Source organism: Arvicola amphibius, chromosome 12 (assembly GCF_903992535.2).
Source record: "Arvicola amphibius chromosome 12, mArvAmp1.2, whole genome shotgun sequence".
In the NCBI taxonomy this organism is placed as follows: Eukaryota; Metazoa; Chordata; class Mammalia; order Rodentia; family Cricetidae; genus Arvicola; species Arvicola amphibius.
Window position 1 is genome coordinate 95,561,256 of NC_052058.2, and position 72,089 is coordinate 95,633,344.

General features: G+C 39.6%; 1 long non-coding RNA gene across 1 annotated transcript; it reads left to right on the top strand.

Moving 5' to 3' along the window:
• Positions 1–5,512: 5,512 nt before the first annotated feature.
• LOC119827927 lies at positions 5,513–35,091 on the top strand. The gene is made up of 5 exons (XR_005287727.1): positions 5,513–5,634; positions 15,222–15,853; positions 16,308–16,425; positions 31,812–32,018; positions 35,036–35,091. It is a non-coding gene; the product is annotated as an uncharacterized LOC119827927 (long non-coding RNA).
• Positions 35,092–72,089: the final 36,998 nt, after the last annotated feature.

Sequence of the window (72,089 nt, forward strand, 5' to 3'; positions counted from 1 at the left end):
GTCCTTAATATAATTCCTTCCTTTTAACTTTTTAAAATATTTGAGATGATTTGTTAAACTTTTAATAATTTCTATGTAAAATATTCCCATGAAAATAGGAGTTAATCTGTCAATCTTAATAATTTGGCATTGCAGTGACAAGCAAAGAGGACATTCCTCAGAGTGGTGGCACAATTATAATTGGTCATCCTGGAAGAGAATGATATTTTTTGTTATTTTATTTTAATAAATGTATGTATTTATTAATTTTATATTCCAGATGCAGTTTCCCCTCCCTCCTCTCCTCCCAGTCACTCCCTCCACCTCCCATTTGCACCCCCCCATCCACTCCTCCTCCATTTCTATTTAGGAAAGGGCAGGTCTACTGTTGAGTATCAGCAAAACAAGGTACATCAAGTTGCAATAAGACTAAGCACCTACTCATGGGTACCCAGTATGAGGAGAAGGGTCCCCAAAGTCAGTTAAAGAGTCAGAAACATCTGCTTTTCTCATGATTAAAAGTCCCACTAAAGGACCAAATATCACAGCTGTAACATATATGCAGAGTGCCTAGGCCAGTCCTGTGCAGGCTCCTCAGTTGTTGGTGCAGTCTCTGTGAGTCCCTAGGAGCCCATGTTAGTTGGTTCTGAGTGTTCTTATGGTGTTCCTGGCCCATCAGGCCCCATCAATCCTTTCTCTCCCTCTTCTGCTGCTTTCCCAGAACTCCGTCTCATATTTATTTGGCTGGGGTCTACCTCTGTTTCCATCAGTTGCTCGACGAAGCCTCTCTGGTGTCAGTTGGGCAAGGCAGGTTTCTTATTTCCCTAAAATTAATGAAAAAGAAGTTCGTGATGAGGTGAGCACTTATATTTTCTGAAATCTTCAGAACTGACTGTTTTTCTCCAATTTCTAATATTTAGAACTCCCATCAGTGCCCCAAAGCTTCAAGTTAGTGGACAGAATTTTCTGGCTAAATATTGGTATTTTTTTGTTTTGATTTTCAAAAACAAATATTTGTCTAAAAGGCAATATACAGTCCATCTTTTCAGAAAACTCAAGACAGAAACACAAGAAGCTGATCATAGCACAATCACACTCAAGAAAAAAAAAAACACATCCTTTGCTTACTTGTTCTCAGCTAGCTTCCTCTTCCCTTTTACTGTTCAGGATCCCCTGCCTAAGGGATGCTACAACCCACAGTGGGCTGGATCCTCTGATCTTAACTAGCAATCAAGGCAATTCCTCAAAGAGGTGCCTACAGACCAACCTGATCTAGCTAATTCCTCAGGAAGACGTGCCGCGCACCGCGCACCCGTATCTGCACTTGGTGCGCTTGAACCCAGTTCACGAGATTCAGGGAAGGGGCAGGAGGTTAAAATACACAAACACACACAGACAGAAAGACAGCGACACGGGTCATCCTTGAATGCCCCAAGAATGCCCCCTTTATTGTGTTCAGAAGCAGATTATATAGAGATAGCTATGCCCCAGCCAAACGCACCAGAAACCACTCTCCTGCCATCAGGAATTCCTGAAGGTCTCGTGCTCAGAGCAGCTGTAGGCACTCAGATCAGGGGATTACAAGAAATTCAGGATCTGGGGTCTCACTGCTCCCAACAAAGACGCTCTTCTCAAGTGAGTTTAAATTCTGTCAAATGGACAGTTAAAGCTGAAGAGCAAAGTGAGGAAGAGTTGGTCCAGGCAAGCAGTGTGATGAGGTATAGGCCAGTACAGCAGGCAAGGTACAATTGTAGTTGGCTTCGTGGGGGCAGAAGTACACTGTGGGGACTCTTTATTCACTGCTGTCTTTGGGGAAAGAGAGAACAGACTGGAAGTAGGGCTGACTACAAGCTCTCAAGGTTTGATACCTCTTCCACCTCCTGTGATCCTGCTTCTCTAGTGAGGCTCCTGTCTTGGTGATGCTGGAACTGTCATAAACAGTGCCACCATCTGCAGAGGGAGGCCTCAGATGCATAAGCCTGTGGAGGACAACTCACATTCGAAATGACACCAAGCAGGAAGACTGGGATGTAAGCCATTTGTGTGGAAGTTGACTGCTGGTCCCTCTTGTCTGCCTTCCTCTGTTTTATGAATGTGTCAAATACTAACTGACTAAGATCTTTGCTCAGAATATACCACCATTTCTATATGGCCTAAGAATAATTAATAGATGTTATTTTTAAGCTGAGGCCATGATGAACCCTGCTATTCTGTCAACAAACTTCTATACAATCACATTGATCTGGAAAGCACATTTGAGGAATTAAAGTCACAGGATGGAAATTACAAAGTCTATGAAGTCCTGTCTGAGAAGACTTGTACCCTGGCAACTTCTTAGACCACAACAGAAACACTAAATGCCTCAGCCAAACAATGTTGAAGCTTATGTGTTATGGAGCGTCACCTGCCCCATCCTGACTGCATTGTTTGGTAAAGCTTTTCCATGCACAGCCACTTTCTTGCACATATAAACAAAGAAGTTTTACTCCAGTACTTCCAATGACTCTGGCAGGGTGTGTATTCATTCTACAGTCTCTTTAGTGCCTGTCCTACTTATCTGGCTGATCTGAGGATAGGATACTTTGCAAAGCAACAGGGGCCCTCCCAGTGCGTTCTCATAAACAAAAGATGTCGCTGTCAATGCTGACAACTTCTGAAAGAGATCTTGCTATTTCTGAATTAAGCATTTGGAATGAGGTCAATTTTAATTTCTAATTTGGCTTTGTGCAAGCTTTTATCCTTTTCATTGGGAATGTTTGAATAGACTTTTTCCCTTGTTCTGCCAGCATTTGAAAGCATAATTTTGAGAGTGCACAGAACCATAGCTGCCTGAGAAAAATCTGTGAGCTATGCAATTGCTCTTCTTGACCTGTTATTCTGTGTCATTCAGTCGCGAATCTCACTTCTAATGTTTTTGGCTAAGGGTCTGGTTCTATAGACTAGCTTTCACCAAAGGGCCTAATAGTCAGTGTTGTCACCTGCAAAGCAGGCTTCAGTGATCATACACATACGGAGTCTGCTTTTAAAAATAATGGTTTAATTTCTTTTGAGATCATAATACAATTACATCATTTCTGTTTTCCCCTTCCTTCCTCAATGTGCTTCCTCCTTGCTCTTATTTAAATACGTGGCATCTTTTATAAACACACACACACACACACACACACAAACACACACGTAAATATATAAAGGTGACCTGCTTAGTCAATATAATGTTACATGTATGTTTTCAGGATTCTCCATTTGGTATTTTGTGAACAATTGCTACGTTCTTCCCTAGGGAAGACTATTTCTCCTGCTTTCAGCATTCTTTATTTGCCCATAGTTCTTTGTCTAGATTTGTGGCTTCATGAGTTTTCTTTCCCCCTTCTACATTAACATGTATGCTCTTGTCCCCGCTCAGCTCATGTTTATGCAGACACATCAGTGAGACTTCATTGGTGTAGTTTCTCTGACATTTATAGGAGCAAAGCTCTCACAGAAAATTTCCTGTTTCTTTGACTCATTCAATCTTTCTACCCTGCTCTTCGACAATAATCACTGAGCCTTATGTGCAGGAATTAGGTTGTAGGTATATCAGTCGGGACTGGATTCCACAACTCTGCATTTCGATGGGTGATGGCTTTCTGTAATGATCTCTGTTTTGAAGAGAAGTTTAGTTATGGATCCCAGATCCCCTACCCAACATTGTTCAGGTAGCCAAGGACCTGAGACTGGAGAGGCTGGGGACCAAGAGGAAACCAAATACTACTGTTCTGCTGAGGAAACAGCAATAAAAGGACACTTGACGACATTTTGCTCTATTAATATGTCAGTGCCTTGCTCAGCCATTATCAGGGAAGCTTCCTCCTGTAATATAAGGGAACAAATAGATAGACCCACAACCAGACATTATGCAGAGAACAAGAGACCATAGAACACTCAGTCTTAAATGAGATGTTGCTATCAAATCATTCTCCTTGAAGCTCAGGAACCTCTGTGGAAGAGGAACCACAGAAAGTTTAAGACGCAAAGGGTATATAAGGCACCAAGGAACCAAGGCCTTGTAAACACAGCACAGCCAACACACAGATGAACTCACAGAGGCCATGGAAGCATGCACAGTACATGTACAGGTGGGTACCAGATGGGGCCCCAGTGCTGAGAGAGGTGGACCCAAGGTCCCATCCCTAATCCAGAAACTATAACCAACTGATAAGCACTTGCAAATGTAAAATTAGTTTTCTCCAATGGAATCTCACTGGCGATACAAACCACCTGTAAGGGTGGGCGCCATGCCCAGCAGTAGATGACCAACAACAACAGCTAAATGAATGCAATGGCATCTTTAGAGGTTCTTTGTCTCATAATGTTGTGTCATGGCATTTTTTATGACTTTATAGATCCTTTGTGTATATATTATGATTCTGACTTGTGTTTGCATGAGATTCAAAGGATCCGCAAAACATCAGAGAACGTATGTGAGTGTGTGTCTCGGTATCTATATGTGTCGTGGGATTTTCCTTTAGCTCTTTTTACTCTGCTTGCTATATCTCATTCTGTTTTGTTTGGTTTTATTTGGTCTTATGCTATTGTATTTATTATTTCCTAGATGCCTGTTTGTTTTCTAAGGAGAGACAGAAAGGGTGTGGATCCAGATGAGAGGAGAGCTGGGGAGGAACTGGAAGAAGGCGGAGAAGGGGAAGTTATAATTAGAACACATTTTAAGAAAAAAAAATTATTTTAAATAGAAGAATAAGGGAAAAAGAGAGAAGTTTCCATGATGAGGGGTCGGAACTCCACATGTCTGTATGTATAAGGACAAATATTTTGATTGCTGTTAGTGATCTTGCTGGTAAGAACCCTGACTTTACTAGTACTGAGGAGTTGGCTAGGTTTCCACTATCAGGCACGACTTCCCTCTTACTGAAAGGATGTAAGTTTAACTAGAGAGCTGTCCCTGAAGTCTTCTCCTCATTAGGTAGCAGTGCTGTGGAAGCAACGAAAAACAATTACCAAACAGTTCTTCCCCTTTAACTGACTGAAAATATGATAAGAAAGATCAAAGGGACAACTAACTTCTGTACATCAGAAATACCACAATGGTGACAAGCAAAATTATCGGCTAAGCTACTGAGACATAGATTCTAGGTTCATATGCTAATAAGGGTTGAAGTGCACTAGGTCTTGGATAGGGCAAGCCTCAGTGGAGATGCCCTTAGCTCTGGCAGAGTGATTTTGTATTAAATGATATCCTATAGGACTTGTAAAAATTTATTCACTATCGGTACCCCCTAACTTCCCTTAGGAAAAGTATGACATATTGTATAGATATCCTAATACTACTAAGTTTCCAAACCAGATCCTTTTGAACCCTGAGAGGTTTTATTTTCAAGAGCATCTTATTAAGTAAAATGGACAGCACCTAAGCCAACTGGCACTGACCTGTCCTTTGGACTGTGGATGGGCAAGGCTTGTGTCAACCAGTTCAGTGAGCTCATGGAAAGTTCAACTCGTCCTTTCCGAGAAGGATATTGAGAAGAGAGTTTGTTCACCCAGAACAATTGCGGAATGGAGTAAATCACTCGAGTCTACTTTCTCTTGACTGGATTTGGATCATAATGAAGATGGCTAGTGTTCATGGAGCATGCTCACTTATCACATGGACTGCAGCAAGTATGTTTCTTATAACAATCCCTTTCAACAGCCTTCTAGAATAGACACTATTATTGTTCCTTTACATGAGAAAATACCTTCATCGTTGCTTGTTTGGCTATTATGTGCTAGAGAAAAGGTATGATTCAATCATTTTCCTGAGTTTGTGCTTTAACCTACAATATACTTTTCACCCTTTGTGGGTATGTGTGTTTGTGTGTGGGGGCCAAAGATTGACATCAGTAACCTTCTTCAATTACTTTTCCATCTTAATTTTGGGGGGCAGGATCTCTCACCAAACCTGGAACTCACTGTTTGCCTAGGTTGGTTGGACATTGCCGAGGGCTCCTTCTCTCTCTGCCATGCAATGATCAGGTTCCAGGAGCTAATCACCATCCTGGGTTTTAACTGGGTGCTCATGCTTGCAAACCAATCACTTTACCCACTGACTCATCTTCCCAGCACTTCCACACCTTCCCTAAACCAACATGGCAAGTATTTAAAAAAAAAATTGAGCTGCTCTTTTTTTAAAAAAATCATTTGAATTTATAACACCTTTTTTCATTAGTATAAGGGTGTCGAAAGGCAGAAAATGGGAAGAGGAAAATTATGTAATTATAACATATTTTCAAAATATAAAATGATAAGTAAAATTCTGATTTATTGGATATTTATTAATTTAATGTGTTTCAATGCCTTGTCTCCATGTATGTTTGTGCACCAAGTGCATCCCTAGTGCTTACAGATATCAGAAGATGGTTTCAGATCTGCCCAGAGTTATGCATGATTGTGAGCCACCATGCCAGTGCGGGAATTGAACATCGGTTCTATGCAAGGCTTCTTAGCCACCAAGATGACCAGCATTTTCCTTTTTGTTGTTGTTGACAACCTGTTTAGAGAGTGAGTGTACAAGAATAACTGAAAAAAAAAACTGGTTTGATCACAGTACTTCTGCAGAGCAGTTAGGCAAAGCTGAGCCAGCAAGCCAAATGTCTGAGACGACCCAGAAATCTCATGCTGGTGTTCAGCTCCTTAAGGCAAGCAACACTGGGGAAGAATTTGTGCTTTACAACACCATCTCCCTCAACTTTCCATATGCTGCACATTCTCATATGAATAGTAGGATGCTTTTAACCCTCTATCATAGAGATAATTCAGTTTCCCAGAGAGCCACTGTGGAACTGACATTTTCAGCGTAAATAACCCAGTAGCATGACGTTCCAGTAAGTAGTTCAATAGCCTCGGCATTTCTTCTTTATGTAGACATATTCGTTTCTATAACAATTAAAGATTCTTACTTTGTTTAAATGGTATTTTATTTCAATTATGGAAAAACAGAATGCAAAATCAACTATTAATGTCATTGGGCATGCTGTTAGCACTGTCTGGATGTATGTGTGTTTGTGTATGTGTGTGTGTACTTGTTCATGTGTGTTAGTGTGGCCTCTTTTGCAGTGGTACGAAGATCAGAAGGCATCTCAGATGTAGGTCCTTACCTTCTGTCTTGTTTCAGAAGCAATCTCTTTGCTGTTTGGTATCACAAGGTCCAGGCTAGCTGGCCCATGTTTTTCCAGGAATGTTTTTGTCTCTACCTGCATTTAACCACAAAGTGTCGATGTTAAATGTACATGCACTAATGGGACTGGTTTTGTGGGAATTTTGGTGGTTTTGAACTCAGGTCCTCATGCTTGCATAGCAAGTTCTCTATTCACTCAGCCATCTCTCCAGTTCCTGTACATCATCATGATTTAGCACATTCACCAATCTTTTTAATTGTAATGGAGGAAGAAAAGTCATGGGTGTGTTTGGTTTTGTAAATATTTTATGAAGAGTTATGCTCAAAATCAAAATACGAGTGCATATTCTGCAATACAAGGCTCTGGTAAAAAAAACTTTCCTTTCATATATTCAAATATAGTTTGAATAATTGAGTCTATCTTTGTCTTTGCACATGTTTTTAGTTGTTTTTGTATCTCTCTCTGTGTGTGTGTGTGTAGTTTATGTCCATACCCATGTGCGTGTATACACATGTGTGTGTGTGTGTGTGTGTGTGTATGTGGAGGCCAGAGGTCAAAGTCAGGCATCTTCTTCAGTTGGTCCACACTTTATTTTTTGAGATAGCATCTATCACTGAATCTGATCCTTGTTAACTTGATGAGGTTAGCTAGCCAATGAGATCCAGGGACCTCTGTCTAGCACTAGGGTTATAGACACAGTCATTATTTGGTTAGCTTTTTCCTTTTACATGAGTGCTGGGTATCCAAATTGAGTTTCTCATATATATACATACATACATATATGTATGTATGTATGTATGTATGTATGTATGTATGTATATATATATATATGGTAGGTACTTCACTGACTGAGCTGACTCTTGATCCTTTTATACACCTTGTGTTTTATTGGTATTATTTATTCTTCTCTCATATTTTATATCCTGACTGCAGTTGCCCCTCCCTCCACTCCTCCCAGTCCTTTCTTCATATTTCACCTGTCCCCAGATCCATTTTTGTTTTATCTTCCTCCAGAAAAGAGCAGGCTTCCCAGGGATATCAAGTGAGCACAGCATAACAAAATACAATATGACTAGGCACATACCCTCATATCAAGTCTGGACAAGGGAACACAGTAGAAGGAAAAGGGTCCCAAGAGTAGCCAAAAGAGTCAGAGACAACCCCCACTCCCACTGTCAGGAGTCCAGCAAGAACACCAAACTACAATGCTATCATATGTATGTAGAGAACCTGGCTCAGAAACATGCAGGCTCCATGATTTTCTTTTCAGTCTTTATGAGCACCTTTTAGCTCTGCCTAGTTGATATCTGTGAGCCATATTCCTGTAGAGTCAAGCATGGGCTCTCTCTTGTGGTGTGGGTCTCAAGTTGGACCAGTCACTGATTGGCCATATTCACAATTTCCGTGCCACCATTACCCAGCAAATTTTGAAGGCAGAACAAATTAGAGGTTGAAGGTTGTGGCTGGGTTGATGACCAGTCCCACTACTGAAGCCTAGTCTGGTTACACAAATGGCCAGTTTAGGCTCTGTATCCCCTATTACTTGGAGACTCCTTAGGGTCATCCTCAAAGATTCCAGAGGGTTTCCATTGCACTAGGTTTACACATAACCCTGGAATGATCCACAAATCCAATCATCTCTTCCAGTTCTCTCTCTTATTTGCTGTTATAGACATTTATTTATAGACATGTTATTTCTCAAAGTAAAAGATTTACATGTCTTTCTGTGTTTTCTATATGCAAAAATATAATATATCTGAGTCCCATTTTATAAGCATTATCCTTTTAATTTTTTGAAACCTCATTCAGAGGAATTTAGGTTTTCATTTGAGTAACAACAGTATGCTATTGGTATGGTATTTGATTTGCTGTGGAGCCAGGGGGTAAAGGCCTCTAGAAGGAAGATTGATTTAGCAAATTTGGGGAACAGGTGGGTTTCTGGGAGATCTTCTAGAAGCAAGCCTGCAAGGATAGTATCAGCGATAAACAGAAGCTTAGCTGGCTCTGGTGACAAGACCTTCAGAGACTCTTCCTCAAGCCTGGATTTGCAGCTGGGAGCATCAATCTCCCTCCTGACCAAGGGCTTATTAACATTCAGAGGATCACTTTCAATTAAATTTCTGGAATGCTCATTTAGTTTCTAGTTAATAAGGCTGGATTGGATGTCATATATGATCCAGAAGGCTTTTTTTTTTTTTTACAAGGGTAAAAATAAAAAGAGCTTTGGGATAAACTGAATGGCAGGTCTTCCTCCAATGCCAACATAGTGTCCAAACTACTGGCCACCGCTGGCTTTGCAGCTGGATCTGGAAGACGTCTAAGACACTATTTATTAAGGGGTGATTTAAAACTGATAGTCACTCTTAGGAAAATCAGCATATAGTTCCCTTGTGACCTTACAAATTCAACCAGCTTCTGTAGTCTGAGGACTTCAGGGTTTGAGTACTTTTAAAAAAGTCATACAACTGCAGAATGGAGGTTGGGCTAAGAAGGTCATATTGACAGGTACTTCAGCCTCTCAACCAGCTCCAGGATAATGATGTCAATAATATATTGATCACCACGAGAGTCACTATTGATTGAATGCTATTATCTGTTTGCCACTGTGATCAGAGGGTCACTTGAAACCTGTCATTGAACTATCACCATTAGTCATAAGAAGGAGGACAGAGCCTCAGATGCCCATGAACAAGATCTAGCTGACGCTCCCAGAGGAGTAGTGGATATGATCATAGAAATCAATCTTTCTTGCTCAGTCTCTGCCTTTTCCACATTCCTCTTGAAAGTCTGAGACTACAGCATGGGAAAAGTCATTCAAAAAGTTCTTCAAAGCCATCCTGGCTACCAGTTTGTAAGCTGGAGAAGACAGTGGTTTGTTATGAGTATAACTGATAGGACTTAGGCTCACCAAGATAACATGTGAGAGTGCTTCTAAGTCGGCTAATTGAGGTAGAAAACCTCACCCTAAGTAGGAGCAGAATCATTCATGGGCTGAGGTTCAGAGCTCAATAAAAAGGAGCAAAGTGCCAGCAGTCAGCTATCTGTCTCCCGACTGTACCTTCACAGTGACCACCTACTTCACACTCCCGTGACCATGCCTTCCTCATCATGATGGACTGCATTCCCCTGAAAAATAAACATTTCCCCTTTAAGTTGCTTCTTGTTGGGTATTTGGTCACATGGAGGAGAAAAGCAGCTGAAATATTTAACTTCTATTAACTCTAAAGACATGACTTTCCCCTACCTGGGCAGATAGCTTGACTCTAATCACAGAGACTTGGCATTTAAACCAGACTTGGTTAATCACAGAGTTCCATTCCATCGGTCATAGAAATGATCCAGAGGTGGACTTATTTAGTCCGCTGCAGGCCACATCTGTCCAGAGAGGTGGCCTGGGTTTGAAGAGGGCTCCAGCTGTTACACTTGAATAGGTAAGGTATTGAACCAGCTTTCAGCTTTTCTCTATGGGGTAAAACCATAGGAATGGATTTGATTACCTTTTGGCTACATGCAGCAGGCTCGAACAGTGCATTGTTCCATCCAAAGCAAAATGAACATGCATTATTTCATTCGCTGTTATTGGGCTCTGTAAACTAACAGAAACAGAAGAGGTTTCCAAGGCACAAGAGACAGCTAAAACAAAGAAACTTTCTAAATGAGTTTTACACAAAGACTCTGAGCGCTAGGGTTTAGAGGCCTTCTTTGAAACAGTCTTTGAGAACCAACCCACTCACTAGAAAACTTTGCAATCTTAAGCAATTTTCTTTGCCTCATGGTGCTAGAGCCGTGAAGAGAGGGCGTTTAACTGGGGCAGAGCTTCCAAAATGCTGAGGTCTATGATTAGCGTGCAGGAGATCTTTACAGAAATGTCCTAACAGGAAGCAGGAAGTGGTATTTGAAAGAATAGGCCCTAGGGAGAAAGATAAATCATGGGGAAAAGAATGCTAAAATAAATACTTAGGGAGTACGTAAGCATTCTACCCAAAACAAGGGTTTAAACACACGTTTTCAGTCGCGAGGCAGAAGGTGGCAGCACCAGTTACTGAATTGAGTCAGATGAAGACTCTGAAGAAAGCTGCTGAGACTAAGCCATTTTGAAGGTAAGAAGAACCAGTTTGGAGATTATAGTTAAAAATGAAAACACCATAGATAAAATGCACCCCCCAGAGCCTCAGAGCATCTTTGGAAGCTTAGTGTTCACTCACTGTTCAAGGTTTTTTGCTGAAAGCATACCACAATTGTAAACAAAAACTTGGGGAAAAAAAGCTGGGTCAAAGATTGCTTTCCCTTTCACTATTCCATGAACAATAAACTATAGCAACCATAGGCAGAGTATTAGATACCAGGCATCATCTACAAATTTCTTAATGTATATAATAAGCAGAGGTTATGTGCCAGTTTTAAAAGGTTTTCACAGAAGGCACAAGCATCTGGGAATTCTTTTCCATGGCCTATGTCCCCATGGTATGGTATGGTATAGAATAGATGGGAAGGGTGGGATTGTATGAGTGGAAGGGATGAGTAGGATTGTTTAGGATCATATGGTATGCTGTAGCCTTATCAACTTGACACAGCCTAGAGTCATCTGATAGTACAGCCTTTTCTAGATCAGACTGACTTGAGTGCTTGTCTGTGGACTTTTTCATTACTATTATTATTAACTGGTGAAGGAGGACTGAGCCCACTGTGGGTTACATCATACTTTGGGCAGGTAGTCCTGAACTACAGGATAAAACTCGCCAAAGATGAGCCTGTAAGAAAGTAAGCCATAGCTGGAGGCAACAGGTCGTTCTTCCATAGCTCCTCCTTTCAGGTTGCTGGCTTGAGTTCCTGACCTGACGTTTATTAATGATGGATTGTGACCAGGAAGTAAAGGCCAGAAAGAAATTATTTACTCTCCCAAATTGTGTTTGGTAAGAGTGTTTTACCACAGCAATGGAAAAAAAAAATAACCGAGAAGAGATGAGATGAGTTTGAAAGTGTGGGATGAGATGGTGTGCTATGGGAGAGAAAGGAGGGGATCAAATGATGTGCATTTGGATGAGAGGAGATGAATAACTTGTATTGACCAAGACATGGGTCATTTTTCCTGCCAGCAGTCCAGTGAATCTGGAAGCTTACTAGAAGGGAACAAGACTCCGGGCAGTTTCTAGCTTTTTTTTTTTTTTTGCCAAATTCCTATCCATCTGAAATAAAAAGTATAAGTGCACAGCTTTATTGCCAAACCTGAAGCATCAAGAATCATATGGCATTTACCAGAACGTTAATCCCAAAGTATCATGATTATTACATTCATTTTTATAACTTTTGTAATAGGCACCAGATAAAAATAAATCATTAAATTTCCTTAGCAATAGGAAAAGAGGAGAGAAGAAACATGAGTTTTCCAGCCTTACTTCAAACCTACGGTATCAGGAAATCTGGAGGGTGAGGCCAGGATTATGTTTTCTGGTCTTTTTTTTAACTCTGGCTCAGGTGTGAGACCTGCAGTTCCTAAGCAGTTATTGAAACTACTGCAGTGATTCCCATTTCAAAATATGGGTGGTGCCCCCAAACGGCAACTTGCTTCAGGCAATACCCACTGTGCTGTTTTATCTGTAGCCTCAAGCATCTTGAAAAGCAAGTGTGGGGACAAAAGAGTGATCTTCCAGAAAGAATATCTTAAAAATGGATCAGAGACATAAAAAATAACGTCCTAACTTTCCCCAAATTGTTTGAATTTGTGTTTATTGTCAATTGCACATAGATCGCCAGGAAACAATAGATTCATTTTGAAGCATTTTTGGTCAGAAATGTTTATAACTTACTCCTTGAAAAAGAAAATGTTTTGCAGAGTTTTCTAATTGTTATCAGAATAATCACATAATAAGAATAAAATTCAAGCTAATTGTCCAAACAGAATCAAAAGAAGTGATGAAGGTGGAAAAGCCAATTGCAGTCAAAAAGCATAAAGAGTTTTGAAAGAAGTAATTTCACCGCTGTGGATAGCTTTGATTAAAGCTTAGTCCAGAAAATCATTTTTATATTATTATTTATGTGCTTATACCATACACTATTAATAATGGGACCATTATGACCATTAACCAAAAGAATAAGGACAACAAAGACAATATTATAAACACGACACACAAAAAGGAAATTAAGGTCAAGTCACAAGATGACTTCAGTGAGGGTCATTCTCTTGGTGTGCTTCCAGACTCCTTAGATAGTGTATTAGTTTGGCACGTATGTGGTATTAATTGTGCCTTGGCATCTTAAACTCATCATCCCTCAGTTATTACCATCATCACCCCCTCTTCCTCCTCATTATCCTCATTACTAAACAAAGACACAAAAGGTTAATCTCTCTACTATCTACCCTTTTAGACTATTCTGTTAAATTTGTTCCAAAGATTGACTTCTTAGCAAATCTAAACAAAGGTGTCAAATCAAATTAGATGTATAACATTTGATGAAGATATAACATCATAGAAAATTTACCCAGGTCAAGTCTTAACATTCTAATGCACCCATCCTCACTGTAGGCAAAACTTGACAAACTAACCTTTTGAGTTCATAAGTTTGGGCACAATTACTCTTGCATAGACTATTCTCTGCTTTTCTGAATATTTTGTAATTGCTATTTGTTAAACTTCCTCTCTCGGTAACTTTTAAGATTTACTACTTCACACAAAAAATTGGGGGTGGGTGCTGCATGTTTGTGCTCACAGGTACCAGTGAAGACCAGAGGAAGGTGTCAAATTTCCTGAATCTTGAGTTACACACAGTTGTGTGCTGCCCCACGTGAGTGTTGGGAAGTGAACATTGGTGATCTGAAAGGCCAGCAACTGTTTTAACCATGGAGACATCTCTCTAGCCCCTGTTTCTTATTATTCTATTTTCCTTAAAAAAGTATGCTACTACCATTTATTAGGGTTGAACTGTATATATTCAAATTTCCAATAATGGCTTTGTTCTTTGAAAACATTTTATCTTCATTGTCATTGAATAACAGCACGGCTCTGCCATTCATTCTAACTGTGGTGTTCTTTTGGTTTGTTCGAATCTTGAAACCCATTTTGGACAAAGGCTATGAACTATAGTTTTCCTATGCTGGGGTTTGTGTTGATATGAATGTAGGTCTTTCCTTACTAAACACATATTTATGCATTTCCAAGATACTTCTTTTCCTTGGCTGGTAGCAAGATGCCCATGTGTCCAACCCCTGGCCAAGTGTCTATCTTATAATGAACTTGCTCATTCTGATCATTGTCTTTATGGGCATAGTCTCACCTGCATTCAGTTCCTACATCCCAACATGATTAATCACTAAAAAAGCCTTTACCTAATAACTAAACTCAAAATACATCTCTCAGGTGAGACATAGAAGAGGCAATTCACTGAAACACATTACCTGAAACATTGCTCTATTATTTAGGAGCAGTACATGGGTGATGCACAAGAGAAAAAAGGGTACCAAAGGTGGCAGCAAGAAGATGGCAAGGCCACAGTGTTTCTCCACAGTAGAGAAGTTGGAGAGAAAGGAAGAAGAAGAGAAAGAGAGAGGGAAGATAGATCAGTGAGGCAGAGAGTGCAAAGTGAAAAAAACGAAGTCTTAATAAGATAGTATAGTCTGTCTGTTTCTATTCACATAGAATACTTTATGACACCCTTGGAGCTTTCAGAGAGATTTCCTAGATTCCTTAGTTTCTTAGGTACCACCCTGTCTGTCCAGAAGGAGATATTTTGCTTTGGTAGAAATAGCTATAGAACACTATGTTTTCTATAACTGTTGCATGTACACAGCTCTGTCAGGAAAAATATAATGTCAAGTAAATGGGAAATAAAAAGGCAATGGTAAGAAGTCTCTCTCTCTCTCTCTCTCTCTCTCTCTCTCTCTCTTTCTCTCTGAGTGTTTGTGTGTTTGTGTGTGTATGTATCTCTGTGGGTGTTCATTTGGGAATTGTGGTCATTGGACAAATTTTGATATCTGTACTAGCCTTCACCTTGTTTGTCACAAGGTCTCATGCCCCTGCATGTAGCATATAGGCCAGTCTAACTACCTTACAAGCTCCAAGGACTAACCAGTTTCTATTTCTCATCTTCCCGTAGGGGCAATGTGGTGAACAGCATGCTACCCTTCTTACATTCATGTGGATTCTGGGGATTTGAACTCACAACCTCATGTCTCTGTGAAAGCACTTTACCCACAGAGCTATCATGCTAGCCATGGTTAAGACATGCAAGAAATGTCACCAACAAGAATAGAGCATAAGTATTTTTTCATCTCTTCATGATAACTAGGATTTATGCTTAAACTATTTTAAATACTAGTTATTGCCTGTATGTACTGCTTCAAATTTGTGAAATTTAATCTGACAGAAAAATATCTAGCATGACTCATTTTCCCTTGCACTGGACAAAGGGTCTGGAACTGAGGCCTGAATTGTATCAGATTGAACAAGAAATTTGCAAGCATTGAAGATGGGTACCTCTTCTATTGCCATGGTCCAGACAGTTTCAGATTTACTACACATTTTGAAGAGGAGGCAGTGGCCTGTAAAAAGGCTAACTTTCCTCTAGAAAACAGAAATCTGCCTGACAGAAACATTTCTCCAGCCTTTCCCAAGCCCTGCTTATACAGAAAACTTGATGAAGGAGGAATCTATAAGACTTCAAGGAGACACAGTGGAAAGATAGAATCAATAGGAGGCATCTGTATTCCTGTCTTGGGAAATCCAGAGGTCAGTATTTGCTTATTTCAGAAGACTGGAACCCAAGTAGATACCATGCGGTCAGGCAGATACCAAACCCCAGGGGCGCAGTGCAAAATATAGAAGGCTGGATTTAAATCACATGGGCTCTATTCTCCTTCCCATTTAGTACTGTGTGTGACCTTCACCAAGACACATTAGCCTGTTTCTTGGGCTATACAATACAGGTTATTTTACTCCTCTGACAGTTTTTCCTTCCTTTAGAATTATAATGAAATCATGTAAGGAGAAAAAAATAGAACCAGCACAGAATACAACCTACAGCACAGCTGTTGCCAGATGTCCTTCTCCTCAGAAGCAAGCTGCTTTACAGAGAGGCTGGCAGCTCTTATCCTTCTCTCTTCACTGTTATGGGACCCTGCTAAAATCTCTAACTTTTTAAGAGAAATATTAATAACGCATTTTCTTACCTCTACTGGAAAAGCAATCAAGACTAAAAACATGGGATAGCAGAAGAGGATTAACTGGAAACTGAGGCCGAGGCCTGATGCCTGTACTTGAATCACTGTGCAGTTATTACAAAAGTCCTGTGGATTTTTGGAGTAAGTCAATATTCTGGATCTTGATTTAATCAAACATAAAATAAGAAAGGTAGCCATTTGAAACAGAACATTTGAGTTGGGTTGAGGTGTAAAAGAATAATAGGTAATTGACATGCTCGTCAGAGGCCCTTTTCAATGGCCAAGTAACCTGGAACCCTGTACCAATGACCTCTGAATGGGAGAGGTATGGATTCTGTAGTGTTTATGGTAATTATCTAGAATTGGTCCACTCTTCCTTTCTCTCTCCACTTCTCAGTCTCCTCGTCTTTCCATATATGTGAGGTGATCTGAGAATCTTGTAGGAACCCATAGTCTCACCCCTAGTGCTCTCTCTCATCTGAAGCAAAACAGTAGTTTGTTTCAGCAAATGCCCTAAGAAAAATTGTGTTCCCTCTAGCTTGTTCACAGTTCTTTCTGTTCTTAGGGTTTAGATTTGATCAATCAATGAGAATATCAAAGGAGTTTAGTCAGATATTTGATAAGTGGTTAATAGGATAGAAAAGATTCTGGGCATTGGACACTTATCACCAGTGCTACGCATCAACATAAAGGAATCCCAGAAGATGCCCTTTGAAATGTTTGTCTACAGGGTAGCCTAACACCTATCTCCATCTTTCTTGAACAAGACAAGTCATCCTTCACCCAGCTGGTATGGTTGATTAATTGTATAAACAGCTGAAAGCCCAGAGAAATTGCTAATACAGAATATATGCTCTTAAAATGACAACACAGTAAACATATGTCAGTTTTACCTACTGCCATTTATTTGTATTCTGCTGGGGGCAGCCTTTGATTGTCCTTTTGTGGAACTTGTCTGAGCAAGACTGTCAAATTCAGGATCTCTCATTTCAAGACAACGGATAAGAGGTCAACCAACCTAACTCAATCACACTGTCTCTTCTTAAATACATTTATTTTTGGCAAAATGGCATCAGGTCATCCATTTGTCATAAAGCTCTGAAATACACCTGCCCTTGCTCTATAAGTATTTAGGAAAGCCTTATTTCTAAATACCTGTCATCTAGCAGTTCCTCTCATTCTTAGATGCCCATTTCTCTCTGGCACACTTCTCTGTCTAAGCCAGAATTCACTTCCTGAAATCAAATAGCATTCATAATAACACTAAGAAAGGAAACATATTTTTTGAAGATATAATATTTGGGGCAGGAAGGAAATGTGGCAGTATTTCTGCAAATGAATCAGGATCTTTGCCAAAGAAATCGTTGGGTTGCTTTCTAAAAGTCTATTTTCAAAACAGTTGTCTAAGTTAGGGTCTGACAAACTCAGAAGAAAACAAGCAAAACATATGCTGCCTCATATGCAGATCATATTCTACAATGTTGACATGTGCATGTGTAAATAGGGGGACATGTTGTGAGTGTGGTTATAGTATAACATTTAGTAAGGAGACCAAGAGAGGTTATGTTAGGTGATGAAGAGGGACAGAATGCAAGTAAAAGACTTGAGATACAAAGCAAAAATAAAAGCTTTTCTGTTCTAGTTTCAATTCCATCATTTTTTTTATTTTCCCTGTGTATAAATGAATAAAATATAATAAAAGTATAAAGACCCAATCAAAGCTCTGTGGCTTCAGATTGGCCATTCTAACTATTGAAGTTCATTGAGAGGGATGAGTTTTGGAAAGTGTTTGAGTCACATCTTAAACTAGTCTTGTGCTAATTTTGTGTGTTAAGTAAATAATGTGATTTTACTTAAATAAAATGTTTTCATTGTTTTAAAAATAATGAATAAATCATAAATAAAGTAGGTTTATTTTTATAGGGTTGCTCTAAGCAGAACACTATAACTGAATTATAGATTTGATAATGTCAGAATCTGTTGCGGGATAATTCTCTTGTACACTGTAAGGATTTATCAACTCATATTGGTTTAATAAAACACCTGATTGGCCAGTAGTTAGGCAGGAAGCATAGGCAGGGCAACCAGACTAGGAGAATTCTTGGAAGAGGAAAATCAGAGATGCAGTCATCAGCTAGACACAGAGGATGCAAGATGAGAATACCTTACTGAGAAAGGTACAAAGCCTCATGCTAAACTAGATAAGAATTATGGATTAATTTAAGTTGTAAAAGGTAGTAGTAAAAAGCCTGAGCAATAGGCCACACAGTTTATAGTTATATAAGCCTCTTTGTGATTCTTTCAGACTGAATAGCTGCAGGACCAGACAGGACAGAAACTTCCATTTATAAGAATCACGTCCTCTTGCACAATATTTATTTTGAAAATTGTTCAGAGAACCAAATCTTAGAGAAATTCAAAGCATAAGTTTTCAAGGATATGATTTGATGCTAGAGATATATACATCTATCTATGTATCTATCTATCTATCTATCTATATCTATATATATATATATATATATGTATGTATTTCTGCTGACTACAGGAAGACAAAAACAATGTTTGAAAAAAGAGTAATTGAATTATAGTTTCAACTTTTAAAAAGCTCAGTACATCCTAGTAGACTGTTGGAGGCTTGAAAAAATGGACCATTTTCAACAATCAGGGATGAGAGGTAGAATCACTGATGACTGACTAGTAATTGATTTTGATCCTAGAAGGAATAATGATCATAGAAGTAGGAATGACCTGTATTAACATGGAGACATCAAGGTGGGGATTGGGCAATTTTGAGTGGGATGGAGGGTCAAATGCTAAGTGAAGTGAGTCTCTCACAATGGAAAACAACCTTAAACAGGGACAGCTCTACAGGTTGGGAATAGTGTTTGAGATGCAGACAGTGAACAGTTATAACCCTTTGGTCTATTTGTATCCACTGTCTGCTTCTGGAATGCTGTTTTGCGGTACAGTGACTCATTTTTTCTGTGGCTGTGTATATACAGCAAGAACAGAGCTATGATGGCTTCAGAGTCATCTGCAGGCAGGAGAAACTGTAGGGCAAAGGTTTCATGGCTGGTTGGTGTCCCAATCCCTCCACTTGAGGACTTACCTAGTTTACTCTTTAGTTTTTCAATTTTGATTTCTTCAATTATTACAAAAAACTTGGAAAATAGAGGTTATATAAACAATACAGTTTCTTTATTACCAATCCTACCCTATTTGTGTGTTGATTTTAGAAACTGTGGACTGATTATTCTACTGTCAGGTGATTTGTTAGGCTTTTTAGTATACTTGCTTAGTTTTTGCAACATTATCAAAGGACAAAGTCTTCCTTTGAACTAAATTCTTTTTGTTTCTGACCTGCCTATAGATGTTTTGTACTTTATTTATAAATATAAATTCTTTGAAATATTTTTGGTATGTGCTCTTGACAATTGATCATATAACCTTAATACTTAAAACATACCTGGCCTTTTGCAATAATGACTTGTGGATTCCTAACTAAAAATATCTTTATGTGCTGAAGAAACCGTTCAGTCAATAAAACACTTGACCGAGAAGAATGAAACCTGAATTTAACCCTTAAAGCCTATTTAAAAAATATGCTGGTCCCAGTGGTATGTACATGGAATCCCAGTGCGGGGATGGTAGATATAGGCAGATCTCTGGGGCTTTGGAGACAGTCAGCCTAGACCAATCAGAGACACTGACTTATAAAGAAGATTGGCAATGCACAATAAACTACACTAAAAATTGTTTTCTGCCCTCCACAAGCAGGCATGCACACATGCACACATACACACACACGTGTACACACATACACAAACAGTAATCATAATAATAGTAATGATAAATTCACTAATAATTCCAGTCGGTTCAGAAATGAAATTAGCTACTGTAACCAATTTGCTATTTCCTTTCAAAGTGGGTTGCACACAATATCTGAATTTTCAAAGAATTTAGCTGGCAGCTGGAGATAGAAAGTGTCTAAAACCGGATAGATGGAAGATTCATTTCTTTTCACCATTATGATAACAAGCTGCGCAAACACATGTGATGTGAGGTTTTGTTCTATTCCATTTGGACGTGGGCAGTGAAGAGAAAACATCACCAAATAATTTTGATTTAAGCACACAAGTTTTTCATCAAACCAATGCCAATAAGTCTAAGCACCATATGAAGAAATAAATAGCCAGCTATTTGTTCCTCAAGACTTTTAATTTCCCATAAACAATGGTCCAGAAATTGAAAATAAGAAAATACCATAAGGCAAAAAGAAATGTGCTGAAAAAGATTTAATGGGGGAATTAATTTTCATTTCTTCTTTCACTTTTTCTTTAGAGTTAAGGACAAATACAATTCCACAGTAGCACATTTTGACACTTGGGATATTTAAATAAAAATTCAGCAATGAAGTGTTTTCAAATATCAGAAGATCTGGCAAGGCTGGGCCTGTTTGAATTGGAAGGTGGAAGGCCCCAGGGGCTGGGAGTGGAGGCCACTGGCAGGGGAACGTGAGTGCCTGTATAAAAGCGATTACTTCTTCCTTCTTGCTGAGCCAGCTTCTTCACTGCTGGTCATTTTTAGAGGTTTATCCTAGTATTATTTTATTAATGTGTATATGTGTACACATGTATATATGCATATGTGAGTGTGAGTGCCCACAGAAGGCAGAAAAGGGTATCAGATCCCCGGGAGCTGGAGTTACAGTCAGTTGAGAGCCCTTTGTATGGGTGCTGAGAACCAAACTCGATGCTCTGTAGAAGGCAATAAAAACAGCACACACTCTTAACTGCTGAGCCATTACGCCAGTCACCTCTGTTCCTCAGCCTTTCCAATAAATTGACTTGTAGTCCTTGATTTAAAATGGCATCTGCAGTTTGTTGAATTTTATTTAGAGATGTGGGGATCTGTATGTTTGTGTGTACAGAGTTACACATGAATGCATGTGCTCACGTGTGTGGAGACTGGAGATTAAGCTCAAATGTTCTTCTTCAGGATACCATTCACTTTGGTCCATGTGAGGCTAGGTCTCTCACTGGCCAGAAGCTAGCCAATTTGGCTAAGTTGGCTTGCCAGCAATTCCCAGGAATCCACCTGTCTCCAGCTCCCTAGAGCTGGGAACACAGATTCATGCCAATATCCAGGTTTGCTCATAGGTATTGGCTATCAAAATTAGGCTCTCATGCTTCTATAGCAAGTATTCTTCTACCTGACCCATCTCCCCCATCCCTAACTGTTGTGATTTTCTTACCAGTTTCCTTATAGAGCAACCCTGGGGTTGTACTTTCCTGTGCTTCTTTTGGCTACTTTTGGGTCATTTCTGTATCCATCTTCATTTTCTCCTTCCCTTTCCTTTTTACACCCCTAGTTTTCTCCTAACGGCAAATGACCAAACAGTCTTGGACAAATCAATCTAATTCACCAACTCCTACTTTCTTTTTCTCTCATCCTAATTCTCTTGATTTAATTATTTCCCCCAATACGTAATGTCAATAAAAACATAAGAATGGTGACACTGAGCTCACTAGATGTCCCAGTGGTTCAAAGAGCGGAGCTATCTCTGCCCCCTCCCCACATCAAGGTCCATTTCTGCTAAGCCAAGTACATTTAATTAACTCATTCATTTGCTCTGACCCCATTATCACTCTTAATTTTTCTTGCCTTCCTCTGATCTCAGGCAGAAAATCAATTGTTTCAAATCAATTAAAAGAAAAAAAGAATTAAAAATGAACTAAAGAAATGAAGGGTGAAACACCTCTGCCCAGTTACTAGCTAAGTGAGCTGCCCATGCTGCAGAATCCTGCCAGGCATGATGGCTGTTTGGGAGTGAGAGGCTGCAAGTATATCTCTGCAGCCTTTGATTTCAAGAGGGGAGAAGGCTTCTAGAAGACATTGGAGCGAGACTGGAGAATCACCCTAATGAAAACTCCCGAGCATTTTTCTTCCTTGCATTTGATGAGCCAACTACAAAGGAACCCACAGAGAAACTGTTTAGAACTCTAATTAAAGAAATGAAGCCAACTCCTTTAGGTACCTTCTAGGGATGAACGGAAATAGAAATCTAACAGAGCAATCCCCCAAACAAGGAGCCTTTGCCTTCCTCTAGCGGCCTCACACTACCTCATTGAAGCATGGATAGAAAACATCAGGAGCCCTGGAGAGATGGGTCAGCAGTTAAGAACACACGCTGCACTTGTAAAAAACCTGAGTTTAGTTTCCAGTACCAGATTACAAAAAGAGGGGCAGGTCACAGACAGTTGTATCCCCACCTGCAGAGGATCCGATGCACTGTTCTGGTCTCCATAGGCATGAACATGTATATGAATACAAGCATGTATGAATGTGACTAGATACACACACATATGACAGAGAGAGAGAGACAGAGAGAGACACACAGAGAGAGACAGAGAGACAGAGAGAGGATGAAAATAAATATTTAAAATATTTTCTAAAAAGAAAACTCACAGAGAAACATTGTCTTTGATATTCAGACTGCACTGTAAGTTTCCTGGGTACACACATAGTTGTGCATACATTTTACCAAGAACGGAGTATATCATCTAGTCATTCATGAGTGGCTTGCACTGCCGACCTAAAAAAATGAAGTGAAGGAGTGTTCTCTCTTCCTTCCCTTAAGGACCTATCAATAAGTAGGCGAGAAGCAGAGGGGGTGGGAAGGTTTCTTTCTCACCCCTGCTTCTTGGCATGTGAATGTTAATCACACAGCCTCAGTCCTTTAGGGTGCCTGCAATCTCCTTTAAGAATGACAAATCGTGGCCTTCAGTAGTGAGATTAAGACTTTGGTGTGTCGTCATTTTTATCAGTCTTTTACCCCCTGTAAATGTGATAAGTGTGAACATCTTTATTTAAGAGCCGCAGAAAGGATTTTAGACAGAAGTACTGTACTTTTCTATAAGTCACCTCCAGTGCCCACCACCCATGACTCACCTGAATCCAGTCGCCGTCACAGAGACACGCCTGTCACAGCCTTCACACGTGTTTGTACCCAGGGGTGTGGTGTCTTAAAGTTCTGAAGTTTGTGGAAATGCATAAAACTTATGAGAATATTTTATTTATTTGTTTTATGCTCTTTAAATAAACTGGCATATTCTTTGAAAGTTCTAAACATTTATACAATATGTGTTAATCAAATCCATCCAGCATTAGCTTACTGGAGTCCCCTTTAGTACTCCTACCCTCTCTGTGTCCCAGCTTCATGTCTTCCTTTTATTAGGTTAGTTTTGTTGGTAATATCCCTGATGCCCATATGCATATGACTGTGTAGTTGGACATCCACTGGTCCCTAAGCAACCTACTATCAGCCTAAGGAGAGCGGCTCTCCATCCCATTGGAACTGGAGGGTATGGAACCTTGGAGGTGCTCCCCATCCTTGCTGAAATTTAACTGGCTCTTTTGTTTGCAGATAGCCACAGCTGCTGTGAGTCTATGCCTGCAACAGTCTTACGAGTCCAGAAGCCCATATTTCACAGCTCTCCTCTCCACATGTCGGTTCTGTGTCTGTGAGGTTTCCTCAGCCCAGGATGGTAGAAGGTTAATACAGATGGGCCATCCTTAGCTAAGCTCTCAGTGTTCTTTATAATCTGAACCCCAACCAGTTTTGCTTCTTCAGTAGCCATTATGCACTGCAAAAGCTAAAAAGGAAACAAACCCTTGTTTTCAGACAAAAGCTGACAAAAATATAATTCTCTTCGGGTCCTTCACTTCCACTGATGTCAGTTTTGGCGTTTTTATCCTGTGTCCCCTGCTAAGCTCTGTCAATCTTCTGGGCCCACCATCTCTACTTGGATGAACATATTTTAATAAATGGGTGTAAGGAGAAAAGCATTTTTAAACTGGGAATAATAACTTCAGAAAATGCAATGGCTTCGTGAGCTTCCACTTTCTTCCTTACCATACCTCCTTGTTTCAGATATGTACAAGGCTGGCCTTGAATTTGCCATTATTATTTCCTAATCCTCTCCTCACTTCCCCAGTGCTGGGATTACAAATGTGTAACACCACACTCAGTTTTCTGTGGTGCTGAGGCTGCAATGCAGGGCTTTGTGCATGATAGACCAGCACTCAGCCAATTGAGCTGCATCTCCAGATATTTATGTTGCTCTTATGCAGTCTGTCCTCCTTTCCCTGCAACCTCCAGTCCTATGCTGTGTCCACTCAAGCTTTCCCTGTCTATACTATTCTTTAGTATAGACCCACTTGGTTATTTCTGTCAATTGCTAAAAATGTTCATTGTGGCTTTTTGCATGAATGTGGCATTCGTGTACATGTTTGTAAGTGTACATGCACATGTGCATGCATGCCAGAGGTTGGCATGAGGTTTTATTACTGATGGGAGCTTCCCACCTTGTGTATCTGCTTCTCAGCAATACCCAAGTTGCTGATTTAGTTAGGGTAGATGGCCAGTTTGTTTGAGATCTGGTGTAGGAGGTTATTCTGTCTATGTGTTGCTTTCATTGGTTAATAAAGAAACTGCCTTGGCCTGTTGATAGGGCAAAACTTAGGTAGGTGAGGAGAAATGAAATAAATGCTGGGAAAAAGAAGGGTGGAGTTGGAGAGATGCCATGGATTCACCATCAGAGTCAGACTTGCCAAATCTTTGCCCATAAGCCACTGCCATGTGGCCATATACAGATTAATAGAAATGGGTTAAACTAATATGTAAGAGTTAGCCAATTAGAAATGATTTAATTAATACAGTTTCTGTGTGGTATTTCAGTTCTGGGTGGCTGGGGCGAACAAGCATCTCCTGCCTGCTACAGAAATCTAACACTGCACCCTGAACACTGTGATTGCAGGTGGGCTCCCATGAGTACCCAGGTCTTACCTGAGTGCTGGGGACCAGGGAGCTTGTTCTTACTTTTCCAGCAAGTTCTTTTGCTGCACCATCTCGCCGGTGCCCTGACTTTTCACTTCTATGATAGCTTTGCCAGGAACATTGTTTCTTCCCAAACACTGGATTATCTTCTGTAGCTGTCACATTTATTTGAGAATATGCCCTGAAGCTGAGCTGCTCAGATTATGGTCCACCAGCGCTGAGCTGTAAAGTGTTAGTTACTGGCCCATCATGAAAAATTGAGTGGAGAGATTGAGAGCACACTCTTAAAATATTTATAGCAATTTGTCAAAGAAATTTTATGACTCTTGAATCTAGTAATAAAAAGCACAGGCTTGTATAGTGTATATCATTTTATTTTTATTTTTTCTATGCATTCATTTATACTATTTTACAAAAGTATATATCCATGAAAAATTGGAAGGACATCAAAATGAAACAAGCAAAAATCTGGTCGCTGGCCAAGATAGTGTGAGAAATATTGCTACATAAGAAGAGAAACTGCTTGTGGACTGTATTATATTTAGTGGGTCTGGAGAGAAATAGACACATTGGGCTTCCAGAATTTTCCCTTTTGAACATTATATTCTTTGGAGTGTTAAGATGGCTTAGTGGGTAAAGGTGACCTAAGTCTGATGCCCAAGAATCGCATATAGGTGTAAGGAGAGAACTGGCTCATAGAGGTGTCCTTTGACTTCCAGCTGTGCACTGGCATGTATGCCTCCCCTACATATCATCTGCAAATACATTACATTCACACATACATAAAGACCACGCAAGAAAACATATGTACACACTATACACACACCACATACACTGAGATTACATATACATATACATCACATACACACCTGCATGCCACACACATCACATTCATACCACACACCCATAGAAACATTATAAACATAAATACCACACAACACCTCATACCTTCACATACACATACCATAATACCTTATAAAGCTCACATCTATTTATCATACACAATGTATACCATGCACAACACAGCAACATACAAATTACACACATGTCATATACATACCATACACCGCACATGATACATCCAATACAACATATAACCATCACACACATAATATTATATATATACACATATATATGTATATAATCATACAAACATTTACACACCACAGGCATATCACAGATTATACACAGACACACAAATTTAAGATAAACAATATTAGCCGACCAAAATCATAGTTTTTTTAAGACTTGATTGGCTGTTTTAGTTCTATTATTTCCACATCTTCAACACTTTATTAACTACCAGCCCAGTGAAGTTAGAACTTTTGTTTTGCCTTCAATGTATTGATGAAAGTGTACTATATTTACAAAGACCTATCAACAGGATATTGGTCCACGCTTATTTAAAAAAAACAATAAATCTACCCCCCAATAGGTAATAGTCAATTAAAGCTACAGTATAGGCCATGAGGTATCCTCACATTCTTTCCAAATGAGGTTGTGGGGAATCAGTATCTGAGCTGAGATATGGCTTTGTCAAGTACACTGACTGCTCTATAATCATGGGGACCTAAGTTGAGCCTTAAACACTGGGTTCTAAAACAAGGGCTGGGCATGGCAGTGCAGGCTGTAATCCAAGGGTGGGAGAGGGGAACACTGGAAGATTCTGTGACACCCACAGGTGGGGCAGGGCCACTAGCCAGCCAGTGTATCTAAATTGGAGAGCTCCAGATTCAATGAGAGACATTGCCTCTAAAACTAAGGTGGAAGGACTAATTAAATGGTTCAGAGGTTAAGAGCATTTATGCTCTTGCAGGTCAGTTTCTAGTTCCCACAACTTCTTGTAACTCTAGTTCTAGCAGGATCTGACCTCTTTTGGCCTCCATGGACACTGCATGCATATGCTGCAAATAAACTCACATAGGTGCACACATCCAGATTAAAAAATATATAAATGTTTAAAGCATAATAACAGGATGAAGAATGATAGAGGAAAACTGTCACTTCTGCCCTTCGTATTTATGCATATATACATGCACATGCACAGGTAGACATGTATACAAATATATGAATATGTGCACATAGAAATTCACAAAATAATCATTATTTGCTATAGATGCTTTACAGGACAATGTCCTAAGGTAAACATTTTGGGAGCAAAACAGTATCCTCTGAACAATGCATTTGGGTAAAAATATTATGTGTATTCAGATGTATATAGAGAGATATTAACTATTCTCTGGAATTATCCTTGTGTGTTAAGATTATTTGTAGTTTTTCAGTTTTTCACTTCCTGCTTTTTTTTGCACTTTGCATTCATTTCCCGATGTTATTCTAATTTTAGTCTAAAGGGTTTGAAATAAATTTGAAAGGTAAAAAAGCTTATTAAGAAAGTCAACTTCCAGATTCTAGCTTTAAATCATTCCAGGATTAGCTTCTTTGAGGACAGAGAAATAACTCAGTGGATAAAAATGCCACAGACCACTACTGAAAGAGAAACTTGAAGACCAAGACCTGTCACAACCTCTTTAATCTGCAATAGTGTCCTGTCTGCAAGATATGCTAGAACGACGGTGGCACAAAGCTGCGGGGGTAACCCAGCAATATGTGATCTGACTTAAGCACACTAGGAGATGGAACCCACACTTGACACTTTCTGGAGAACCAAGAACCAGAGATTACATAACCCAGGGTCCTAGGGTAAAACTAAATATGACTGCTCTAAAATAAAATTAAAAACAAAACAAGCAACACCAACAAAAACAGTGGTAAAATGACTCCTAATAACATTCTGCTATACTCGTAGATCATTGACTTATTCAGCCATCATCAGAGAAGCTTCCTCCTGAAGCAGATGGGAGCAAATACAGAGACCCACAGCCAGATAATATGCAGAGAATGAGAGACCATGGCACACTCACCCTAAATGAGATGTCTCGATCAAATCGCTTTCCTTAGAACTCTGAGGCAGAAACAGTGTAAGAGCCAGAAGAGAAGGGAGAAACAGTGTTAAAGCCAGAGAGGAGAGTGGATACAAAAAAAATAAGGCCCTCTAAATCAACATGACCCAGGCTCACATGAACTCACAGAGGCCTGTACAGAGCTTGCACAAGGTCCTCTGTGTACATATTATGACTTCCAATTTAGCGTTTTTGTGGGATCCCTGAACATGTGAAGCAGTGGGTCTCTGATTCTTGGGCTTTCTCTTAAGCTCTTTCTTTTATATTTGGTTTGTATTGTCCAACTTCACTTTTATAGTTTTTGTTTTATCTCATATTTTATTTTGTTATATTTTATGATTATCTCTCAGAAGTCTGTTTTTTTCTAATGAAAGACAGAAGGGGAATGGATCCAGATGAAAGGAGAGGTGGGAAGGAACTGGGAGGAGGAAAGGGGGAAACAAAACAGAATCAGGATATATTACTTAAGAGAAAAATCTATTTTCAATAAAGAGGAAACTCTCCAAGTTTCAAAACAATGCCTGTAAGCATTAGGACACTTGAGTACTGACTCCCAGCACTTATATCAGAAGATGAGCCGGGCGGTGGTGGCACATGCCTTTAATCCCAGCACTCGGGAGGCAGAGGCAGGCAGATCTCTGTGAGTTCGAGGCCAGCCTGGTCTACAAGAGCTAGTTCCAGGACAGGCTCTTAAAAAAAAAGCATACAGAAAAATGATTGCCATTCAGAGAATGGCAATAGGAATTTAGAAGTCGTTAACCTCAGAGCAGATTAACCAGACTGTCAGGGAGGAGAGAGCATCATCACTGCCAGCAAAGCAGCAGGTGACATCAGTGTCCTCCAATCCTCAGAGGCACTAGAGTGGGAGCAACCCATTTAAATTGTCAAAGTGGTCCCTATTTGTTGGGGACCAGCCTTGACAAAAATACCTCTTGCCAGGGTAGGGGCTTTGGTATTTAGAAAATAGTAAAGAATAAAAATAATAAAGCAGAGACTTACTGAATAGTACCGTGAGGGAGTTCAGGGAGTACTGAAATCACCCGCATTGCTTAAAATACCGCAAAAGGTAGGAGTCAGACAAAACTGCATTAACATGATACAGAGAAGGTATACACACAATGGTCATGGGCTACATCCATAGTTAAACATTCTGTTGCTAGAACAAAACAAGTCATGCTCATACAATAGACCAAAACTTTCTGTTGGCAAACCACTCCCTGGGTGGAATCCAATGTTATCTCCATAACCCTTAGTCAGATCCTTAGACTTTTGGTTTTAGGAACTTTGTTTAAGGTGGAAACATGAAAACCTCAAAGAACTAGAGTTAAATTCCAACTCTTTGACCTTTGGTCAATGTGAAAACAGGTATTCTAGTCAAGACTTGTCCTGGACACCTGTTTCGCTGGCTTTTTGTTGTTGTTTCTGTTGTTGTTGATAATCTCTTTATTTTGCATCTCAACTACAGCCTCCTGTTCCCCTCCTCTCCTCCCAAGCCCCCAATCCTCTCTCTCCTGCTTCAATTCCCCAATTCCCTCCTTTTCAGTCTCCATCTAGGATAAAGCAGGTCTCCCGTGAGTATGAATAAAACATGGCATATCAAGTTGCAGTAAGACTAAGCACCTCCTCATGTATTAAGGATAGGCAAGGTGACCCATATAAGAGTAGGGTCCTAAAAGTCAGCAAAGAGTTTGAGACATACCCTGTTCCTGTTGTTAGGAGTCCCATAAGAGTCATAAGAGTACAACTGTAACATGTATGCAAAGGGAGCAGGTCAGTCCCATGCAGGCTTCCTGATTTTCAGTTCAGTCTCTCTGAGCTCCCCTGAGCCCAAGTTAGTTTATTGTATGAGCCTTCCTATGCCTTCCTTTTCTCCTGTGGCTCCTACACTCCTTTCTCCTCTTCCTCCACAGGATTCCTGCCCCTCCCTCATGTTTGACTGTGGGTCTCTGCTTTTGCCTCCATCAGTTGCCCAATGGCCCTTTTCTGATCACATCTGGGCCAGGCACCAATCTGGTCATAAAAGATTGCCAGTTCAGGCTGCTTCTCTGCTATTGTAGGAGTCCAAGATGGGGTCCTCCCCATAGTTCTCCCTGAATGTGACTGATGCTTTTGAATCCATGCTTTCATTTTCTGTGGTTTTATTCACCCATAGTTCAAGGGAGACTCCAAGGAATATTTGAAGAAATCCTAGCACAAGTATTGTGTAAGTTTTCACTTGTACATGGCTCTGAGCAGCCTGCTACAAACCTTGTGTCTGCTCTGCCTGCCCTATTACGAATGCAAAGGTGTTCCCTGGCCAGCATTTACATGCTGTGGTCAAGGCTTGCCTGTGACACTTAGCAACTGTATCAGCTGTATCAGTTTCGTGTTTAAGGAATCTTTGTTTCACTCGATCATGGCCCCAAGGCACATGAATAAGTTGGGTGCAGTGCATCGACTCAAATGAAAAACTGTACAGGAATTTCAGTATTGATTAACATATATTAATTATCCTTATTAACAGAATTTCGTGTGACATTGTTATATATGCATCCAGGCTTCCAATAAAAAGATTAAAGATTAAAGGGTGAGGGCATTTTTATAACTTTTCTTACAATCCGTTGTTATAAATATTCTAGTTTAACACACCTTGTAGATCTCCTTCCGCATCTGAGTTGTATGTTCATCCTCATTACAGATGTGCTTGCACAAGGAAGACATTGTATACCTAGAGTTTGGTCTTATTTCAGGCATTTGTTGGGGACCATGGGGCATTCTTTGGTTAAGGGCCATTGCTTTATTCTCAGCTGAAGGCAAAGGATCAATTATTGGCTATCGCTGCTCACAAAATATTTTCTCCCTTCAGTGTTTCAGGATTCCCAGTTTGGGATACACCAGTTGAAACAACTATGCTAAACATCTTGAATTTTTTGAATGTGTGTGTGTAGTTTATGAATGCAAACATGTGGGTAACCATGCTCATTTGTGTGTATGGGAAGACCTGAAAAGAAAAGATTATCCGGGTCTCTTTTGTTCCTCTCCATTTGATTATCCTGAGATGGACTTGCCTTAAACTGGAAGTTTGCCATTTCTGCTAGGCTGTCTGGTCAGCAAGCCCACAGTGTCTGCTTCCCAGTGTTAGAGTTACAGGTACAGGCAACCATGCCTGACTTCTTTTTATAGGGTGCTAGGGGTTTGAATTCAGGTCTTCATGCTTGCATAGTAAGCTCTCGTATGTACTGAGCCATCTCTTTAAGCCAAGATGTGAACTCTTGAATGAGCTAAAACTAGAATCTGAAGGGACTGCATTGGGGGGTATACAGAACCATATGTAAGTCACCCCCTTTGAAAATGTTAATTAGCTCTAAATGCAGAACAATGAGAGATGTCTGCTTTCTTCCTTAGAGACCAAGAATGGGACATGCCACTCTGCATGTGAGCAGAATGCAGAATGACAAAGATATTTAAATAAGGAATTTTAATAGATTTCATCCCACCGGGAGAGACATTTCTGATTATCTATGACCTAAACCAATTACCATGACTCTCCCCACTGGCCCACCACAATTTTCACAACTAATCAAACTAAGCCTGAAGGTTCTGTGAAATGCCAAATATATACAAAGATACCTTGCTGGTTACAGATCAAGTTGTTGCCACCTGGCCTTTTAACAAATTCTCCAGCTACTTATTCACACTCTGCCACATGTTTAAACGCTCAGTGTTGCATTGGCCCTTATTGATCCCAGGCTCTGGACATGTTTGGACTGAAAAATGACCTTCTACGGACATCCAGGGAGGCCTGCCCTGCTGTGAGAAGAATTTCAAAAGGAGCTCGGTTACGAATTTCATGTAGATCACAGTTGCCAATGAAAACTGCATAATGGAGTGGGCTACAATCCGCCCCAGGTGACAGTCTGGGTCCAGCAAGTGCCTGAACACAGCAGAGTTAGCTGGTAAGCAGGAGTGAGGTTAATGAGAGCAGAATGGGCAGAAGCAGGTGCTTCTGGCTCCTAGAGATTTCCACAGCACAGCCCCTCTCCACGCTTCAATATCTGTTCTCTCTGCAGCCACACTCCCCAGGCATGTGTTCCCTGGACTCCACGGCTTATTAAAGCCTTGCCAGTTTCCCCATCCTAGGATTTGACTATCACATTGCAGTTTCTGAACCAGCACTTTAAAAACTCTGATGAATTAATTTTTTTTATGTTTAGGTCCTGGGCAGGTAGCTATGAAAGACAACGTTTCATAGGTCTCCTCTCCATCCACCAACTCTTACAATCTTTTCACACTCTTTCCATAATGTTCCTTTACCTTTGGTTTGGGTGGGCACAGTGATGTAGATTTCCCACTGAGGGCTGAGCAGTAACAGTCCTTTTTTCTTGGTGTTTGGAGCAGTTATGAGTCTCTGTATTGCCATTGCTCACTGCAAAGGATATAAGCAAACAAACTGATAAACCAACAAATAAGTAAAACTTCTCTAACCAAGGTTGGTAGCAGGGCAAGGCTAAGGGTGTAATAACATGTGTAGGAGGCAAATTGACTACATATTTACTTAGCTTAATATCACGAAACTAAGAAGCCAACTATCTGGGAATAAAAGATCTGTAAGCATGAAGTGTGTAAAAGAATAACAGATGACATATTCTCAATACAATGTATGCATTCTGGGATTCTCAAAATTTAAATTGAAAAATCTTAAATGTATATACCAATGCCCTATAGATTTTGCTAAAAAAAAAAAATGTAGGAATGGGCAGTTAGGTTTGTTGTGGGGCAGAAGGTTGGGATTTTAAACAGGATCCCGGTGGTTTGTTTGAGATGGGAAGAAGACTGGTCAATTCTAAAATGACATCCAAATTTAGAACTACCTGGGACACTTACACACTGGCATTTCTGAGTTTTATGGTCAGAATCTGTTATCTGTGGCCTGGGTTGAGGCTAGAAATTAGCCCCCAATATTGCTGGATGAGGCCATTGGCTGACATTACAATTGAATTCAGCAGTAGCCACACAGTATATAAGACAGTACAGAAATATAGTTAATTTGAAATGGTGCTGGCATAACTGGATATCAACATGCAGAGGAATAAAAATAGATCCATATCTGTCACCATGCACAAAACTCAAGTCCACATGGATGAAAGACCTCAATATAAAGCCAGTCACACTGAACCTCATGGAAGAAAAAGTGGGAAGTACACTCGAACACATTTATATTCCTAAATATAATCCCAGTATTACAGACACTGAGAGAAACAATTAATAAATGGGACCTCCTGAAACTGAAAAGCTTCTGTAAAACAAAGGGCAGTCAACAAGATAAAATGGCAGCCTACAGAATGGGAAAAGATCTTCACCAACCGCACATCAGACAGAGGTCTGATTTCCAAAATATACAAAGAACTCAAGAAAATGGTCATCAAAAGAACAAATAATCCAATAAAAAATGGAGTATAATTGGGTTAATTAGCATTTTAAAGTCTAGTCTCTTGAGTTCCTTATATATTTTAGAGATCAGACCTTTGTCTGTTGCGGGGTTAGTGAAGATCTTTTCCCAGTCAGTAGGCTGCCTTTTGTCTTAGTGACAGTGTCCTTTGCTTTACAGAAGCTGCTCAGCTTCAGGAGGTCCCATTTATTCAACATTGCCCTTAATGTCTGTGCTGCTAGGGCTATATGTAAGAAGTGGTCTCCTGTGCCCAAATGTTCTAGAGTACTTCCCACTTACTCCTCTAACAAGTTCAGTGTGTTCAGATTGATATTGAGGTCTTTAATCCATTTGGACTTGAGTTTTGTGCATGGTGACAGATATGGATCTACTTTCATTCTTCTACAGGTTGACATCCAGTTATGCCAGCACCATTTGCTGAAGATGCTTTCTTTCTTCCATTGTGTACTTTTAGCTCCTTTATCGAAAATCAGGTGTTCATAGGCACTGAACTGAACAGAGAATTCTCAACAGAAGAAGTTCGAATGGCCAAAAGACACTTCAGGGCATGATCAACATCCTTAGCAATCAGAGAAAAGCAAATCAAAACAACTTTGAGATACCATTTTACACCTGTCAGATTGGCTAAAATCAAAAACACCAATGATAGCCTTTGCTGGAGAGGTTGTGGAGTAAGGGGTACACTCATCCATTGCTGGTGGGAATGCAAACTTGTGCAACCACTTTGGAAAGCAGTGTGGTGGTTTCTCAGGAAATTCAGGATCAACCTACCCCAGGACCCAGCAATTCCATTTTTGAGAATTTACCCAAGAGATGCCCAATCATATTACAAAAGCATTTGCTCAACTATGTTTATAGCAGCATTATTTGTAATAGCCAGAACCTGGAAACAACCTAGATGCCCTTCAGTGGACGAATGGATGAAGAAACTGTGGAATATATACATATTAGAGTACTACTCAGCGGTATAAAACAATGACATCTTGAATTTTGCATGAAACTGGATGGAAATAGAAAACACCATCCTGAGTGAGGTAACCCAGGCCCAAAAAGATGAACATAGTATGTACTCACTCATAATTGGTTTCTAGCCATAAATAAAGGACATCGAGCCTATAATTCGTGATCCTAGAGAAGCTAAATAAGAAGGTGAACCCAAAGAAAAACCTATAGTTATCCTCCTGGATATTAGAAGTAGACAAGATTGCCGGGAAAAAATTGGGAACTTGGGGGTGGGGTGGGATGGGGGTATGGGGGGATGGAGAGAGAAAAGTGTGAAGTGGAGGTTGGGGAGAGCTTGGGGGAATAGGATGGTTCGGATATAGGAAGGGTGGATGTGGGAACAGGGAATTATATAGCTTAATTAAGGGAGCCATTCTAGGGTTGGCAGAGACTTGACTCTAGAGGGGTTCCCAGTTATCCAGGAAGATGTTCCCAGCTAGTTCCTGGAGCAGCTGAGGAGAGGGAACCAGGAATGTCCAGATCCTATTGCCATACTGATGAATATCTTGCATATCACCATAGAACCTTCACCTGGCGATGGATGGAGATAAAGACAAAGCCCCGCATTGGAGCACCGGACTGAGCTCCCAAGGTCCTGATAAGGAGCAAAAGGAGGGAGATCATGAGCAAGGAAGTCAGGACCGTGAGGGGTGTGTTCACCCACTGAGACAGAGGGACAGAACTAGCGGGAGATCACCAAGTCCAGTTGGAATGGGACTGATGGAACATGCGACCAAACCAGACTCCCTGAATGTGGCTGACGGTGGAGGAGGACTGAGAAACCAAGGACAATGGCAATGGGCTTGGATTCTACAGCAGGCTCTGGCTCACTGTGAGCCTTGACAGTTTGGTTGCTCACCTTCCTGGACTTAGGGGGAGTTGGGAGGACCTTGGACTTAATATAGTGAAGGGATCCCTGATGGCTCTTTGGCCTGGAGAGGGAGGGAGTGGGGGTTTGGGTGGAAGGGAGGGGAGGGGAGGAGGAGGAGGAGGGGAGAAGATGGAAATTTTTAATAAACAATGAGGAATAAATAAATAAATAAATAAATAAATAAATAAATAAAATGGAGAATAGACCTAAACAGAGAACACTCCACAGAGGAATCTAAAATGGCTGAAAGACACTTAAAAAAATGATCAACATCCTTAGCCATCAGAGAAATGCAAATCAAAACAACTCTGAGATTCAATCTTACAATTGTAATAATGGCCAAGATCAAAAACACTGATGACAACTATTGATGGAGAGGTTGTAGGATAAAGGGAACACTCCTGTATTGCTTGTGGGAGTGAAAGCTGGTCCAGCCCCTTTGGATATCAGTATGGCGATTTCTCATAAAATTAGGAAACAACCTTCCTCACGATCCAGAAATACCACTTTTGGGCATATAACCAAAGGATGCTCAATCATACCGCAAGGACATATGATCAACTATGTTCATAGCAGCATTGTTTATCATAGCCAGAAACTGGAAACAACCTAAATGTCCCTTGACTGAAGAATGGATAAGGAAAATGTGGTACATTTACACAATGGAATACTACATAGCAAAATAAATAAATAAATAAATAACCGACATCTTGAAATTTGCGGGCAAATGGATGGATCTAGAAAACATCATATTGAGTGAGGTAACCCAGACCCATAAAGACAATTATCATATATACTCACATGTAAGTGGTTTTTAAACATAAAACAAAGAAAACAAGCCTACAAATCACAATCCCAGAGAACCTAGACAACAATGAGGATCCTAAGAGAGACATACATGGATCTAATCTACATGGGAAGTAGAAAAAGACAAGATCTCCTGAGTAAATTGGGAGCATGAGAACCATGGGAGAGAGTTGAAGTGGAGAGGAGAGGAAGAGAGGCGAACAGAGAAAAATGTATAGCTCAATAAATTCAATAACAAAAGAAATACAGTTACTTTGACTAATGAAGTAAATATTGGAGAATTAGACATATGTGCAAGTTAACAGTGGCCTTTAAAGAAAAAGCATAGTTTTGAAATTTATTTTATTTTTATTTGTGTATATGTTTCTTTGTATGTGTACATACATGTGCTGGTACACACAGAGACCAGAAAAGGCATCTGATTCCCTCAGACTGGAGTTATTAGTGATTGTGAGCTCAAGAAAGTTTTGAGAGTTAGACTCTGGTCCCCTGCAAAACAGAACTTGCTTCTAACTGCTGAGCCATCTCTCCAGTCCAACAATGGCCTTCTTGAGCATATATGCCCAGAACTGATTCATGTGCATATCTGCTTCCAGGAAGTTCTAAACTTTAAAAGCATTCCCTTATGGGCACTTCTCCCATTGAAGATAAAGTCATGAAAAGCTGGCATGCAATGTATGCTCCTGCTGGTTACTACCTTGTCCATTTCTTCCTTCAGTCTCTTTGTGTGTCAACAGCTTGCAAGGATGTATATCACACATGGCATCTGCAGTTGCCCCTTAAAACAAGGACCGAAGGCTCAAGCCTGCCTACCCAACTCACTGCAAAGGCCAAGCTTTTGCCTCCAAAGTAAACAAAGAATTGGTGAAACAATCAGATATGACTCATCTGTCATCTTGAGCTTCTAAGTTTTCCCCTCTGAGCCTCAAATTTGTTTCTCTTCAATGGGACTAAGAAGTCAAACCTCTGATTGTTTGGGTGGGGAGTAAATGCTCCATCATAACTAAGAGGACTCTGCTTAGTGATTGTCCCTCCCTCCCATTTTTCTTCATGGCATAGTCTTGATGTGAGATTTTCCTCTGTATGCTGTGATTTCCATTGATAAATAAAGGAACCACTTTGAGCCTATAGCAGAGATATTGGGGAACAGAGCTAGGCAGGGAAAACTAAGCTGAATGCTGGGGAAAAGAAGGGCAGAGTCAGAGAGAAGCCATGGAGCCTCTACTGAGACCTTTGCCCGGTAAGCCACAGCCTTGTTGCAATACACAGATTAATAGAAATGGGTTAAATTAATATGTAAGTATTAGCCAATAAGAAGCTAGAGCTAATGGGCCGAGCAGTGTTTTAATTAATAGAGTTTCTGTGTGATTATTTCAGGGCTAAGCGGCCAAGAACTAACTAGCAGCCTTCCTCAAACATAGCCTAGCAACTGATTAAGTGAAATACTTTATACTTACTCCTGAGGAATTTCAAATCTTAGACAAACTCACAAATGTGAAAATGTTAAATGAGGTATAAGGTGATATTTCCAAAGGCTAAGAAGAGATTAATATAGAGACTTAAAGGAGGTAATATATAAAATGCCCAATAAATGCCTAGTGTGAGTAATTAGCTTAAAGTGAAAATCATATATGAGGTGGGTGTAGCAATAACTCAGGAGTAAGAATGCTTTCTGCTCAAGGATGAGGGGCCAAGTTCCGATACTACTACCTTTACAAATATACAAATATGGCTGTGCATATGGCTAGCTCCAGTTCTGGAAGAGGGGAGCAGAGAAAGAAAAATGCCTAGGCCTTGCTGGCTGACAACCTAGCAGCAGGTCTGGTGAGAGGCCTATCTCAAAACACAGATGAAGAATGGTAGAGCAGGGTGCTGGACATGCAGCGTCCTCCCTGGGCTTCTCCATGGGCATAATTGGAATTGAGTCAGCATGCACAGATGTGTGTACGACACACAATCACAAACCAAAATTACATGTGACATATGCAGTTGGAATTAGAAAATGGGGGATTGTTGCCCTATTGTGATCCCATCTGAGTGCTGTGGTTTTGTATGGCTATGAAGAAAGACAAACATAGCTCTTAGGACAGAAGAGAGAGGAGACACTCACAGATGGTGCACAGATGAAGGGCAGAGGCTCGGCACAGGGCTCTTAGAGGTTGCGAGCCACACAGTCATCTGATTTCTATCAATCAGTGCCCGACTTGGGCTGACACGGAAGGCTTAACTTGTGTTCAAATGTAAGACTTTGGTGTTCCCTGCTCCTTCACGTGGCTGTGCCACACACAACAGGAGTAAATTCTCTGCCTTTCATGTATATGACTCAATTGCTCTGAAAGCTAGTGTCAACTTGAAAGCCGGGAGAGCAAGCAGTCTATCCTCTGGTGGAGAACAGTTATTTATATTTCTTTTGGTCAATGATTCTCAACCTTGGTTACACATTAAAATCACCTGGGAGCCTTAAAAATGGTGATGAAGCCGTGGTTCTGCCTAAAATCAATAGAATTTAAATTTCTGAAGGTGATGCCTGGCATCAGGTTTGTTTTAAAAATCTCCCATGATAATTCTAATGCACAGCTTGGGTCAGGAAGGCCTATTTGAGGCCAAGGTAGCTGTTCCCTTGAATGGAAATGACATTCCTCTCATTGATTTTTCTCACAAATGATTATGAAGCAATTAGCAACAATGAACCAGAGTCTGAGTAACCAGTGGCTAAGTGCCAGACTTACATGGAGTTATGAAACGAGATGATGAGAGAAAACGAGCCTTTCAAAAATGAATGGCCACGTGGGTTTGCTTGAAAAACACTCTAGCAGAAAGAGTGGCCAAATTTTAAGTCAGTGGGTAAATTTTAGTCATGTTACTGATTTTTTTTTTTTTTTTTTTTTTTTTTTTTTTTTGGTTTTTCAAGACAGCGTTTCTTTGTGGCTTTTGGAGCTTGTCCTGGAACCAGCTCTTGTAGACCAGGCTGGCCTCGAACTCACAGAGATCCGTCTGCCTCTGCCTCCCGAGTGCTGGGATTAAAGGCGTGTGTCACCACCGCCCGGCCTATGTTACTGAATTATATAAGGTATTGTGCAGAAGGGAGAATACAAAGGTAGTAGAGTGACCAGGGGTTTTCCCAGTCCACAAAGACCAGTTTGTAACTCCACAGAGTGAGTAAGGATCAGTGTGGGGGGCCATGGACAGCAAATGAATTTGAGCACTAGGGATGAAACAGTTAAAAAAAAAAACTGCTCTTATCCTCACAGCTCTTCAGAATCAATGTGATATGGCAAGACCACAGTGTCTCCTTTGCCTCTGTTCTTTCCTGAATGTAAATCTACTTAAAGAAACAGTTCAAACATCTTTTCTTGTGTGTGTGTGCATCTGTGTGTGTCTCTCTGTGTGTACATATGGAATATGTTAGCCACAGTAAAGGTGTACACATACGTGTATAGGTGAACATGCACATATGTGTGATGTGTTTGGAACACAAAGGTACAAAGGTAGACATTCGTCAACTTTACTCACTATATTCTTTTATTTTGAGACATAGACTCTCATCTACTAACCCTGATGCTCATTCATTGAACTGTGCTGACTGCCCTTTGAGAGTCTTGGACATCTGTCTGTCTCCTTCATCCCTGCCCCTTGCTGAAGTTATGGGCATGCTCAGGTCCTTACAGCTGTGTAGCAACAACTTTACCATCTTCCCAGTCCAGTTCAAATATTTTTAAGTGGATCATTTATTCATATTCCCAGAAAGATATATTATTCCTTACCAAACTTCAGAGAAAGCTTTGTTGCTGTCCCTCTTATACTAGTTTTCAGTCAGTCACACACACACACACACACACACACACACACACATGCACACATGTGTGGGATGTAAGATCTTCAAGAGCTTATTTGCATTGACAGGAAGTACTAGACTTGGTGCCTAAACCATATGAAACACTGAATACAGGGGACAGTGATGGAGGAAAGAGAATGACAGGTGAATATAGATGAAATCTGTTCGCATAATTTGGGTGCATTGGATAGCTGGAGTCTTCCTATACCAGAAATTTTAAAGAACATGAGCAAAATGGAAACAGGTGTGTGACAGAAATGCATATATTCAAGTATCCAGAACTCTTAACATGACAGTTGATCCTTGTTGCTTTTGAATGCTTCAGAGATACTCTTTGTTGGTGGTTGAAAGAAACTACAGGGCTAGGGAGATTACTCGGTCAGTGAAATGCTTGTGATATAAGGATGAGATCCAGGTGTGATGCTCAACATCCGCACAAAAGGCTGAGCATGGTGGCACACCACTTGTTTGTTTCTTTTGTATTTACTCTTCTCTCATAGAATACATCCTGAGGGCATCCTCCCCTCCCTTCACTCTTTCTACATCTCACCAACCCCTCCTTGCCTCCAGATCTACTGTTCTTCTGTTCCCTTTCAGAAAAGAAAAGGCCTCCCAGTGTTATCAACTGAACACAGAATAGCAAGATGCAGTAAGAGTAGTCTCATACTAAGGGTGGACGAGTCAACCCAGTAAGAAGAAAAAGGTCCTGAAAGCAGGCAAAACAGTCAGAGAAACCCCATCTACCACTTTTAGGAGTTCCACAAACATCCCAAGCTAAACAACCACAGTATTATGTAGAGGACTTAGCATGGACCCATTCAGACTCAATGATTGCCAGTTCAGTCTGTGAGCCCCCATGATGCCTGCTTAGCAGATTCTGTGGGATACGTTCTTGTGGTGTCCTTGAACCCTCTGACTCCTAAAATCCTTCTTCCCCTTCCTCTGACAGTTTGCTGAGCTCTTCAGAATATATGGGTGTGTCTCTCTACACCTGCTCCCATCAGCTGCTGGAGGAAGTTCTTTGATGATGATTGGGCTAGGCACTGATCTATGAGTACCCCAGAATAGCATTAAGAATCATTTCAGCTACTTTTTCTTTCTTGTTTTTGGTCAGTTGTGTTTGGTTCCATCCTAGGTCTCTGGGCTATCTAGCTTCTAATTCCAGGCCATTCAGGCAGTGTCAGGCATGGGCTCCCTCTTGTGGCTTGGGCCTCAAGTTAGACCCTTCATGGGTTGGCCACTCTCACAAGCTCTGAGTCACCATTGCACCAGCACAACTTGCAGGAAGGACAAATGTAAGTCAAATGTTTTGTGGCTGGGTTGCTGTCCCAATTGCATCACTGGGAGGCTTTCCTTTTACAGAAGGCCAGTTTCAGGCTCTATGTCTTCCATTACTTGGTGTCTTTCTAGGGTCACTCTCATAGATTCCAGGAAGTTTCTATAGCACTAGGTTTCTACCTCACTCCCTAAATGCACCCTTATTCCAGTTGTCTCTCTTTCTCTACTCTCTCCCTCTGCCCCTCCCTTCCCTACCTGATCCCCCTTGTTCCCATCCTCACATGCCCCCTCCAGTCTACCCATAGAATATATTCTATTTTCCCATCCCAGAGAGAGATTCATGCATTCACCCTAGAGCCCTCCTTGTTACTTGGCCTCTGTGGGTGTATGGATTGCAGGCTGATTATCCTTTAATTTACAGCTTATATGCACTTATAAGTATACCATGTTTGTCTTTCTGGATACGGGCTGTCTTGCTCAGGATGATTTTTTCCCTAGTTCCATCCATTTGCATGCATATTTAATGAGGTTATAGTTTTAACAGTTGAGTCGCAGTTGATTGTGCAAATGTGCCACATTTTCTTTATCCATTCTTCAGTTCTTTACAGTTTCCGGCTACTATACAGAAAGGCACCGTGTCCTTGTGGCAGGATGGAGCATCTTTTGGGTATATGCCTGGCTCCTGAGTTAGACTGATTCCCAATTTTCTGAGGAACCAGGTGGCACACACTTTGAATCTTAGTACACAGGTGATGTACTAAAGTGACAAGCCTCATTGCTGAGCCCTAGATCTTAGTAAGTGACCCTGTTTCAAAAACCAAATAGGCCAAAAATGATGAATAATTCATGATGAGGCCATCTTGTGCCTTCTACACTCATGTACACATATGTTCATGTGTATGCATGTACATAAGAATATGTATACACATGTAAAAGAGCAAAAGCCTTATTATAAAATTCAGCATCTCTCAGTGTGTCCAGAACCCAGCATCTTAATAATTTTTGGCAATACAAATTCTCACAGTCTGCCTCAGGTCTTTTTTGAAGGCAGCTCTGATTTGTATGTGATTTAGAGAGATGTTGATATAGAAAATTGTGGTCACGTTGGTGAGAGCGCGGCTGGCCAGTAACTGATAGCCACTCTTTATCCTCTGGGCTACACACACACAAGCATTTCTGTGACTCCATGGCCAGAGAATGAAAACAAAATATCTATTCTAGAAATTTCAAATCTCTTCCTTCATTACAAGATTCAAAATTTAGCCGTACTCCAGTGTCCCCATGTTCTCTCCCCCTCCACACTCTCTCTCTTCCCCACACCCTCTCTCTTTCTCTTCTTGGTTACTCTTCTTCTAATTTTTTTGAGACAGAGTCCATCACTGAACCTGGGCTCAGTCTTTCAGCTCAGCTGACTGAGCACAGAGTCCCAGCGACCCACCTGCCCTTACCTGCAGAGCCAGGATTGCAAGGATATACTTCCAGCCTGGATTTTTACATGTATAGTAGAGATTCAAATTGAGGTTCTCATGGCCTTCAAAGCAAGGGCATTACCAATGTGACCATCTTCCATGCCCCTCCATGAGCATTCTTCTTAACTCATTGTTAATATTTTTAGATCACTTTTGCCAGTTTTTGAAACTTCATGTCTAACAATTGACTTATCTTTTGTTTGAAAAAATAATGAGTTACCACAGTATCACGGTACAGCCTCAACAGGGTTCACATGTCCTAAAGTAGGGGTTTGTGGATTAGAAATACTAGGCAGAAGGTAACCCAGACCCAGAAAGACAAATATAATAAGTGGCTTTAGACATAAAGCAAAGAAAAAACAGTCTACAATTCACAATCCCAGAGAATTTAAACAATAACGAGGACCCTAAGAGAGACATACATGGATCTAATATACTTTGGAAGTAGAAAAAGATGAGATCTCCTGAGTAAATTGGGAGCATGGAGATTATGGGAAAGGATAGAAGGGGACAGAGGAGGAAGGGAGGGGAGCAGAGAAAAATATATAACTCAATAAAAACAATTTAAAAAGAAGGACTTTGGTGACTTTCCCTTGATGGCTTCCTTTACATTATTAGGACTTCAGAAGGAAGCCGGGCATGCATTACACTAACATCCTCCTGTCAGCACACAAGTGAGAAGGGCCACTGTAGGGCCGTGATGTGAGTTGTGAGCAATCCCAGGAGGCATGGCTCTTACTTCTACTAATAAAAAACCGCATCACTGCAGAAGTCGGTGGCTTCCTGCTACAACAATCTGGTCATCTCCAGAAAACCTGACACTATGAGTGTCATCTACATACAGTGCCGCAAAGGCTACCCCTTTTCCCAGCTCCCCTGGTACAACCCAGATCTGCTTCCATCTGTAAACATGAGATTACCAGGTAACTTTCCCTCCGGTTCTCCCAGGCGAAGCCCTCAGTCTGCACTGGAGGTAAAAGGATGGCATTCTCAAGAGGAGAGAGAGAGAGAGAGAGAGAGAGAGAGTCACAAGGTCATTCCAGAAGAACCAAGGTGGAGTAGAAGAACCATGCTTCAACACCACAGGTCAGGGTATCCTGTATCCTAACAAGAGAGGCAAGAAAAAGGAAATATTAGACAGAAGGAACAGAGATACACAGAGACATAGAATGAGTAGGGAGGGCAATTCAGTGAATACTGAATTTGCCTGTGTTTATTTTCCTTATGCTTATGTATCTCATCCAAAGGGAACGGGAGAAGGCAAAAGACTGCTTTACCATGATATAAAGAACAGACAGAGCAATTGCCTCATGAATACCTGAAGCATCAAGTAAATATAACCGGAGTTAAGTATTCTGTTCTTTATGCAGCACATGCAGCAACCATACCTTAGGCCAAGCATCCTGTAGGCAGCCACTCCCTGGATCAAACCTCCTCTCACATCCTTAAAGGAGCAAGAATAGGCCTGAGCTGTCTGACGTTTGGTCAAGGTGGGACAGTCCCACTTCTGTGGGTTTCCACATGTAACCATGTATATAGTTTAGCATTATATACATTCTACTGAACAGTTACCTCGTACCATTTTCACCTTCCTACCTTATCCCAAAGTTATCAGTTCTTCAGGTGACATAAGCATTGCACATATTGACCAGTTCCAATAGGTAGTTCCAAACTAACCATTTAGATCATTGGAATCCTTATTCTCAGAAGCAGTCCACTCTAAGGAATCTTTTTTTTCTTCTTCTCTGCTTAAGGATTCATAGCTGTGTTAATTTAGCAACCCTCCTCATTATACAGCTTCTGAGTAAGTTATATGGACATGATGAATGATAAATCAAATGGCCAGGCCTATATTGCTCATGACATTTTAATAGTATTAATCTGGGGTAGCTTGTAATTGTCCATTCTACAACATTTAGTGCTACAAAGATATAGATGTTTCCATTATTCTAATTGTATTTCAAATAAATGTATGGCTCAAATTCTCCATCTAACCCTCTTAAACAAGGCTAAATTAGAGATGTCTCTACTCATGAAAAATGAATTATTTTACAGCAAAACCTTGATTAATGGCATCGAAAAGCAGCAGAAAGCTCAATGAGCTGCACATTGCCTGTTCTTAGTTTGTCAGAAAATGACATGAAGGAAGGATGGGCATGCCTAGACTCATTGTGAAATTAAAAAACAAAATTTAAAAAGATACAAAACCAACATTCAAATCACCACTTCTTTCATGCCTTTTGTTCTGTAATATACTGAAGGGAAAGATAGATAGATAAGATAGATAGATAGATAGATAGATAGATAGATAGATAGATAGATAGATAGTTAGATAGACCCTGTGGTCCTGTAAGATTGTCAGTTATAAAATAGAATCTCAATAATCTTTAGAGTCTCTATTTGCAAGACAAGAAATGTATTACTGCCTTTCCAATGCACCCTCCCACAAGACTGTGGAGACAAATTGAGTTAATTTTGAAGTAATCAAATCAATTAATTTCCAAGGGTAATCAAACTTCTATTTTAGTAATGACATATATTATCACATGTATAGAAAATGTGAAGATTTTAGGTGTTGATACCTTGCATAGAGAACATCAAAATATGAAGATATGAACTATTTTAACTGGGACTCCTCAATCTCTAATCTTTTAAAACACAGGACAAAGAGTGTCTTTGGATATCTCCAGTTGTGCTATCATATGGAATCAATCATGTAAGCAGGGTTCCTACAGCAGTAACAAGGCTACAAAGCTTTCTTGTCTTCCTGACAGGAAAACTCAGCATATTTTTGTTTCAGCACTAAATAGTCTCAGAGAAAAGGTTGTAACTCTTCCAAAAAAAAAAAAATCTAAGAAACTTTTTAGTTTTATCTCCCCATCTGGCTACCTCTTCCGGAGATATTTGGTTGGTATCAAGACTTGGTACCAATTATTTGGGTCCAAGTTTGAAAGGAGATATGCCTCTCCTACTTCACAGCCAAAAGCTTGAGGGGACAAGACCAGTATTCTGGTCCAGAAAGGCAGATTGCAGAAGATTTACAAGGGTTTAGTCAACAGCAGGTCACAAGCCCAGGGAACAAACTAAGACCAGAAGTTGGAAATTAGAGCTTTGAGGTCTATGGCTGCAGACAAGCACCTGCAAGGCAGTGCCAAATGTGTGTGAGCCCAAATGGAAAAAAGAAACATGCCAGGTAAAGTATCTAGCCACTCAGAGATTTCTGTAAACTGAAGCAGATGGGAGAATTTGAAAAGAAAGTATTTGGAATTAGATGACAAGAAAATAACAAAAGAAAGGCAAGTGCTTGTTGAGTTTTCAGATTAGTGGTCTCTCTAAAATCTCTAATCTCCCCATTTCTGGTCATTTGTACAGTTCTATCCCCTAATTTGGCTTACTGTATCACTTCCATAAACCCCAATTGTCCAGAAGTCATTGTAGTAAGTCTTTTTATACAGAAGATTCCATTTCTGGTCCACCAGCTACCACTCTCAAGACAGTGCATGTAGGATTCCTTCATCAGTTGAAAACAGTGTGTGGGACAGCACAGGCTTCCTCAAATTGTTCAGAGATACCCGGGAGCATAGGAGCACTCCTTAAAAGTGTCGCAGTCAGTGTTAGATCAAAGCAAATGTATGGAAATCCATAATACCTTGTTTATTGCATTCTCTAGAGTTTGTGATAGGATTCAACTGAGTGCATATGCTGGAAGATATTTTTGTCACCTTGACCCAAGCTAGCTGTCTAGCATAACTGAGTGAATCAATTGAAAATATTAAGTGAGGAAATGTCTCCATTAGATTGTTAATGACTTATGTGCAAGGGCCCAGCTTCCTGTGGGCCATGCCACCCATGGACAGGTAGCCCTGGGTGGTAGAGGATAGTTGGCTGAGCAAGTTATGGAGAACAAGCCAGTAAGCAGTACTCCCCCATGGCCTCTGCTTCAGCTCCTACCTCCTTGTGTTTATCTCAGCATTAGGGAGCAAGCTAATACAGTGAGGGTGGTTGCCAGCTAAGCCAGGTCTTTTCTGACCCTTTGCCTATGAGGATGATCTCTTTTCTAATTCCTGAGGGAGCTTCTTCTTCCCCTTCCTTCTTCCTCATACTGTTCCTCCCTTACCCTTGTCTCCTTTCCTCTTATTCTTTCCTTTGTCTTATTCTTTCTCTTTCTTTTTCCTCCCCTCACTGCACTTTTTTTGCACCTCAAGCTCTTCTTTCTTGTCTCTTTTTTTCCATATGAACTATGAGATATTCTGACTTTATTTCCTGCCTTGAAGCCCAAGTGAATATTATCATTTGACTTAGGAAAATGACACATAATTTACCAAAGTTATATTTTTAATTTCATTCTGGAATGAGGAAATTTCACATCATTCTAACAAGTGAAAGTCATATCAAAGAAAGAAAATGAGCAAGTCTTTTTAAAAAGGTTTTAGTGATTGACTGTCATGCTGATTTTTCCATACGTTCATCTTGGACAAAATGTTTTGGGAGACCCTGAAAGTGAAGTTATTAAAAAAGACTCTGAGGAAATTAAGATATTTAGAAAGAGCAATGACTGCTTATAATTATGGACTTGATGTACTCTAGAGTCATGGAGGAAAAGAGTCTCCAGAAGGGCTGTGTAGATCAGGTTGGCCCAAGGGCATCCTGATCTACAGAGTGAGTTCTAGGACAGCCAAGGCTACACAGAAAAATTCTGTCTTGAAAAACTGTGAGAAGAAGGAGGAGGAAGAGAAGGAGGAGGAGAAGGAGCAGAAGGAAGAAGAAGGAGAAGAAAGAGAAGAAGAGGAAGAAGAAGAAGAAGAAGAAGAAGAAGAAGAAGAAGAAGAAGAAGAAGAAGAAGAAGCAGCAGAAGAAGCAGCAATCCTAATATAGTAAGGTAGTAAGGTGCTGGAATGGTCTTTTCTGAGGAGAGTTGCTTACATTTGTAGGTGATATTGATGAAAGAATCTTTCTCTCTATGGGGACACATGATTTGATTTATGCATGTATGTTTGTTTCTTTCTCATTGCTATGACTTAGTAGCTGAGAAGAAGCAACTGAAAGGGAGAGGCAGGGAGAAATTTGTTTTGGTTCAAGGTTTGAGGGTGTTCAATGCATCGTGATGAGAGAGGCATGGTGGTAGGAAGTAGTTGTGGCTATGTTTTTGCAGGTTTTGAACCCTCATTGCTGAACTACCAGCAATCTCTTTTCTCTGCCCCCACTTGCCTAAAGAAGCCATGGTTTCCCAAAATGATATGAGCAGTTGGGGACCAAATGTTTAAATCCATAAGTCTGTTGGGAGCATTTTCACTTACAAACCATAACATGTTTTTCATAAGATTCTAATTTCCTGGACTCAGTTTCCCCAATGTGACACAGAGTGCTATGGATTCAGCATCTTTCTGAATATCATTGTTATGGTATTCAGGAACCAGAAGGATCTGCATGTGAGATGCAGTAACCAAAAGCCTCCCAATTCCAGGGCACTTGAGTCACTGGCTCTGTATGAGCCAATAATTTTCAAAGCAATAACTACCGCTTTATTTTTTGAGGTGGATCTTGTGGATTCTAGGTTGCCTGTGAACCCTATATGTAGCCTAGAGTGACCTTTCACTTCTGGTCTCTCTGCCTCTATTTGATAGTGCTGAAATCACAGGTGTGTGCCACCATGCCTAGTTGATGTAGTCTTGGGAATGTAACTCAGAATTTCAGACATGCTGGACAAGCGCTGTATGGCTGAGCAACACCCTGAGCTTGGAAGTCAATCGAATAGCTTCTTACTAAGTTACTAATTAAGAACACTTTGGACATGTGATGAACCATTCCTAGGAGTTCAGAATTCGAAGTTTAGCTTCTAGGAAGTCTTCAAACAAGAAAGCACATGTGTTTTCTTTTTCTAATTGAACAGATTTCCTCCTTTTGCACATGGATCTGAATATAGCTCAGAGAGCAGGGGAGGAAAGGGCAGCAGAGTTGGCTGGGGGAGATAAGAAGTCTCAGAAACAACAGTGTATGACTGCTACTTGGCCAGCCTCATCTGAGGGTTGATTCTACCCTTTCAAGCTCTGGGAGAAAGCACTCATGAAGTAGATGCTGTGCTTTCTGCGAGTCTCTGCTTTTAGTCCCCTTTATCAACCACTTCCCTGGATCTAATTACATGGCTTTGCACATCCTTGAAGTAAAGATAAATCTCTTTTCACAGGAGAGATCTTTCTTTTCTTAAACAACAGCTCCAGAGGAAACCTTAAACATTAGATCAAGAGTCCACTTGGCTGTCTCTGCTGGGTTTATACCCTGCTACTGCTCATTCTAATTGCTATGCAGTATTATCAAACCTTGAAAGGAGTCTGCCTTGCTTTTCTTTCCCACTGCATTATATGGAATCATGGCACAAACAGCCCAGCCAAGTAACTGGAATGATTTGATGTGAAATATTAGCTGATATGAGAATTCTGCAGGAGGAACTTCTCAGTAATAAAAGAAAACTCTGTTGGAAATATACATTGGAGAAATAAATTGGAAGATGGCCTTAAATGCTTTTGAGTAGGTCCCAAGGAATAGGAGAAGAAGCAGAATACAGAAAACGATAAACAAACTTTCAAGGCGGACTCAATAAGAGACTCTTAAAATAGCTGTGAAGTTCCCTCCTAACACCCAGTGGACTTCCAAAATCGAGACAGACAAATCGAACAATTAGATGCTGTGAGGCAGGATCCAAATAGATCTATTACATAGCATTCTGAGTGGAGGGTTAACCATTGTCTGAATAAAATGTTGCTTGACAGAAAAAATTACATCTGCTCTGGATAGCAGAATGCCAGGGTTCTCTGAAAGGTACTTGTAACCTGAGCTACTATGATGTGGTTGATGATCTGATGTGCCCCAAGGATACCAAGATGAGAGACATAGCTCTCACCAACATACAGAAGAGAAAACAGGAGTTTAGAGTAGTCAGCACAGTATACTTGTGAAAGAATTCTGAAAGTAATATATATGTACTGTGGGGGGACCTAGGGGACAACGCTTTTCTACTAATGGGGTGCTGGAGAAGCTGAGTCCTGTGAGCCTTGTGGAATAAGCTGAAACTTCTAAGCTTAAAACAAATCCGGGGGTTCAGAATCACCTGGGAATGAGAGGGCTGTTGTTTCTGGAAATAAAATGAAGGCCAGTCTAGCTGAAATACTAAAAACAGGAGGCTGTGAAGAAACGAATCCTGAGCTGGTGAAGAAGGGCAGATCTTGAAAGACATTTTGTGTCATGCTGAGAGAGTTGTGCTATGGGTGTGGTTTACAGCTAGGTTTCATTCTTTGTTTCCCTTCTTATTCTTGTCATCTTCAAGTGACAGTGAGAATGGTTAGCTGTTAAACACATGCAAAGCATGATATCTACTTTGTACCATCAATTAATTCAAAATTGCTTACACTTATATTTATTTATTTATATTTATTTATTTTTCATATTTTGCATATGTGTGTGACATGCCATATTTAAGATAGTGTCTTTAGAGGCCAGAGGAGACTGTTGAATCCTCTGGAGCAGGAGTAACAATTAGCTATGAGTTGTCTCATGTGTGTGACGGGAACTGAACTAGTGTCTTCCACAAGGCCACCATGTACTCTTATTTTGAGCCATCTTTCAAGATTGGTTACATTTTATATATCATAATTTCAATTTGTCTCCTAATTTAAATTATGCTTCTAGACATAGTAATATTTTTTATGTCTTAAAAAGATTTTAGGTCAATTATCAATTATATATAATATGTTTCAACCAGCTAAAATCAGTCTTAATAAGTATTACTGACTACTGGGCTGATGGTGTAAGTCAGTGGCACAGCACTTCTCCAGCACTGGTGAAACCATGAATTTGAACTCAGCACTTGAAAAAATTAGTTGTCAAAGGCACAGATTGTGCTTCCTTTCTTATAACTTTCATAACGCCATACACTCAACAATTTGACTCCTAAGTATTTTTTGTGTTGTCTCCAGATGTGGCTCTTTGCAACGAAAGTTTAATTTCATTTGAGATGTCTCAAAGACTATACAAAATATTGAAAACTAAATTCCTAAGATCAAAGATTTGCTACTTTATGCAACTACGTGTGATAAATATTTCTTAAATAGTTTTTGCTGCCTTTGATAGTATGCCTAAACAGTATTGCGATAGCATCAAAAACAGGGCAGTCATTCATTTAGTCTGAAAAGCTACAGATTTTTGTATTATTTATGCTGAAGTACTCTGACAGATCTCGTTCTGTTTTCCATTTTCTTGCAATTGCTGCTATTTCAAATTGGTATTTTAAAAATCATGTTTCTATTACTTTCGGGCTTCTTTTTTAGCACAGTTTTTCCAAAGGGGGAAAAAGGACAGAAAAGAGTTTTGATCTGAATTTTACTAGCAGTAAGAACCACTGATTGAATTAAAAATTACAAAACGTGGGAGCTGTGGAGCTAGCTCAATGTTAAAGAGCTATACTGCTCTTGCGGATGACCCAAGTTTGATTCACAACCCTCAAAATGACAGCAAATTCAGGGAACCCAATGTCATCATCTGTCACCCATGGACTTCTGAATGGACATATGCACACTCCAAAAACATGCATGTAAATAAAATTAAAATCATAAAACATTTACTTGCAGGGAGATTAGAATTCGTGCAGACTCTAATATGGCAGTAAATTTCTTCTGTTGGAAGAGGGCCTGCTTGTTCATCCCGGCTGCCCAGAACCAAAATAATCACACAGAAACTGTATTAATTAGATCACTGCTTGCCCCATTAACTCTAGTGTCTTATTGGCATCTTTATCTAACCCATTTCCATTAATCTGTGTATCGCCACATAGCTGTGGCTTACCAGAAAGATTCTAACTGGCATCTTTCTCAGGCAGAGGATCCATGGCTTCTCTCTCTGCCTCTTCTTCCCAGAATTCCATTTGGCTTTCCCTGCCTAGCTCTGTTCCCCTAAAGCTCTGCTATAGGCCCAAAGCTTTTCCTTTATTAACCAATGAAAGCAACACAGAAGGACCTCCTACACCATTCTTCAGTATTGACCATGATTTAAATTTGTTACCAGGTTCTGTGTGAACTCAGTATGTATGTGTGTGTGTGTGTGTGTGTGTGTGTGTGTGTGTGTCTGCACATGCACGTGCAGCAGCATAGCATACTTTTTGTATATATAGAGAGATTAGTTCGCTGGCTCAAACCTCACATAAAACCACTTTCTTCATCATCGCACTGAGAAGTTGCCATGTTTGATAAATAACTTCTCAACCCTGATCATAAAAAGAAACTCCAATGAAACTTAGAAGACTGCACATAAAATGCAGACAGGAAAGTAGAAAGTCATGTTCTGAGAACAAGGGGTCCAGTGGGAGATGACGGGGACAAATGGGGGAATAGGGTGAAAATGACTAAATTTTTTTATTTTAATGTATGAAACTGTCAATAATATCTTACTCAGGTAAGATAGCATGCACTGGTAACTTCTTGGAGAGGTGGAGACAGGACTGAGGTTTACTTGTCATCCAGTGTAGCCAAAGCAATGGGCTCTCAGCTCCATCAGGGGTAGCAATTGTGGAAGATACCTAATGTCAATCTCTGGCCTCTACACACACACACACACACACACACACACACACACACAAACACACACTTGATTACACATGTGTATGCACATGCATAAACACACACAAAAAGTTAACTCACTGATTTTGATTCAACAAGTATTACCTCATGTAAATGACATTTTTTCCTGAATTACAAATGAAAGTAACAGCTATTAAGCCACCAATCTGATAAAATAGGGATGAAGTTTTATTTCATAGCCTTATAAGTCTTTTTATATTTTATGCCAGTTCCATGCAAATAAACAATCCTTGCCATATCTGTCCCTGACAATATGACTGTTTTAGTGAAATTTGTAATTTATGAAAATGATTCAAGCCAATAAGGGATTTTATTTGTAGGACTGTAGTAAGAATGTTAAAAGAAAACAATTCTTTGGACTGTGACCTCAAGAAGGGTGGCTTTTAGAATGTGACCGAGAAGCAGACGGGAGAGGTCAGACTCGAGCTTTCCAGTGAACATGGTTCCTCCAATTTCTCTGTATTGGGTCAGCCATTTCAATCAAGAGCCACCAACTCTCTCTATGCCAGAGGTTAGTGATTTGTAGAACTGCACATTTTTTCTTTTCTTTCTTCTGATTGTTATTATTTCAGAAGTACACTAACCTCTGACCATCATCAACTTCTAAAGATTGTATTTTACACTTTTGATCTGTGGTCATCATGTTGTCACTGTGGTAAATTGTATGTATGTGCGTGTTAGAAAAAGTAGATAACAGCACAGATTCAGTCTTTTGAAGTGAAACTTTCTCAATCGAGGTAGTCCAAAGACTTTCTGATGCACTCAGTAAAATTATGATTTAGACAATTTGTCTACTAATTTTCATTAGTGTATTTGCTGTATTGTTTACTCACTCATTCATTGATGGTTATATGAATTAAGAACTAAAATTCTTGGGGCTGGAGATATTTCACTCACTTTTCTTGCAGAGGACCAGAGTTCAGTTCCCAGAATCCATGTGGTGGGTAAAACCATACATAATTCCAGTTTCTTCTGGCCTCCACCAGAACCAGGAACTGGCACTTCCACACCACACAGACACATATCAGATAAAACACTAACGCTCATAGAAAAAATGTTTTAAGACCTAAAATTCTGAGACAAGGACTAGATTGGTCATGTTTTGGTACATAGTAGAAGAGTTGTTAAGAAGGACATTTCTACTATAAATAAAAAAGTCTCACAGCTAAGTATGGTGGTATACAATTTTAACCATAGCTATTCAGGAGGCTGAGAAATGAGAACCATGATTTGTAAGTCACTGTAGGCATCTCAATAAGACCACAAACTCAAGTCAATACATTTAAAGACAAATTAATTTCCTACAGATTTCTTAAAACACATTAGGAGTATAATTTCAAACATGGACAAGACTTTTAGGAGAACAAAATCTTCTTAAGTACCTTCTTCAGACATAAAACAGTCTAGAGAACAAGGCAGATTAATGGAATCTGGGTGGCAAGGGTGGGGTCAGGGGAGTAGAGGTTATGCTCAATGTGTAATGCATACTTGTATGAACATACTCTTATGTAGCACAATGCCATATGTGGATATATACAGTGCAAAATTCATTAAACATACATTTCAATAAATCTGATCTTTAAGGGACAAAAAGGGAGTAATTTAAAGAATACAAGATTGCAGAGATGGTTTTACAGTCAAAGAAACTTGTTGCTATTTCAGAAGATAAGAGTTTGCTGTTTATAACCCATGTTGGGCTACTTACTACTGCCTATGACTCCAACTTCAGGCACTATGCCATGTCCCTATCCATGCAGATACATACATATACATCATTCAATGTATAATAAATCTTTAAGATACAAACACATATATTGTCTACTTTCCTCATGTTCCAAGCATCGTTTCAATGAAAATTTCTAGTGAATTTAACACCCAATGATGTCTAGCCAAAATTTAAATATAATAGTACTATTTAAAAGCTTGGAAATTTAAGCTGATGTTGGGGAACTTACTGCCATAGACACAGACACTGAGAAATCAGGCTGACAGTCTCACTTCATTATAGTGACATTTTATTTGTATTTTAATAAATAAGGCTTGCTTTAAGATCAGAGAGTAAAATAGCCCCACTGGTCAGCCTTAAAGACCAGTGATAACACACACCTTTACTCCCAGTAGCCACACTAGTTGCCATAGAAACCAGGCAGTACATGCCTTTAATCCTAATGGTGCACACCTTTAATTCCATCCTAAAATCGGAGGAGACAGCTCTCAGACATGGTGTCATCCTGAGATTCATGGAGACAGGATTGTCATTTTTGGACTGATGTCTAGGTAAGAGTCAATGACTGGCTTCTTTGCTTTTTGGATCTTCAGATTGAACCCCTATATCTGTCTCTGAGCTTTTATTAATGGTGCTTTACTTAATGGTTAGAAGTGCAGATGGGACTTTCTCATTTGTTTCAGTGACTTAAAAAGTACAAACATTGTATCAGTTTGGTAAGGACTTCCTTCCTGGTTTCAGCATGATTAATCTAAAATACTGTGGGAGGAAGAAACAGTTCCAAGCTTAAGGGTGTATAGTGCTCCTGCAGAGCACTTAAATTCAGATCATAGTGAAATGGATTATTAAAAATGTTGCAGGAACCCAGCAATGGCAGGCAGCAGAAATGCTGCAGGTCCCCAAGTGGTGAGAGTGAGCCATGTGGTGGCAGTGAGCCATGTGGTGGCAGGCAGCAGGCCCTGAGAGCAGCCAGTCCCAGGTAGGGACAGCTGCAGGTCCCCGAGCTGTGGCTGGTCCAGGGCAGGAAGACATGCGGTGGCAAACAAGAGACAGAGCTATGAATAGGCATGCCATGCAGAGTGGGTTATGGATGGGGAAGGGATAAGGGGAGAAGAGCAGAGAGAAAAGAGAGGGAGAGAGGGAAGAGAGAGAGGGAGAGAGGGGGGAGAGAGACAGAAGAGGGAAGGGGAGAAGTGGGGAGATGCAGAAGCTGCCTCTTCGAGAGGGAGATGGAAAAGGAAGGAACTCAAGCTGAAAGCTGAAGATCAGCCTGTCTCAGCAGATGGGGAGCGAGTGGGCATGGCTTGTCTCTTAAAGAAACAGAGCAGATCATTACATTCCCATCACTTTTTTATAAAAGGAGGTAAGAGGTTAGGCACCACAGGTTAAAGAAATTGGGGCCGTGGATTCTCAAGACTTCTTACATATTCCCCAGATTTCTGAGTAGTTGAGGGCTGTTTATCAGATATAACTATAGTATAGAATCTGCCTGGATAGCTGGATCTGAGCTTTACTGTACTGGCTCTAACTTAACAGGTAAGATTTACATTTGTAAAAAGACAGAAGAAAAAAACTGCTTGCAATAGAAGGTTAACAGCAGAACTGACAATAGTAGAGAACAGCTTAATATATTTTAAATGCGGGTTGGATTAAATATAAAGTATTTATGTAAGAGACTTAAAAGTACATACCAGTTTAAAACAGTTTTTTTGTAGTCTGAAATGAGATGCAATGAACAATTATAACATTAAGCATAGGTGCATTTAAGTTACATGTATAAACATACATACACACAGAGTGAACAGGAATTGGGTAAAGTGGATGCTCTCGTTGGGTCCTACCAAAGGCATGCCACTGTGTAAAACACATGCAACAGAGTCAACAAGAGGAATTTAGTGAAAAAAATAAGTAAACTGCAGCACAAGGCAAGGTATACTTTAGTAAAGATGGGAGAACTTGGTCACCTGACCTGGCTCCAAGTCAAGATGGCAGCAAAGTCACCTGACCCCAGTCAAAATGGCAGCAGTCACATGTTGTATGGAAAAGCCACAATTTTTGAGCTGCAGGGATTTTAAGCTTAATAAGAGAGACCTAGAGGCACTTTCATTATTCAATGCCTTCCCTATTGATGGCTGGAATAATCTGATAAGATAGAAGGGTTTTCAAGGTAATTTTATTTTCTTTACAATAATTTTGAAGATTTTTATAAAAATAATTTTTAATACTTTTTATTTAAAATGAGGAAATTGAGCTAAGTATGGAGGTGTGGGAACAGTACTAGGAAAGAGGAAGCAGAAGACTCATGCCTTGGAGATAAGCCCAAACTGTATTCTGACACCTGATTTTAGACAAAAACAAAAGTAAAATAGTGTAGCTGCTGAAGAAAAAAAATATTATCTTTTAGAGAAACTTGAAATACAATTACTATTTGACCAAGCTATCACAATATTGGAAATCTATCCAAGATAAGTGGATTGCATTCCCCAAATCCTGTATGAAGGCATGGATGGCAAATTTGCTGGCTGCAACTCAGATATTCTACAGAGCATGAATGATTGACTAGGTTCTGTTACAGTCATATGATAGAATAATACTTGGCAATAAAAAGAAAGTTGTGTCATAAAATCTGTATCATGCTGGGTCACATGAGTCGTTATCATACAAAAATATGAGGGATTTTCAGCTTAGCTCACCCACACCAGGCTCCCTTCCTTTACTTGTCCCTCCCCCTACATTTAGACTTGTTCTGTGGACAGTTCTCCTTTCATATCATCTGTGTTTATATGACTTTCTTATCTATATAAAATCTAGGACCCACAAGTTAGAAAAATTTTATGCATTGTTTTGAGACTAACCCAATTCATTTAATGTGACCAATCCAAGATGTATTATTTTCCTTCATAAAACATAATTTCATTCTTATGTCTGAGAAAAGAGCAATAATATGTATTTTGCCACATTTCCTTTGTCCATCTTCTGATCATGAACACATACATTTGCTAGCTATATATTTTTCAGGGGTTAATATCTAGAATATACAGAAGACTCAAAAACTAAATAACAAATCAAACAATACAGCCAAGAAATTGGTCAATAAAATGAGCAGAGAGTTCTCAAAAGATGAAATACAAATGGTCAATAAGCCTGAGAAGAAAGATATACTACTAATTTGAACAAACACCTACATGGAGTAGAAAGACATTGCTTACATTGGAAAGACAATCACAAAAGATAACTATGCTGTGGCTCCAATACATATCATTTTTGAAATGAAATTTATTTGTTTTATATTTATTTAATATTTTATTAAGAATTTTTAAATACAATCTTTTTTATTTTACATAGATATTCCTATACCCACTCCCTCCCCTACTCCTGCCCTGCCTTTCCCCCGAACCCCATCCCCTCCTCAGAAAGGGTAAGGTTTCCCATGGGGAGTCAACAAAGTCTGAAAGACTATAACAGATTTGACTTGAAGAAAATAACCAAAAATGAGTTAAATAATATAAAATACCTGCTTGATAAATTGGAATAGTCTGCGATAGGTTGAGTTGCTGTCTCAGAGGAATACATAATTAATGGAAAAGAGATACTATCACAAACTATAAGCTAGGAAAGATGGGTAGTGCATGCTCATAATCCCAGCATTTGAGAGGCGGAGGCAGAAGGATCTGGAATTTGAGTCCCATAGTGATTTTGGGATCTTAATGAGCTACAGAAGCTCTGGTACAAAAAGTTGATATAATTATGAAAAATTTTGCATGGCCAGCAGAAATGGATCAGTGTGCAGGGGTGCTTGATGTCAAGGCTGCAGCTACCAGGACCATATGGTAGAAGGGGATAATTCACTCCCACAAATTGTCTTTTATCTCTGCAAGTGCACCCCCACTCACATAATAAATTGATTTAATTAAAACTTTTAAAGGTAAAAGACAATTAAAATCTACGTTAATTTCCCTAAAATCGTGAATAAAATAAATTCTTTGATATAAAGAGTAAAATAATGTAAACATGCAGAAAAGGCAGTGAATGCCAAATACAGAAACACACACACAAGTTGTAGAAAACATACTCATCTCACTTGAACTGTCAGAATAAGCACATGCCTGTGTGTTTGTCAAAGTATTCCCTGAGAGTCAGTTCATGAACCCTTCATTGCCTTAAGCAGAGGGTAAGCTTTTCCAACACAGACAGGTGCCTTAGTTTTGTTTATGTTGCTGTCATAAAATACCCTGACGACAGTCAACTTAAGGTGAAAAGAGTATAGTTAAGCTCACAATACTGCGTTAAAGTCCATAGTGGTGGTGACAACAAGGGAATAGAACTTGAAGCAGTGAGTCATTTCCACAGTCACTAGCAGACAGAAGTAAATTTAGGCATGCCTGCTTCGTTCATCCTACTCTCTACAGGTGTGCAGTTCAGGACCCAAATTCAGGAAATTATGTTACCCACAATGGGTGGGATTCTGCCCCAACTAGTGCATTCAAGATGTGCTCACAGGCCCACCTTATACAGATAATTCTTCACAGAGACTCTCTTCCCATGTAATTTTTAGATTGTGCTTACTTGACAATGAAAAGCAGTCACCATAACAGGCAAGTCAGCAGCCAAAAGAATATCCTCTTTAATATCCTTAGAGCTGGGTAAAAAAGGAAATCCAGAATTATAGCCCCCAAAGTGACATAGAAACAAAGACATTTGCAAGAAGACAAAAGACATTTCAATACAAAAGCATTTCACTAAAGGAATTTCTAAAGGCTATTTCCCTCAAAGTAAAAGGGATTTTCAAAAGACTTGAAAAGAATGAGGAGCATGAAAAAAATAGGTAATATACAAGTCAATATAATGACTATTATATTTAAAAATAAATGACACCAGCAATGATAATATCTTTTTGATGTTTAATATCCTCCCATGTTACTTATGTAAGCAACTTTAAATAAACTCAACGTGTTGGTAAGAATGGGTTCAATAGCAGTGAGAGAGAAAGAAAGAATGATAGGCATAATAAATGATAATAAGTTAATATATATATATGAGTGAAACTGTAAATGAATGAATAAGAATACAATCAAAGGAAAAAGTCAAGTCTATAGATATATGCTGATTAATATTTCCTGTATGTCAGAAAGAACTGATGAATGTTAGCATATCTAAATATAACTCAAGTTCTCTGAATATGAACATAAGTCACTTGTATCTATGAAGTTAGAGAAATGAACATACTGGTTGATTGGAGACATAGCAAACCCTCAGGGTACATGCTCACTCAAACTGTAACAACAAAATATGTGAGCCTGCATGAAAGAAACGGTAGGAGAGTTGTTTTCTTCTATTCTGGAGTCATCTGAGAACTGGGCACAAACATGGCAGTCTCTAAAGGGTGCGCTTTGTGCCTTAGATGGCTCCTGATTGGCTGTCATTTCCCTGTGTGGTCTTCTAGCTTTCGTGCACAGATGATGAGAGAAAATAAGCAAGCAACAACTCACATATCTTCTTACTAGGGCATTAAGTATGATCCAACACTCACTACCTCATGTAACACTAATTGTCTCCTAAGCATCTTATATCCATATACTATCTCACTGGAAGCTAGCTGTTTAAAATAGGATTATTGACTGATCACAAATATTCAATCTACAACACCTACTGAAGGAATAAAAATAAATGGAAATAACTTCCATGCAGAAAGGCTAAAATACAATGTAAGACACTGAGAATCCAACCAATCAAGAAAACATTCAATGGGAGTGTGCAACATTCCTTGCTCTTAGAACCTGTCGCAGGCAATTGTGTCCTAATAAGCAGCTAGGTAATGAATTGCTTGAATGAGTACTGGAGAACACAGGTTGAGAAAATTAAATTGGTAATTTTGGCGGATAACAAAAGAGAAAATGATATCTTATGGATGTAGAAAGATGGTTCAAGGGATAAAATCATTTGCTTGCTATTCCAGAGGACCTACATTTCGTACCCAAGGAATGGCTTACAAAGGCCTATAATTCCTAGTTCAGGGGATCTGGTATTATTTGGCCTCACAAACACGTGGTATATTTACCCACAGCTGAGCACATACACACATACATATTTAATAAGGACACAAATATACCTTAAAAAACACAATGATCTCTTAGGATGATATGTGGGCCCTGAGTTTAAGAATGGACAGACTGAAAAATGTATAAAGAATCCCTGCAATTGTGCAGGGTTGGACATGACCATTTGATGGAAGGAACTTGTAAATTTTTTTCTGATGTTTTTAAGTTCAATTGTCACACACTTAGCAGCTCAAAGAACATAAATGTGCTCCTTATAGTTATACATGGCAGAAAAGCCCTGTGTCAGCTTGGCTGCAGCCAAGTATCAGCAGTCCTATATCCTTTTCTAAAACCTCAGTGGGAAACTTGGGGCATAATTTGGTTCCTCACGGGTGTGGTTTCAATGTCCATTATCTCCTTGTCAGCATATTGAGATATCCTTCTTCTTCAATAAGGCTGTCTGATCAGATAACCCCTGGGTCCCATCTTCTAACAGGGAAGTCAGTAGCTTTACTTTTTCATCTGTTAACATTGACATTAAGGCTACTTCTCTTAATTTCAAGATGCATTAAATGAGACTAGTCTAGAGATTCCAGAGTCTTGCCCCGTCATAAGAAAGAAATCCATCATCATGTCTGCAAGGCCACTTACAAGATACAAAGTACCACAGACATGTGTTTTAGGAATTGGGATGCAACATGTTTGGGAATAATTCTTTTCCTGCTGCAATAACAAAGTACTGTGGTAAAATCAACTTAAAGGAGAACAGTGTGATTTGGGCTCTCAGTTCAAGATTTAAGTCACTAGGAAGCCAAGGGTGGCCAAAGCTTGCTGGTGTCCAACTTGCATTGTGTATTTTATGTCATCCTGGAGCCCAGTCAGGAAATAGTGCTGCTCATGGTGGGTAGGTCTTCCGGCCTTTGGAGATTAGCTTTAATTGTCAACTTGATCCATCCTAGACTCACTTGGGATGAGAGTCCCAATGACGGAGCATTGATTGGCCTGTGGTCTTGCCTATAAAAAATGATCTTAAATAAATGATATGGGAGTACTCAGTCAACAGTATCAGTACTATTCTCTAGACAGGGACTTCTGTGGTGCCTTTGAGAAATGAAGCTTAGCATAAGTGAGTGAGCTGTAATCATGCCTTGATTTCTCTATGCTCATGAATGGCTGCGACTGCCTTCTTCAAGTTCCTGCTTCTATCACTCTCTTTTCAATAATGGACTAGAAACTAAAATTTTAAACTAAAATAATTCTTCCCTCCCCTAAGTTGCCTTTTTTTCCAGCTATTTTATAACAGCAACAGAAATGGAACTAAGATACTATTTCAGCTACTGCAGTCAAGAGAAAGCCTATAGGCATGCCTGGGGCCTGACCCATCCCTCAGATGTGTGTTTGGAGGCTTATCTGCTCTGTGACTCCAGATCCTGCCAAGGTGGTGATTAACACTAACTGCCTTGTATTACTAACTTAAAGGATAAAGCATAATTTAAACTTGCTTGAAGTTTGTCAGAGGAAAACTCCAAAATGAACAAGATGGTGATATATGTCAAATTTACATAAAATCTCAAATATTCTATATTTTGGTGTTCAAATAAATTTTACCCTGACAAGCCACCTTAGTAGCAATGTGGTATGATGAGATTGGAGTGAAAAATTGTTTTCCAGGACTTGAGTAGCATAAGAAATCATCTTGAAAGTTTAAATGCATTCCAGAGGAAATGAGGACTCTTATTATTTTGTTTGTTTGTTTTTGCAACAAGATTAAGACATACATACATTAAGGGTCTAGAGAGATGGCTCAGTCAGTGAAGTGTTTGCTGGTCAGGCGCAAAGAGTTGAGTTTGGTCCTCAGAACCTACATTACAAAGATTTGGGCATGGTGTCCTGTGCCTGTAAAATCAGCCCTGAAAAGTTAAGCAGAAGGATTCCTGGAGCTTGCTGGCCTGAAACTGTAGATGAACCAGTGAGCTCCAGGTTCAATGAGAGACTCTGTCTCAAAAACAGGAAGTTGAAAAGGATTGAAAAAGTTACCCAACATAAATCTCTGCTCTCCATATGTAAGCACATGCATCCATACACAAATATGCATATACACACAGAGACACATATGCATACACACACACACACATACACATACCTGTCACACACACCCATTCCATACACACACACACATGCATACACCTGTCACATAGTCACACGCTAAGACCAACACAGTTTGCCATTGAAAGGATGGGTTGAGGGCAAATCTAGAGGATAATATATTTTTTAAAAATTAATTTGAAAGTGTAACAAAAAAAGGAGATCACCACCTAAGAAGGCAGAAAAATGGAGCAGAATACGCCTGTGAGTCAGAATTGGGAAGTCAGATTGGATCAGTATTGAAGAGGTGATATTTCTTAAATATTTAGAAACTGTGTGAGAGCTGGTGACTAATAAATTGGCATCTTGAAATCAACTCTGCTGAGAGTATTTACCAGAGATGCCCCAAAGGTGTTCCCCAAGCAGAATCCTACTGTTCTAATGTGGGGGAACAGTGAGTCACAGTATTTTCCTGTAAAATACTGTAAAAGAATTTCAGACTGAACAACAGCACAATACATCTCAGAATTCCTGAGGTCCTGAATATTTTCTATTTTGTTGCTCAAATGAATTTTACTCTTTTAATCCAGATTGTTAGTGAGGTGGTGGCTATGCATAGCATTAGAAATCATTTTATACAATTTCATTTTTACTTTTTAAGGTATTTATAATTGAAGTAGAATTATATCACTTTGTTCTCCCTTTCTGCCCTCTAGTCTCTCTCAGCTACCATCCTTCATTCCCCTTCCGTGCCTTTCATGCACCCTCAAGTTGACAATCTCATTATCTTTGATTATACTTGTTATGTTCCTCTCTCTCTCTTTCTCTCTCTCTCTCGTGTGTGTGTGTGTTTGTGTGTGTGTGTGTGTGTGTGTGTGTGTGTCCAAAGGAAAGTGTAGCTATCACCTCTCCTCAAAGAAGCATCTCTTTACATATTAGGGGTTTACACAAATATTTTTGAGGATCGGAAATGAGCATAGGAGGAGTACACACATGAGAACAAGGGCAGTGAACACAAGACATTGTGTGAACCTTGTTGGGAAGCTCTTATAACCAAAGACAGATAACATGATTATTGCTGGGAGGAAAGTTGAAATCAAGCTTTCCATCACTGACAATGGTGAACAGTCCACACATGTTCTCAACACTGACACAGAACTGGGTGAGAACTCATGTGCACATGCTTGTTTACTCACTTAGGAAGGGAAGGAGATGTGTAGATTTTCAAGTACACTTGCTTTTAGACATGTTTGCACATGAGGACTCTTACTCTCCACCTCTTTGTTGCTGCCCCTACTCCCCACTAATCTCTCTCCTACATTCGTGTCTATTTATCTTGTTTTGTAGATCACTGAGATTAACCAGGCATATTTCTGTGACCTTGAGGTTGTCACTGTTTGTTGGAGCCTTGTGGGCTCAGTAATGGGTACATATGTAGAGATGGTGACTTCCCATTTTCTAGAGTCTAGCAGAAATTAATAGTTCAGAAGTAAATCAAAGAGTCCTGTGACATGCTCTCCCTTGCTTGACTTTTTGTTGATAGAGCTGGTATTGTGTACACCCAGCTCAGGTACTTTAAGAAGACAGATATTCTTAGATATGCTGGTACACTGTTTGGAGAGTGAGGTTCTAGATCATTGACCAAAACAGTTAGCCCACTGAAACCCACTCAATCTCACTTCTGTACAGTGCTGTACAACTTCAGCCCTCTTCAGCATGAGTGAAGCCTTCACCAGTGAGCAGGGCAGGATGGTTTGAAACTACACCAGCTGTGCATTGCATGATGCCAGGGTCTTGTCTTACAAGTTCTCTAGTGTGGCTCAGGGCTCATGATCATCTTGCCTCCCTGCCTTGGGATCCCAAGTAGCTGGAGTTCCAAGAGTATGCACCTTGACTTAACATCATTCTTTGTTAGCAACATTTCTTTCAGTTTAGAAAGAATCAGTGGTGTGTGTGTGTGTGTGTGTGTGTGTGTTTAGGTGTTTGTAAGGCCAGAGGAGTTCACTGGATCTCTTGGAACTGGAACTCTAGACACTTGTGAACTTTCTGGAATGAGTGCTAGGAACTGAACTCTAGGTCTCCAGAGGAACAGCAAGAGACGAATGAGTGAGGAAGAAGAGATGAGCCATACTGGGCTCTGTTGTGATGGCTTACTTCAATTCCCTTTATGGGAACCTCAGGTGCATAGGAGTCTCCTAGTAATAGAAAACTAGGACATTAATATTACACACACACACACACACACACACACACACACACACACACGGATAGAGGGAGAGAATGAAACTTAAACATTTTAAAAGTTTGGTAAAATTCAGCAGTAAATCGATCTGGTTTTTGGATTGTTTTTTTGAGGAAATACTTTTGATTAATTTTGCTACTATTATTTATAATAATATATACCCAAGCTACTTGTGTGTGTTCTGGTTTTAGTTTTGGTGGATCACAGGAGTTTAGAAGCACACCCATTTCTTTTAATTTTTCCAGCTCTTAGAGTGTAAGTTGTCAAGTTTTCTCTAACAATATTCTGAATTTCACTGAAAACTGTAGTAAGAACAACTTTTACTTCTCCAATTTTGTTGATTTGAAAATTCTGCCTACTCACTTCTGTCAGTTTATCTAACAGTCTATTAATTTTATTAACATTGTTGAAAGGAGGAGAATCTATACTTTGTTTGAAAATAATGATGCCTTGTATGTTTGTTTAAGCAATGAAAATGTGTTTTAAAAATCCAATTATATGTTGTAGTTGATTTATTTTGAGAAATGGCAAGAATTTCATACGAGGGTAAAGATCTCTGTATTTGCTAGGAAGAGGCACACAACCATGAGAATACTGTAGAAAGGGTGGGGCAGGTTGCACATTTTTGTTAATAGAGTGAATTAATCAAAGTATGTGTGAAATGAAAATAGTTCACTCGAACATCGAACCTTGCACCTATGCTTTCTCGTTGGCTTAGTGGCGGCTATCAGTGCTCACAAGCTTGTGCATCTGGGAAGGGAGGCAGCACACTGAACAAACAGAAATCTTCGTGAGTTCTGCTCTCGGTCCTGAGTGGCACACCACTCCTCCACTGCAGGGGTCTTCTATGACATTGATCTTATTGAAGACGTGTAGCTTTACTGTCACTTTCAGGCCACTTCCATACATGAATCATCAGGATTTCCAGGAACTACTCACATATTCAAAAATCTTGGGAAAAAAAACCAAAACAGAATTTGGCCAGATCTCCTCAAAGCTTTTAGCAGGAAATGCATGTTTATAAAATGAAGTGGGAAAAATGTGAGAGCAATAGCAAACATGTTGTAGTGTCTGGTACTGTAGTGTAGGTCTTTTATTTTTCTTTTTTTAAATTTTTTTTGTATTTTGTATTTTATTTTATTTTTATTTATTTTGGTTTTTCGAGACAGGGTTTCTCTGTAGCTTTGGAACCTGTTTTGGAACTAGCTCTTATAGACCAGGCTGGTCTCGAACTCACAGAGATCCACCTACTTCTGCCTCCTGAGTGCTAAAATTAAAGGTGTGTGTCACCACCTCCTGATATATTTTTAACTTTAATATTAAAATATGACTACATTTCTCCCTTCCCTTTCTTCCATCCAAATCCTCCCATATACTCCTCCCTGATCACCTTCAAATTCATGACCTTTTTTCACTAATTGAGATTGCATGCATATGTGTATGTAATACATGTACGGGTGTATAGGGGCATGTACATATATACTTATAAACATGTCTGTCCAGTCTGTTTAATATTTCTTTTATGTTTTCAGGGTCGATCTTTTAACATCAGGCAACCTATTGGTGTTCTTTTCCCTGGGGAAGACCACCTCTTCTGCCCCCAGCTTTCCTCACTTGCTTATAATTCTTTATGTATGATTGGGGCCTTGTGGATTTTCCCCATCTAATTTAGCACATCCTTTGGCACTATCCTTGTTCACGTCACATATGGGCAATCATGTCCGTGACTTTATGGGTGTTTCTTCTGATGTTACTTGGAAATACAGCCTCATAGGAAACTCCCTGATCATCTGGCTCTTACAATCCTTCAACCCCTCTTCTGTAATATTCCCTGTGACTTAAGTGTCATAGTGTTTTGTAGATATGTCCATTGGGACTGGTCTCCTCGACTCTGTCATTTGGTTTGCTGCAGTTTTCTGTCTTTCACAAAGAGGTGTTTCCTTGATGTGGGATGAAGACTGCTCTTACCTGTGAATATTACGACAAATGTTCATAAGTTGTTGTTGGGGTTTTTGCTGGTTTAATAAATTAGGGGTTGCAGAGTTTTCTTAACTCTATTTATGGGTGTGCTGGGTGCAGGCAAGCATTCATGTTTGCCTGTGCATGAGAGTGAACATACATGTGAGGTAAGAAGTGTGCAGGTCTAAGGTTGGCATTACCTGTCTTCCTTCATCGTTCTGTATATAGGGAGGCAAGGCCTATCTCTTAAACAAAGTGGCAGACTCATCTAGTCTTGCTATTTCTCCAAGGATTTCCTGTGTCTGCCTCCAGCATTTTGGGATTACAGGTGAGGTGCCGCACCTACTCAGTTTTTGTTTGTGTTCTGAGGACCTGAGGTCAATAATCAGTTACATAGCAAGGTCAAGGGCAACCTGTGTCACATGAGATGATTTGCCTATGTATCAATTTATCTTCTCTATCTGTCTCCATTATCAGCCATCTATATACCTATATAATCATCCATATTTCTATCATCTATCTATCTGTCTATCATCTATTTATCTATCATCTATCTATCTATCTATCTATCTATCATCTATCATCTATCTATCTATCATCTATCTATCTATCTATCTATCATCTATCTATCTATCTATCTATCTATCTATCTATCTATAATCTCGATATCTACCTATTTCTTTATCTGTCATCTCTCTGTATCCATTATATATTTCTGCTTCTGTTATCTATCATTTATATCTATGTATCTATCTAAATAAAATCTTGTTCTTTACCCACATCATTTCATCTTTGTATTGATAGGGGAAGAGCCCAAATCTTAAAGAGGGCAGAAAATGCTTCTTCAATACTACTTGGTCTGAGCTGAGTGAGTAAAGGGGACATGGGATATTTAAATTCTTAGAGCTTTTTCCTAAACTGTATTCACAAACATGTGAAATCTTTCCCTGATTGTAGGCTCATAAAATATTTTAAAAATTCTAACTTTGAAGCACACAACCTAAGATTATAAGAAAAAAATGATAAATACTTGTAATCCTTCCCCAAGGAATCCCGTTATTATCAGGTCCCTGCAGGAGTCAATAGGGGAATCTAGTAAGATGAACTTTAAGAAAAAGGTTTTGTTTTAGAATCTGATTAATTTACCCTGGAATTCTTCCCCTAAATTCTTAAATTATGCTAAGAAACATTTACATTTCTATTAAAATGTAAAATTATTTCTTAGAGCAGAAAAAACTAAAATCATTATTATAGTGGCCCTGTGTGTATGCTTTTCCAATTTTGTTTCTTTTTTAAAAACTCAGAGAAAATATCCATTAACTTACACACCTGTCTCAAATCCAGAAAGGGATCCACTTATTTTGACTTATACAGACATATATCTTTTCTATTTATAGCATGGAAAAAATCTCTATAAAACATTTTGTTGTTTGAAATAATTTTCTCTTTATTAGTTTATATAGTTATACATAGTATGTTTCATTATGCCATGTTCATACATACATAATGTATTTTTATCATACCCACATGCATTGCCATCTCTTGTCCCCTCTCCACCCACACTATACATTTTTTCTTCCCAGATTGTGCTCATCTTCCCTTCTTCTTTCAGTTCATTGTGAGCTGTATAGGAATAGGTCCTTAATAATATTTGATTAGTATTCTCGTGAAAGAATTGCTATTTTGAGCCCATGAAATCGTGGATCATCTAGGAGTAAGAAACGGCTTAGCATTACTCTTTTAACCTCATATTGCCTACTGATAATTTAATTGAAACATGTGAAGAACGTTTAAGCAAAATGGATAGGTACTATATCATTTAGTTTGTATAATGCTCCTGGGGAGGAAAATCTGTTGACAAATCTAATCAGTGCTGCGAATGCACATGTTACAGCCTGGAAAAGACACAGGGATAATTAGAAGTGATATATTTGTTTATCATCTCAAATAGTCTGGTGTTTATGCATCTGTATATATTTTAAATTACAGACTATTGCTTTCTATAAACTATACTTTGAAAACTCTAAAACGTAGATTCACACAGTAGGTTTTCACACAACCCACTGTGGAAAAATGTAATGATTTTTTTCCACTCACTTGCTCCTAAAAACGCAGGTCTAGCTTCATTTATACATCTGTGACAAATACACTGACCAACTCAATGTTTAAGGAAGAAAGGTTTTATTTAGCTTGTGATTCCATCCATCAGTAAGGAAAAGTCAAGGCAGAACTTGGAGCAACACATCCATGAACAAGAGCAGAGAGAGAAAAGCACTCATGCTGTTTACAGAGTTCAGCATCATTGCTTAGGTCATGCTGCAGCTCCACTGGGCTGGGTCAAGATAATCCCCTTCAAATGCGGCCATAGGCTAACATGAGCTAACCATGTTGTGACGATCTTCCTAAGAGATTCTAGGTAATGACTAGGTGACCACTCAAAGTAGCCAGCACCTTTGCTGAGCATAGTTGGAATTTGAATTAATATCATTCCTTTGGGTTGTGAAATTGGAGAGAGAAACCAATACTTCCATTTATTTCTTCATATTTCTAAGACTTGCATTTCCATGTAAAACAAAGTAGACCTGTGACCTGAATTTAGGAATGTAAACTTAGTAAGTTTCCATAAAAGTGATCACCAACACCTTGATCTAAAACAGGCTGAAATTTTTGTGCGAGCCACCCAAATTCATAGTTGTGACTTTAGTAGATGCAACTAACAAACTACTGTTTGTTAGTTGTTTTTTTTTTTTTCAGGTACTCATCTATCAGTAAACAACAAAAACTACACTTAAGTAGGAATTAAACACCAGTAACCTACAGGCTGAGAAAAATGAAATGTTTCTGTGTTTTAATTAACACACCTAAGGTTAGAAAGGTAGCTCAGCAGCTAAGAGCACTTGATCTCTAATACAGGACCCCAGCTCTGCTTCCTTTACCCACATCAGGCATCTTACAGCCACATGCAGCTCCAGCATCAAAGGAATACACCCTTCTGTCCTCCATGGGAACACACACACACACACACACACACACACACACACACACACACACACCAATAAAACAAATAAACCAGGTGATGGAAGACACTCACCATGGGTCATACTCTACACCCAGAGTTATAAGTCAGAGATGAGTACTAAAATCTCTGTCCCCACAGAGCTCTTTCTTTACAGTAATCAGCAAATGTGGATAGTGAAGCTGGTGCTCTACGGTGAGTCTGAACAATTTGTAGTCATAACAAACCTCGCCTAACAGTAAGCAGGCTATTCAGGGACTGACTTTTGTCATTATGATTGAAATAGAACAGCTTGCTTAAACATCTGATGAAACATTAACCTTAAGTCAAGCTTGCTTATTAGAGGAAAAATAGGATAAAGATGCAGGAGGCTTGTCAAGAGTCCATTATAATCTAATGCATTGTTTTCAAGGAAAGGAAATGTATATAACCTGAGAGTTGCTTAAATTTTTTAGAAGAAAATGCAAGAGATTTATAGAAAATATTGAACAAAGATTTGAATTGCTGTGAGTGTATCATTGATCCAAAGTTAACTGCTAACCAAAATAATCATATATTTCACACACACACACACACACACACACACGCACCACACACACACACACACACACGCACCACACACACACACACACACACACACACGCACCACATTGCTTCCACTTTATTGATTGCTTATGGGTGAGTTGAAGAAGTGACTAACGTTAGAAGACTAAAGGTTTCACAAAATTAGAAAAAAAAAGATGTTGTGGGAGCTTAGGGGTCAAATAGTTTTCTTTAGTGTGTGTAAGTTTATGTGCATATGTATGTGAGTGTGGTGTGGTGTTGTGTGTGGTATATGTGCATGCGAGTGTGTGTGTATGTGTGTGTGTGTGTGCGTGCGTGTGTGTGTAAGGCTGTCCATGAACATGTGCAGTCCACAGGAAGGAGTTGGCTATCCTTGTTATTCTCTGTGATATTCTTCTGAAACAGGAACTTCTCTGATCTACTATCTTTTATGTCTTCTGACAGCCAGAAATCTCCAGAGATGTTCCTGTCTCTGCACGATTTTTTGTTACGTTTATAGGTATGTAGGAGATCATGCCAGTTTGTTACATAAGTTCTGGTATCTGAACTGGGCACCAAGTTCACTATTGAGTCATCTCTCCAGCCCCGAAATATTCAGTTCCTGAAATTCTGAAATTCAATCACTCCATTGATCAAATAGTATGGTTTTCTACTTCACCTCTTAACAATTGTTGGGCTGAATCTTTAATCTCTTCATGGGGTATAATATAAATCTCTCAATAACCATTTGTAGTGCTTATTATTAAACCCATTTTAGAGATGAGGAACATGTATACTAGCTGGATAAAGTGATCTCATAAAAGAATACTACTAGGAAGTGTAAGTGATGGAATTAAATCTTAGGGAATCTTTGTTTAGCACTCCATGGGGGACTTACAGACGCTGTTATATAATACAATACATGCAGTGATCCAACCGAAGGGTGGGCATTATCCCTGTACCATCTGACCTAATCTTAGCAGTATCCAAAATTTAGTACCCTCCCTGCTCTTTTACTACTGATGGGGCGGCTAGATAATATATGTCCAAGGAAAGGTTAGTAGACTGTGGCATATTTCAGGAGAATCTACACTTTGAATCCCAGTCAACACCTTTTCAAGGTCGATGTTAATGTCATTCTCATGCAAGGGCCTTAGTTAATCTCAGTGATTAACTGAAGGGGGGCAGAAAAGATACTTGTTTGGAAAAGCAAAGAATTCATCAGGAGGAGAGATAAGAGAGAGAGTAACCCACTAAATGCAACGTGTGTGTGTGTGTGTGTGTGTGTGTGTGTGTGTGTGTGTATACAACCATTGAAGAACAAAATGAGAGAAAATATTTAAATGAAAATAACTAAAATTCCTTATATAGGCATGTGGAACTTACAGTGGATAAGAGTGAGAACCAAAGAGAGAGAATCCTTTCTATTTCTAAAACTCACGAATTTCACAGTGAAATTTCTAGTTTCTGTAACTTACCAGGTAGACCCACTTAATCTACCAAGTTTCCATAGACCCAGAAGCAGTGTACAACTGAAGAACCAGCCTTGCCTTCACACTTCTGCACATCTTGGAAACCCTTCTATTCACCACTACAGCTGTGCTTAGACGGACCTTACCCTGAGCGGAGGCGCCATCAGAGGAAGGGTCAGATGAGTTTTCATTTTCTAAACAGTGGCAAATTCAAACAACTAGAATGCCTTTGGTAGTCATCTGACTTTTGAATTTAGTCAAGCGGCGTCACATTAACTCAGTCCAATTCGTAAGTACATGTTAAGGACCATCCCTGTATCCCACAGTGTTTCAGGAACCAGTCCACTGCAGGCAGTGCCGTTCCTTGGTCAGAAGCTCCTGAAAAGACAGGAGACCACCAAGCAAGTAAGCAGGAAAGGATTTGTTTGATCTCCCTTTTCTCTTCATTGAATCTGATGCAATTAGCTCCTTGCATTTGCCTTAACTGCTAGAAATTATGATTGTTACTTGAAATTATAAGCCAAATAAACTCTTTTCTTACAGATGTTACCTTGGTCAGGTTACTTTTACCCCAACAACAGAACCGATATTAGGGCACTGAGTTACTCA